General features: G+C 39.0%; 1 protein-coding gene, 1 non-coding gene and 1 pseudogene across 2 annotated transcripts; 2 read left to right on the top strand and 1 right to left on the bottom strand.

Moving 5' to 3' along the window:
- The first annotated feature begins 26178 nt into the window (after positions 1 to 26178).
- On the top strand, positions 26179 to 39215 carry LOC141648187 (heat shock 70 kDa protein, mitochondrial-like; annotated as a pseudogene).
- A 1292-nt stretch (positions 39216 to 40507) lies between these two features.
- Positions 40508 to 45640, bottom strand: LOC141648188 (uncharacterized). The gene is made up of 2 exons (XM_074456682.1): positions 45391 to 45640; positions 40508 to 43463 (listed from the first exon to the last, which is right to left on the bottom strand). Exon 2 carries the CDS (start codon positions 43428 to 43430, stop codon positions 40734 to 40736), a length of 2697 nt encoding a protein of 898 aa, XP_074312783.1. The 5' UTR covers positions 43431 to 43463; positions 45391 to 45640; the 3' UTR covers positions 40508 to 40733.
- A 21681-nt stretch (positions 45641 to 67321) lies between these two features.
- Positions 67322 to 67428, top strand: LOC141650234 (small nucleolar RNA R71). Its single transcript, XR_012546279.1, has one exon. It is a non-coding gene; the product is annotated as a small nucleolar RNA R71 (small nucleolar RNA).
- Positions 67429 to 72089: the final 4661 nt, after the last annotated feature.

Here is a 72089-nt window from a genome sequence, read left to right as displayed (position 1 = left end):
AAGCCAGGAGAGGATTTCACTATGTATTTTGCGTAATCTAAGAACAATGATGTAATTGCTAATTAATTGTAGTATTTGTCTAAGGTAGAGTAGATGAGAGTGGTATGAGATGTCTCTTGAATGAGCTCCTTCCCTTCTTATTTATAGTCGTCGTTGGAGAGAAACCACTTCTTCCTTAAGATGTGGTGTTTGTTGCTAGTCTTTAGGTCTTCCCCTAAAATGTATCTAACTTCCCCTTACTTCTAGCTGCCGCCATCTTCCGTTTGTTTGTTAGGGTTTTAAGATGTAGACTTAGTCTTCCACCAAAGTAGGAACAACTTGAAGACTTAGTCTTTTTGACATGTGCTCAATTGTTTAGCATCCAATGCTTGTTAAGTATCTTCTCTATAATGTATGTTGGTTGTCCCATGTATCCCTGCATACCTCTCCTGGCCTGGACCAATGCCTGTCAGGCTAAACTGCTTTGTACGCAAGCCTGGCAATGCCTGCTGTACCCTGACAATGCCTGATGTACTGTGCTGACTTATAATAAGGCCTGACCTGAGTTGTACCCTGATCAGTATTTTCAGTATGATGCCCTGTCCGCCTGATATAGTTTTCTGGCCTGACTCCTTGCCAGGACTGCTACGTTGAACTTGCATGAACGGTACTGCTGAGGCTGAATTCTAGCCTGACGGCAGTGTAAAATATCAGGCTCAACAACTAGCAAATCCCTTCTCCAATCTGAATGACCTATTTGCCTGTTTTTGTTTTTGGTTAATCTATTCATAAAGTGTACAAATAAATGTCGTAACATTTTCTCAAGGAAAAAGAAAGTATTTATGAAATGCAATTGTCTTTTATAAGACAACTAGTTTTATGACCCGTGAAATTCACGGGTTGTTCTGTTTCTAGTGTAATACTTTAGTAATTTAATATCAGAAATTAAAATGTCATACATTAGATATACTAAGATACCCTTATCAAAACTAAAGTAACTCAATGCAAGCTAAAATGAATTAATAATATAAGTGTTCATATAATGAAATTAAACAAAACTATATTATCAAACAAAGATCCCCAAAGATAGAGCACCCTCACAAATTAGATATCAAAATTTCATCAACAATTCTGAAAATAACATAAAACACACAATTAGAAATGTTATGACAAAACTAACATTTCATACCCCCGTAAAATTGAAGCTAATAGAATAATAAATTGCGGAACTAAAATTTTTAAAGCAGCAACAACTTGAACAACAATTGGATCATTATTACTGAATACTTTACCTATTAAACAATATTATACAAAAAATGCTATGTCATCCCCTCAAATTTTCCATCTTTTAGCCATATATATATTCAGTATGTCTCATGAGAGACTGTCTCCCACTAATTTAGTAGGAGACATAATAGAGAAAAAAGAAATTTAGTGGGTCCCTCACCCCGTCATATGAGAGGTCTCTCAATAACGATATTGAGAGACCGTCTCTCCGGAGTTTTGTGATATTTCAATATATATATATATATATATATATATATATATATATATATATATATATATATATATATATATATATATATAGAGCGAGGATCCGGTAAGTCCACCTATATTTTTGAGTCCCATGAGTCCACTTATATATCACACACGTTACACAAGAATATCACGAATTTGACAATCCGTCTCTTCGCTTCATTTGAACAATTGAATACTTGAATCCAATTACTAAGAAATGCGTATGTGTAACAAATTACATTCCGAAATATGAAACATGTCAACATTAATCGGGAAAAATTGGAATGCAGGCCAATCCCAGAAAATTAGGAGCATTAATTATCTCAAAAATCGATATTTTATAACCATAAAAGAAGCGAGCTGATTCTTATCTGTCACTGGCGGATTGTATTGGTGATTATTGCACATTATTGGCGTTTATTAGCGTTTATGACCGGTATTTACAGTGTAATAGCACACAGTTTCTTATGGATAGCCATAGTTATCATTATCATGTGTTCATCCATTCCATCATGGGTAAGTATGGGAGGAAAGTGGCTAAGATGATTTATAGAGCAAAGCATTTTGCACGGCAGATGCAGAAAGAGGTAAGAAAATGCTTCAAGTATCGTTTTAACTTCTTGATCATAACTTTTTACCGTCCTACTTTGTAGTCTGTACCTTTTATAAGGTTAGTATGGTACTCCCTTCTATTCCGAATAAGTGTTCCATTTGACCAATGACACGAAAATTAAGGAATATAGTTAAAATATTGAAAATTATTGTATAGGAGTAAGAATATAGAGGACGCTCCATATGACACTTCGGTCGAACATGAACTGCTCTACGGTCTCATTGTCAAAGCCAAGTACGAATATGATAATCCTCGTCTTTTTATCCCTCTCTATTCTCTAATGGGTTGAGCTATGTAACAGAGGAGACACAAATAATGGCGGATTACAATGGTGTACAAGATGACTAACAATAAAGATGGTGAAAGGCACAGTGAAAGGCGGAGTTAGGTTCGGTGGTGTGATATTGTATGGTATAACTCGTGATATTGTTTAGTACAACCAGTGATATTATTTATCGAATAGTGTGATATTGTTTTGTATAACTTGTGATACTCTTTTACTGGACTCACATACTCAGATACAATATCACACGTTATACTAAACAATATCACAGTTTAGATTTTTTTTTTTAAAAATTTTTTTTTTTTTTTAAAAAAAAAATTTTTTTTTTTTTTTTTTTTTTTTTTTGTAAAAGAAACGTGATATTTTTGTGTAGAGCGTGTGATACATAAGTGGACTCACGGGACTCAAAAAGATAGGGTGGACTCATGTGATCCTAATTCTATATATATATATATATATATAGAGGAAGGATCAACTAAGGCCAAATATATATTTGAGTCCATAAGTTCTATTATGAGCCATTGGATGGAGGGAGATGGAGGGATGAGATGAACCCACCCAAAGTCATTATAGAAGCTAATTAACACACTTTATTAATCCACCCTAATTAACCACTAATTTACTATATATTTGTTTTCTACCCACCCATTTCTCTTTCATCTCACACATTTCATTCTTCTCTTCTCTCAAAACCTCAAAAAAAAACCCAAAAAATCCAAATAAATAAAAAAAACCCAAAAAATCCAAATAAATAAAAAACCCAAAAAATCCAAATAAATCAAAAAACCCAAATAAATCACCCACTCCTCTCATCTTCATTCACCACCACCACCCACCACCACCCCACCCGACACCAACTAACCACCCACCACCCCCGCCGCCGCCACCCCACCGCCGCCGTCACACCGCCGCTGACTCGGATTTTTTTTTTTTTTTTTTTTCGTTTTGTGTTAATTTGTATGTTTTGAGTTGTTTTTTCCATTCATTATTTTTTTTGTCTTTTATTTTATTTTAGTTGTCTTTTATTTTGTTAGTTCTCATTTTTTATTCATTTTCTTAAATCTCTTCTTGTTATACGTTTTTTTTAAGATTTCGTGTTTTAAATCTCGTTTTTTTTTTTGTGAGATAATTTTTTTCATCTAAGACAAAAATGGACTAAAGTTATACAAAAATGAACCAAAGTTATACAAAAATAGACCAAAGTTATACAAAAAAAGACTAAAGTTATAAAAAAATTGGACTAAAGTTATACAAAAAATTGGACTAAAGTTATACAAAAATGAACCAAAGTTATACAAAAATGAACCAAAGTTATACAAAAATGAACCAAAGTTATACAAAAATGGACTAAAGTTATACAAATATGGATTAAAGTTATACAAATATGGGCTAAAGTTATACAAATAAGGACTAAAGTTATACAAAAATGGACCAAAGTTATACAAAAATGATCCAAAGTTATACAAAAATGGACTAAAGTTATACAAACATGAACCAAAGTTATACAAAAATAGACCAAAGTTATACAAAAAAAGACTAAAGTTATACAAAAATTGGACTAAAGTTATACAAAAAATTGGACTAAAGTTATACAAAAATGAACCAAAGTTATACAAAAATGAACCAAAGTTATACAAAAATGGACTAAAGTTATACAAATATGGATTAAAGTTATACAAATATGGACTAACTTTAGTCCATTTTTGTATAACTTAGGTTCATTTTTGTACAACTTTGGTTCATTTTTGTATAACTTTAGTCCAATTTTTTGTATAACTTTAGTCCATTTTTTGTATAACTTTGGTTCATTTTTGTATAACTTTGGTCTATTTTTGTATAACTTTGGTTCATTTTTGTATAACTTTGGTTCATTTTTGTATAACTTTAGTCCAATTTTTTGTATAACTTTAGTCCATTTTTTGTATAACTTTGGTTCATTTTTGTATAACTTTGGTCTATTTTTGTATAACTTTGGTTCATTTTTGTATAACTTTGGTTCATTTTTGTATAACTTTAGTCCAATTTTTTGTATAACTTTCGTCCATTTTTGTATAACTTTGGTTCATTTTTTGTATAACTTTGGTTCATTTTTGTATAACTTTAGTCTTTATTTGTATAACTTTAGCCCATTTTTGTATGACTTTAGTCCATATTTGTATAACTTTAGTCCATTTTTGTATAACTTTAGTCCATATTTGTATAACTTTAGTCCATATTTGTATAACTTTAGTCCATTTTTGTATAACTTTTGTACATATTTGTATAACTTTAGTCAATTTTTGTATAACTCTAGTCCTTATTTGTATAACTTTAGTCCTTCATATGTATAACTTTAGTCCAAAAGCGTGTAACTTTAGTCCAAAATCCAACTTTAATCCAACAAACTTATAACTTTTGTCCAAATGTATAACTTTAGTCCAAAATTGTATAACTTTAGTCCAAAATTGTATAACTTTAGTCCAAAAATTGTATAAATTTAGTCCAAAAATAAAAAACCAACAAAACTGAAAAAATAAAAACCAAATCTCGCCAATACTAGATCTAAAATAAAAAAACCGCCAATCTAACAAAAAAAACCCGTCTAAGAAAAAAACCAAATAACAATGAAATACAATACAATAACAATAATTGAAATAAAAAACGTCATATCTAAACATTTAAATATTGAAGTTGTACACAATGACCACTGAAGTTGTACACAATGACCACTGAAGTTGCATATATAAGTTTAAATTTTAAATCTGAAAAATAAAAACAAATGAGAAGAAGAAACAAACTAAACAATACTACAAAAAAAACTTGACAAATAACAAATAACCAAATACCAAATTCCAAATACCAATAATAAAAACCAAATAACAATAATAACAATAATAACAATAATAACAATAACAAAACAAAAAACCAAATAACAATCACAAAAAACATAAAATATAAAACCAAAGGAAAAAACAAAAAACAATCTAACAAAAAACATAAAACCAAAGGAAAATTTAAAAAAAAAAAAAAATAGACGCAAAAAAAGAACAAAAAAAATGAGAAAGGAAGAGCAGGAGGTGCGGGGGTTAGAAAAAGGAGAAAGGAGAAAGGAACAGCCAATTGATTTGTTTCTAAAAAAAGACGCAAAAACAACTCTACTGTGGTTTTCTAACAATCCGGCCAAAACCAAAAACAACACACAAAAAATTCGAAAAAATCGACCAACAACCAATACTCAGATCTGGAAAAAACGATAACAAATTGAGAGAAATAAGAGGTGCGGGAGGTGCGGGGGTGACGGGATTGGTTGTGACGGTTGTTGCAGAACCGAGAGGGGGTGGGTGACGGGATTGGTTGGTGGTGTTGGCGGGTCTGGTGGTGTTGGCCGGTTGTGGGTCGGGTGTGGTGTGTGGTGGGGTGGTGGTGGGTCGGGTGTGGTGTTTGGAGGAGGGGTGGTTTTGGGTTTTTTTTGTTGTTGTTGTTTTAGTTTGGTGCGGTGTGGTGGAGTGTGGTGGAGTCGGGATTGGTTGGTGGTGTTGGCGGGTCTGGTGGTGTGTGGCGGGTTGTGGGGGTTGGCTGTGGTGTGTGGTGGGGTGGTGGTGGGTCGGGTGTGGTGTTTGGAGGAGGGGTTTTTTTGGGTTTTTTTTTTGTTGTTGTTTTTGTTTGGTTTTTGTTTTTATTTTTTGGGTTTTTTTTTTGTTGGGAGAGAATGAATCAGGAGAGAGGGGGTGAATGATTGAAGAAGTGAATGAATGAAATGGATGATGAGTGGGTGAGTGAGTTGGGAGAATTAGAAGGAGGATGGAGTTATACAAAATTAGGAAGGAGTTGTACAGGGATTAGGAAGGGAGATTAGGGAGGGAGATTTATGGTCATCCATTGAGATGTAATCTCATCCCTCCATCCCTTCCATCCAAAGGCCCTTATAAGGACTTAGGGACTCATACGATATGAGGGCCTTATAAGAACCCTTCTATATATATATATATATATATATATATATATATATATATATATATATATATATATATATATATATATATATATATAGATATATCAAAATATATATAATAAATGCTCAAAAAATTATTAATCATCCACGATTTCACGTTGATGTAACCAATCTTTAGTTAGTATGTAAAATAAGTTGTTTAAGCAATTTTAGTATTTCACTTCTCCTTATAATTTCTTTTTTCAATAAATCATACCTATTAAAAAAAGTAACAGAATAATAGTGGAATTTGTTTTATGCGATATTATCGTTATTAACTTAGTTTCACCTTAACTAATGAAAAAAAGAGGGAATGATAATCAAATCGTAGAGATGTAAGTATATTTACCTTGGAAGAGCTTAACACAATAAATAATCTTGATAGCACCTAAATGAGAACAAAACAAACACATACACGAAATTGAAAATGTGATGAACACTTCATAACCCAATGAAACTTCCATAAAAAAAAAGTTAATAATATCGGTGACACATACCATTCTACTAACGATAGAATAAGAATTTTTTTGCTTACAAATTTTGCCTGCCAAAAAAATATATAAACAATTGAGGATGCGTTTTATGGCTATTAAATATTATTTTTTTATTATTATCAAATTTAATATAAGTATAAATAAAGATCAAGTTCATGACTTTTGAGCATCCATTTTTCATTATTATGAAGTTTACTATAAACATAAATATGGAAAAATGAGAAATGGCATGTAAAAGGTTTTCATTATTATTATTATTATTATTATTATTATTATTATTATTATTATTATCATCATTATTATTATTATTATTATTATTATTATTATTATTATTATTATTATTATTATTATTATTATTATTATTATTATTATTGATGGGGCATATTACTCACCGACCGCGACCAAGTCAACATATTGAGCAAGGTCAAAGATATCTCTGACAAAGTCAACGACTTAGACAGATCTAGCCGATGCACCCATCGGCTGTCACCTGAGTCTCGGCTTTGTAAACGGCGGTAGGGCACATATCCGCGTACTCATATCCAAGACCCCTCGGCCGGCCTGCCATGGGTCCATCGGCCGAGGGCAGAACGGTCTTTCCACCTGCTAGCCACTTGGCCACTTGGCCACTACGTGACAAAAGGTGAAAGTCTATAAATACTCCTCAACCTTCATTGAGGAAAGGATCCACAATTTAACCTAAGAATCACTATTCATCTGGTAATATCTTCCTTATCTCTCTACAATATATTTAGCCAAGTAATAACAACTTATCCCTCTAAGTTTACTGACTTGGGCGTCGGAGTGAGTACGCTCGGCCAAAGCCGAGCCCTCAGTTTGTTCATAGTTTCAGGAGACCGCAAGGAGGATTCAAGCAAAGACGTCATTCTACAAGCCACGGGTGGTAACAATACTTGCTCTGGAATTACACCCGGAACAATTGGCGTCGTCTGTGGGGAAGATACTAGAAGCTAGTCACAATCATTCCCAAACAAAAAAAAATAATAAACACAAAAAACCCACCCAAAAAACCAAGAAGATGTCAAAGCAACAAGAGGTATTCGTAAATGACGAAACCGAGCTACACCAAGATGATACCTTCCAAAATTCTGGAGTTGCGCAGCCCTCCACCGGCGGAGTAATCCAACCGGAATTCGGGATGCCAAACATGCCGGATACACCGCTGCCCGACCGACTGTCACCATCATGGGACATGTGGTTGATACAAAGAAAATCGAAGATGCTCCTGGACCTAATTGGGAGTACGCCGGCTCACACTGTCACGCCGACAAGAGCGGCGGAAACCGTCCAGGAGACCAGGGCCCAAAATGTGACTCCAAGAAACTTGAACGGAGCATTAGGAGAAGCTGACCCTGCCAAGACACCGGAGGAGCCCAAAGTGGTTGTGGTAGACCTAAGTCCTTCTCGCACTCGTGAGAGGACCGCGTCGCCGCGGCACAAACGAGGCACACCCCGGAGGAGCGAAAGAAGCCCAACTCACCAGAGTTGGAGAAGAAGCCCGACTCACCAGAGTCGGAGGAGAAGTCCTTCTCTCTACGAGGAGAGAAGCCGGACTAGGAATGCGAGGAGCCGATCGCCGCGTGTCGTTCGACATGTGGTCAGACAGCCCCTCAGTGCCTATGTCCTTGAAACCGCCGTGCCAACCAAGCTGAAGTTGCCGGCACTCACATACAAAGGGGATAGCGACCCCACCGACCACGCCGAAACCTTCGAGTCGTACATGTCGGTGTGGGAGAAGCCCGACGAGGTCTGGTGCCGAGTCTTCCCAACGACCTTGCATGGGATGGCTCAAAGTTGGTACAAGGGGCTGCCCGATGGCTCGGTATACTGTTACGCCGATCTAAGGGACGCCTTCTTGGCCCAGTACTCTTGCAATAAGAGGAAAGCCGTAGAGACGTCGGATCTCATGACTATTAGACAGGAGGGCGGCGAGTCTCTGCGAAGCTATGTGAAGAGGTTCGACGCCAAGGTTCAACAGATTCGGGAGATTAATCCCGAATTGGCAGCCTTCGAACTGATGAAAGGCCTCCCAAGGGGAGCCTTAAAAAACGAGCTCATCAAGTGCGGCGGCCTGACCTTGGATGCCGCCAGAAAGTTGGCTGATCAAGCCATTAAGGTGGAGGACTATCACAAAACCTGGGTAGGCCCTAGCGAGGCCGAACCCTCAGAAAAGGAGAGCCGCCGGGAGGACAACCCGGATGAAGGACGCCGTGACAATAACGGGTCACGGTCCGATGAAAGACGTCGTGATAACAATAGGTCACGGCCTGACAAGTCCGCCAGGAAACAGAACTCGGCTGGTGCCGGGGGGAGTTCGGGAACGTACTACCAGCAGCGGTACAAATATCGCACCCCCCTGGTCGTATCGGCTGCCGAAGTTTTCGCCCTGAGCAAAAACGAGGGCCAGAAATGGGAAAGGCCCCCAAGCCTAAGGGGGACGGTGACACGAGCCATTACTGTGAGTACCACGGCCACACCGGTCACCTTACTGACAACTGCCGGCATCTGAGGAATGCCATTGAAGAGCTGATCCGGAAGGGGAGCCTCGGCAAGTACGTTGCCAAAGGCCAAAAAACTGACGCCGACGGTTCGGACAAGAAATCCGTCTTTGAACGGATAGGAGTGATCCATGTTGTCATCGGGGCAACGAACGGCGGGTCCGCTCATGGGCACAAACGGCACCGAACGACTGTGATCGGGCCATCAACTTTGTGCCCAACACAGCGGTCCCCGCTTCCAACATCCCCGACATGACTATTGGGAAGAAGGACTACGCGGGAATCATCGCCCCTCACAGCGACCCACTTGTAGTCCATTTGGACGTATCCAACCACCTGGTTAAGAGGTGCCTGATTGACACAGGCGCCTACACGAACATCATGTTCAGGGAATGCTTTCTCAACCTCGGTCTGAAGGTTGAAGACTTAAGTGATGGAAATGTAGATCTATATACATACTAACATACTCATATATGTTAAATTAATTTGTCATAAAATTAAACATGGATTTTATGCATGCAAACAATATAATAAAAAGAGAAGAAATCATCCTTACATTGTGATTTCGGTTCTAATGGGCACAAAAGAAATCTCCTTTTCTTTTGTTCTTGAGCTTTCCATTAATGGATGAACAAGGATTCAAGTGTAGAATCCCTCCCAAAAGCATATACCCAAGGAATCTCTTAATAACCAATATTATTTAGATCTAGTAATAATATTAGTTTTACTATAAAATTGACACAATATAAATTGTATTTTCACTCTTGAAATTTCGGTCAAGAGGGAGTATTTTTGTGGTTTATTTCTCTAGAAATCTCATAACATGTAGAGAATATCAACTTTCTTACTCTAGAAAATTATGTAGTGGAAAAATGAATTAATTGGTAATGAAAAAGAAGGGCTCTTCTCTCTCTTGTGGGGTGGCCAAAATATTGCTTGGGTAGGTTGCCCAACACATTTCATTTGTGCTCTTCACAAGAGACTAGGCATGCAAGCCTACTATCTAGTGTTATGATTGTGTTTTCATTTAAAAATAAACAACACAATATAAACTATGTGCACACCCCTTTATTTTCGGTTTTGGACATAAAATGGAGAATCCATTTTATTTTGTCATTTGTCAAATTTGTCACATGTAACATGTTACATGACATGTTACAATGCAATGTATTTTTATCATATTAAAAATCAACATATTCATAAAATATGTCATTTACAAAATCGACTAGTAATTCGTAATTACTCGGACCAAAAATGTTTCCAAATTATAAACTACAACATTCTGTATTTATAATAATTTATTCATTCCGTTTCAATTGTTTCTGTAAACAATAATTTCATCCAAGTAATAAAATAATTCGATTACTTAGACCGTGTCTTATTTAATCATATTTACAATAAGATACGTAAATTATACTCACAAAATCATCCGTCAATTTTAAGCAATTTAATTAACTCGTATCGGTATACGATTAATTAAATAATCAATTAAGAGTATTTCCCTATAGGTATGACCTAAGGGGATCAACTGATCACCACCGTCGCACGACAGTAATGTCAAACTCTAGTCAGCCAATCATTACCGATATGTGTGGACCAGTTGACTGTAAAATATTACATCCCACATGTATTCTTAAAATGAGATTTAATAATGATATGTAAATCATGTGATCGCACTATTGTTGAGGACACATTTCCCAACAATCTCCCACTTGTCCTCGACAAGTGTGCGTCACCAATTCTCTTGTCCTATTACTATCTCCCACTCAATGCAAGGTGTCTTTCGGTCGTACTTGCAAGTGATCATATCGAGAGTGGTTTCCTCGATCCGGAGAATAACTGTTTGACGGATTTATCCACTCGGATACTTTCCGAGCGTGGCCACGCATTTCCAATTCATTACTCCTCGAGTGGCCCCGAGATATTGTTTTAACCCGACAAGGGGGTGAACAATTCATATCGCACTTATTCCCTTCGACTAGCCACAACCATCATAACCCAAAATATGCCTATTTGACCCCATTTACGAAGGTCGTAGTAACACAAATCAAAGTTAATCTGAAACTGTGCCACCTTAGGCGAACAGTCTTTAGTCAAAAGAATCGACTCATTAGAATACTATAGTAGCTCTCGCCACGACCATGCTATATAAATTTGCCAGAACTCTATAAGCGGTCACTGCCCGACAAAGTGTTCCTAACAGTCTGCCTATGTGATCGACTAGTCATCTCACATGACTCTATGGCACTTGAACTTGCCATCAATCGCATCACACTCTAGTCACTTCGAGACGTCACCTCATACAAGTGACTATGGGCGAATACAATGTTAATCCGTGTTCACTTTAACGGGGTTCAATTGTCACTACAACCCGTTTGGATGTAACAAAGTATAAAGGAGTTTTTAAAGAAAAACTCGAACGACAAATGTGATTATCACATATGAATAGTCAATGCCTGATTACTATTTCATATTCTATAATCTTATTTGATCTTGCATGTAGTTATTAATTTCAATTCAATTGAAATGACATGACTCATCATGTTTAGCCTTTGAGAAGGCTTTGGTTAATAGGTTTTATCAATTTCTTGTACCTTACTCAACCTTACTACACACTCGTTTTCCTCTGTAATGTATACATTTGCATCACAAACTTTAAAGTACGTGTCGAGATCCAATCAAGACATAGGCCCTCTTAGCCTAAGAATAGCTCCCACTGTTTTCACAGTGTGCGGGACTCATCCTCTTGCACATCTCATGATTGCAAGTGTACTCAATTTCCGTTATAAATATCTCTCATTGTTCTTTATTGCCTAGAACGATTCTAGAAAATCTACTTCTTAATTATCATAGCCACAATGGTGTCTTAACCATCCTAATGTGTTTTGATTATGGTTTTGTCGGAAACCATGCGCAACCTCAATTGTCAATTGTCACTTGTGTAACACCCTTACACAAAATTGCATCATAAACACTTTGCTTTACTTCCTTAATGCTTCTGCATGCACTTAAGGGTAATCTTTATATACTAGGTAAAGATTACTTAAATTCGATTTTTGAAAACAATTCATCATACTCAAAGTATATGAAGTGTTATACATCATTACTCATTTAATTGATCCGGCAGCGGAAGCAAATGGAATCAATCAAATATGTTCAATTTAATTGAACTAGTCATGAATCTTATCAACATAAGACTTCTTACTGACGCTAATATCATGTGGATTTATCTTCATAAATCTGGATATTCAAGATGCATTATATTACTCCAAAAGTCTTGAATCATTCTTAATGATCAATATGTCATCCACATATCGGACTAATTAAAATTTCCGTAACTCCCACTAAACTCCATGTATAAACACAACTTCTCGACTTATCGAGAAATGTTTTATCACATGATCAAAATGTTGATTCTAACTCATTGATGTCCTACTTAAGACCCTCTCTTAAGTTTCACATTATCTTAGGATTGCAAGAATCTTCAAAACTCAAGACATGTATTGAATACATTCCTTCTAATTGAAGAAGTGAGTTTTAGATTCACTTGCTATGTATTTCATAATAATGAAATACAATCCCTAAGAAGATCCAAATAGACTTAAGCATTTCAATTAGTGCAAAACCCTTTGCAACCAATCTTGCTATGAAATATCTCTTTATTAGTGCAAAACCCTTTGTCACTAATCAAGCCTTTTATTTCGGATTCTCATGGCTCTAAGCCTTGTATTGAGTTGTGACTTAAAAACTCTTATTGAAAGTCATTTGTTCATTACTTACCAGAAGTAATCAACTTGAATCAAACAATTTCTTTTGTAAGTTATAAGCTCTTTACTTTCTTAAAAGTATCATGAATTCATCATTTTCAACAAGTGACGAATTTAACCTCCTAGGTTTTAAAGAAACAACATCTTACACAAAACGTCTCATGTAGCCAAGAAAGACCAGTTTCTTGCGACATAACATTCTTTGTGGCTCTTGAATAATTTCTCCCACTCTGTCTTCTAGAAATAAACTTGTATTTTAGAAAGACACTTCACGAGCTTAAAAACCCGTCGTACTAAATGATAATTGAAAGGGAAAAATGAGCATTTGTTTCTTTGTGAAAACTTACAAATATGGCACATTACCATTTCATATCTCATATGATTTAGTGGAAAATAAATTAGACAAAAATGATAAATTCCCCAAAAGGATCAAGTAACTCAAAGTTACTTGATTGAAGTCCAAACCATATCGAATAGCGTTTGAATTCATATCCAACCACACATTATTCAATAATGCGTGTTAAGAGAGATTAATTTGTGATACTATATCACATTTCCTTTGGCTTATGTCAAAGTCTTCACTTTGATAATCCCATCACGACTAAATCATGATTCCTTGAACTCTTTGAAATTCTTCAAAGATTTCTCTTTTACCTTATTAAGTGAACATATTAGCGTCAACTTAAATCGTTAGTAAAAAAAATGATCAACCTATTTTGGATCGATGATATACAACCTCGATTTCCTTTTCAACCAAAAGACACGAGACATCTTGCTTTGAATACAAGATACGCATATACCATTAACAATCTAATGGTTTCAAGAGTACTCGATAACTCTTTGCGTTCATCTTTCCAAAATATAAGGTTTAATCTTGGGTTACCAATTTGAATCTTACATCATCTTCATGATATATCATTCTAGTTTTGGTTTAGAATATAATCACCTTGATAATGGGCTAGCCATACATCAAATCGTGGTGTATAGGGTCACAAAAAGTGAAAACCTCTTTTGTATCTTAACAAGTTTATATTCTTATTTAGAGTTTATGCACTTAATAGTCACAATTAAGTACTACTTTAAATCCAAAAACTAGATTGAGTACACAATTACTCTATCTCTCGATATTGTTGTTGCTAGTCGTCATATTCTAATCACTCTATGTATCTAGTACAATGATGAAAAATCTCCACTGGTTTCTAATATTGACGAAGTGGTACTAGCAAAATTTATGTTTAATTAAATAAACATTTCAAAGAAGAAGGTCCCATTAGATGTCCCACAACTAACTTGTTGATTCTTCAATAATTTGGGGTAGTTTCCTTTCTCGTGTCCAACATTTAAGATAATGGAAACTATATCGGTCGGGATTGATAGGTTTAGCATCGTCATTCTCAACAACTTTGCCTTTAACATTACCTTGTATCAATTCCATTATAATCTTTACTTTTTGAACCTCGTCCTCATCTTAACGGTTTAAGAGAATGCTCCCACTCATTTCAACGAGTCTTTGCTTTGAGAAGCAAAAATTGAATTCATGAAGATTACTCTTCATTTGTTCGTTTTAGTCTTAAAACTTTCATTGAAGTGGTTGCGTTATTTTGGTCAATTACGAATTAAATCTAATTACCAAAACAATTTATCGCTTCAAGGTACTTAATTCATTTAAGTATATGAAAAACAATCCATTGTAAGTAGATGTGTTAGTCTAGAATCAAAAACCTGTTTGATAATGAATAACATTAATCTATACTCCTTTCAAGAGATCCTTAGCAATGGTTCATTTGAGGTTTTAGAAGCAAATTCATATTTTGTCTTTAGTTACGATGTTTTAATGGAGATTTGAATCGAAATGATATCGTATATGAATTGTGGTAAAGAAATAGAACAATATGATAACGGAATAATGGAAAACTTGACATTTATCGTTTTATTAATACTTGTAAATAACAAGTAAAGCATTTACATAGTGACCTCTACCCAACAATGATAAATGATTCCAAGACCCAAATTCATATTAACTTGGGCACGGTGTGGCCGATGAAACCCTTATCAATATAACTCGGTGGATTAACGCTTTAATCGATTCTACTTTTAGAACTCTTGGTCGATAATATTACATTAACATATATCTTTAGCCCAAATCACATTCAACAAGGGGACGGTGTGGCCGATAAAACCCTTATCGAAAAACTTTTGTTGAGTTCAATCCAAATTTCGAATAAATGTGTCCATGATCCAAACCCACATTAACTTGGGCACGGTGTGGCCGATGAAACCCTTATCAACATGAATTCGGTGGATAGACATTTATCACCCACTTCCCCTACGTAACAAGGTTTGTACCCCGGTGTGGCCGAGTGCACTCCCTCACGAAATAGGTTTTCATGGTTTCTACTATTTGGTAAGGCTATGTCTCAATTAATTGTTTTAGCGAGAGGTCATGTCAATTTATCATCTATCACGTTTTAAGTGAACTAAAGCGGTGAACTACGATAATTTTAATTGACACGGTCGAAAAACTCGATAAAAGAAGATGCATGTTTTAGTTATGGCGATTTAGCGATGCATGTGACATATAAGTAAAATGCAAGCATAAAGATAAATAAATCCTAGTATGGCCTTTCCTAAAATAGAAAAACTCTTTAACTATTACATATTCGGAAACCAACTCCATTGGTCCCTTGAACTTCGGTTGTGGCACGCATCTCGAGGTAACACCGTCTTTATGTATCGCCATTCTTGAAGAAATCCGTCTTTGGGAACTCCGGAATGAATAAAATTACATAATAAATTACATAATTTCCTATTATACATTTGTAACTAAAATAAAATAAATCTATTAAATTACAAAACGGTGATACGAGATCACAATAAAATTACAACCGAATCGATATTCCCATAAATGTCGGGAAATACCAATAAAATCTAAGGCCATACTAAGTAAAATTACATAATTCAAAATTACATAAATTAAAATTATGACAATCATAAAGAAAAATGCAGCATTATAATATGTATGAACATGCTTCATTTTATGCTAAATCGCCTTTAATTAGCCAATATCGTATATTACTCGGTTTTTACGGATTTGCGTGATTTCAACATTTTATAATCACAAAAATTACATAAATTCATATTTATGCACTAGTTAATTACCCTAACCACTTAGGACTCAAAATATAGTCTTCACTAATAAATTGACCATAATTAACTCAAATTTCTAAAATTGTTCATTAATAGTCCAAAATTACAAAAAATAAGCTATTTAAACTTCAAATAAATCACAAAACTTCAAATAAATTCAAAATTTGAAATTTAAACTCATGAACATTCTGGAAAAATACCATGACACTCATAATGTTCAAAATCTTAGGTTAAAAATTTCGAAATTTTCCGGAAAAACAATGTTGCGGTTTATCGATTTTAACTAAAATAATCATAAAACATGAGGAAAAATTATATTCATTAACTTTTCAATTTTAGATCTGAAAATGATAATAAAAAGCAACATTAGACGTTTTTCTTAAGTCATAGATTATGTTTTATTAATTTTTCACTAATAATGTCACTATTTATGCTATTTTTCTTCAAAAATCCATAAATCATGCAAAAAGACTTCTTTATAGCCAATTATTTCACACACATCTTGTAAAATTGCATGTGACAACATATTAAAAAACTATGACCATATTCGAAATTTAACTCATATTAACTTATTTTTCACCTAAATCCGAATTTAATAATGAAAAATCCATTTTTCGAGCATAAAAACTCATAAAATTATGAAAATTTCCAGATCATTTAAAAATAATATATGTGAAAACATATCCAAAAACCACTGGAAAATTCGAAGTATAGCAAATTTTAGACCGAAAATGACATTTTTACTCATAAAATCATATTTAAATGTCATTATAGTATAATATGAACAATAAAAATCCGTAAAATTAACCAAAATATCCTAAAACATTTTAGGACCAGAAATATTAACATGCATGGATGAATTTCGTGATATATCATAATAACACAAAATATACAAGTTTTATATGTTATTCTTTATAACTCGGAAAAACTTTTAACCGATTTGCATGCAAAAACCGTGGCTCATGATACCGATTGATGGAAATGTAGATCTATATACATACTAACATACTCATATATGTTAAATTAATTTGTCATAAAATTAAACATGGATTTTATGCATGCAAACAATATAATAAAAAGAGAAGAAATCATCCTTACATTGTGATTTCGGTTCTAATGGGCACAAAAGAAATCTCCTTTTCTTTTGTTCTTGAGCTTTCCATTAATGGATGAACAAGGATTCAAGTGTAGAATCCCTCCCAAAAGCATATACCCAAGGAATCTCTTAATAACCAATATTATTTAGATCTAGTAATAATATTAGTTTTACTATAAAATTGACACAATATAAATTGTATTTTCACTCTTGAAATTTCGGTCAAGAGGGAGTATTTTTGTGGTTTATTTCTCTAGAAATCTCATAACATGTAGAGAATATCAACTTTCTTACTCTAGAAAATTATGTAGTGGAAAAATGAATTAATTGGTAATGAAAAAGAAGGGCACTTCTCTCTCTTGTGGGGTGGCCGAAATATTGCTTGGGTAGGTTGCCCAACACATTTCATTTGTGCTCTTCACAAGAGACTAGGCATGCAAGCCTACTATCTAGTGTTATGATTGTGTTTTCATTTAAAAATAAACAACACAATATAAACTATGTGCACACCCCTTTATTTTCGGTTTTGGACATAAAATGGAGAATCCATTTTATTTTGTCATTTGTCAAATTTGTCACATGTAACATGTTACATGACATGTTACAATGCAATGTATTTTTATCATATTAAAAATCAACATATTCATAAAATATGTCATTTACAAAATCGACTAGTAATTCGTAATTACTCGGACCAAAAATGTTTCCAAATTATAAACTACAACATTCTGTATTTATAATAATTTATTCATTCCGTTTCAATTGTTTCTGTAAACAATAATTTCATCCAAGTAATAAAATAATTCGATTACTTAGACCGTGTCTTATTTAATCATATTTACAATAAGATACGTAAATTATACTCACAAAATCATCCATCAATTTTAAGCAATTTAATTAACTCGTATCGGTATACGATTAATTAAATAATCAATTAAGAGTATTTCCCTATAGGTATGACCTAAGGGGATCAATCGATCACCACCGTCCGCACGACGAATGTCAAACTCTAGTCAGCCAATCATTACCGATATGTGTGGACCAGTTGACTGTAAAATATTACATCCCACATGTATTCTTAAAATGAGATTTAATAATGATATTTAAATCATGTGATCGCACTATTGTTGAGGACACATTTCCCAACATTAAGCCCCTGCACCAGCCCACTGTACAGCTTTTCTGGGGCCGGCCTGGTACCCCTGGGGTCAATCAGGTTGTCGGTGATGTTCGGCAAGGGGTATGCGGCCAAGAATGTCCTAGCCGAATTCGTGGTCATTGACGGCTCGTCCGCCTACAACGTCCTCATAGGCCGAGTCACTCTGAGCGAGGCCGATGCAGTAATGTCCATCCGGGCCCTGACACTAATGTATGTCTCGGACCGGGGGGAAGCGCATAAGCTCGTCTCCAAGGACGAGAATGACGGAGTGGTCAATGTCCAGATATCTGCCAGAGGATGCAACATGCAATCCCTCAAAGTGGCAAAGAAATCAGAGAAGGGAAAAAGCCCATCCTTACAACAGGAGGGCAACTTCATGGACGCGACCGACGGCTGACTAGGGACACTGACAACCTCGGGAAAAACTCTGTATAGCGGCGGAGGTGTCCAAGACAGCTGTGGACACCCCGACGCATGTTTAAATCTAATGTAGAATAATCCAAGTTTTTCATCAGTATTCATTTTTCCATAGTCATCATCAAGAAATAGACGCCAGCTCACACTGTCACATCGACAAGAGCGGCAGTCGTCAAGAAGAAGCAGGCGCCGTCGCAGTCACCCCAAGTAGTAGACGCTACGGCAGTCACCCCAAGAGGTAGACGCCGCAGCAGTCACTCCAAGTGGTAGACGCCACGTTAGCCGCTATCAAGAAATAGACGCGCCCACTCACACTTTGTCACATCGACAAGAGCGGCGATCGTCAAGAAGAAGCAGGCGCCGTCGCAGTCACCCCAAGTAGTAGACGCTACGGCAGTCACCCCAAGAGGTAGACGCCGCAGCAGTCACTCCAAGTGGTAGACGCCACGTTAGCCGCTATCAAGAAATAGACGCCAGCTCACACTGTCACATCGACAAGAGCGGCAGTCGTCAAGAAGAAGCAGGCGCCATCGCAGTCACCCCAAGTAGTAGACGCTACGGCAGTCACCCCAAGAGGTAGACGCCGCAGCAGTCACTCCAAGTGGTAGACGCCACGTTAGTCGCTATCAAGAAACAGACGCCGGCTCACACTGTCACACCGACAAGAGCGGCAGTCTCTATCAGTAAACAGACGCCAGCTCACACTGTCACATCGACAAGAGCGGCAGTCGTCAAGAAGAAGCAGGCGTCGTCGCAGTCACCCCAAGTAGTAGACGCTACGGCAGTCACCCCAAGAGGTAGACGCCGCAGCAGTCACTCCAAGTGGTAGACGCCACGTTAGTCGCTATCAAGAAACAGATGCTGGCTCACACTGTCACACCGACAAGAGCGGCAGCCTATATCAAGAAGCAGACGTCGCGACAGTTACGGCCAGCGCAGTTTGATACTCGCAAAAGCGATCAAAACGCCTTAAAAGCGTTTAAACACAGTTGGGATGCGCACTCTAGACTGCCTCGGCCAGGCCGAGGCGGAAGCAAAAAAAACAACTCAGACGAAAACAAAAAAAACCTCGGCCAAGCCAGAGGCAAAGTGAAGACGCTAAGTACAGTTGATACGCCCAACTATTAGCGCAAGGAAACTCAAAGTGAGATAAAGACCTCGGCCAAGCCGAAGGCAAAAGAAACGAACTCTTATTAAAAATGATAATAAGTTACAAGTGAGGAGAATACAGACGACGACCGTCCCCATAGGGATAAGCCCAAACACAACCTACCAAGAGTTTTACAAACAAAATACAGGGAAAGGAAAGCAAAAAGTTACAAATATGTCATTTGAAGCGCCAAAAGATGGCAGGGAGGAAGGGCTTAATAATTGGCTCCCGAACAGCTGAAGCTATCCGAGACGCCGGGTGAGCCTGGTGACAACCGCCCGTCTCCCTATGCTCGTTCTTTGCTTGCCATCGCGGCGATAGCAGATCTCCTTCGATGGGCAACCCGGCGTTCTTGCGCGCCTCGGCTTGGCGGCCCTCGGCCTTAGCCTCGGCGACCTCGGTGCCCTCATTCTCTCGGCTTCTGCTTGCCGCCTTAGCCTTCCCGGCAGGGCGCCTTCTCCGCAGCCGCCTCTTTCTCCATCTTCACCCTCACCGCCTCCTTGGCCTTCTCCTCCACAGCTTTCTCCTTAGCTTCGAGCTTATCGTCAAACAGCTCGTCAAATTTGCCCCAAGGAAAGGAACCATCAAGAGGAAAGAGCTCCCCAATCACTTCCCTGGCAGCTTCTTCGGCCAGATCCCGGTATTCGACACACATGTTAGGGAGCATGACGGTTTGGAGCATCTCAATGTCCTCCTCCTTTTGACTGATGATGGCCTCTTTGCTCCGGATCACCTTCCCCTGGACCTGAAATTGGTCCCTGAATTCGTTCCTCTGCTTTGGAGATAAAGGTCGGCGTACCTGCGAACAAGGTTACACTTCTCCGGCGACTTAGCGGCTTCGGTCCGCATGCCTCGGCCTTGGCTCTCTCGGAGGACCTCCTTTTCAGCGTCCTCCCGAGTTTTCTCTCGGCCAAAGCGCCTTCTCAAGCATCTCCCCTAAGCCTCTGCTCATCGAGGAGATCCGGCTTGCCGACACGGCCACCTTCTTAGTGGCATTAAGCTCAAGAAGATTGAGCCACGGCTTTCTCTGCTCTATGATACGAGCACCGGTCGGCTCGTTCCACCTCGCCGACTCCTTGATCGCCGTGCCTTCCTCTATAAGGCGGGAGACGGAAGCCTTCAGGATGAAGAGCCAATGGTGACCCTTTGATCACCGGCCTGCACTTGTTTGGGAAGCCTTAAGGGATGAAGAGACAATAGTGACGTTTTGATCACCAGCCTGCACGGGGCTCTTCTCCACTCGCTGCTCATTAAGAGCAACGGCCGACAACGAGTGATTTGCACGAAATTCAATTAAAGCATCCATGTCAACATACATGGACATACCGGAGAGCCTGTCATCGGAAACGTCTAATAAACCGTTTAAATCTAGGCCACGGGATAGATATGTACCGTGCTTGGCCTTCTTGGCCGGAGGACGCATTTCCTTGCGACGGCGGCGGCTTGGCGATGGCGGAGCGAGCTCCTTCCTCTTGCGAACAAGGGGAGATCCCTCCGCATCGGAGTCACCATTGGTAATGTCAACAATTTCCACCGTCTCCTTCTTGACTGAAGGGATGGGAGGTGGAACCGGTGTCGACGCCGTCGCCGCCGAAGACTTTGTTTTCCGCGTCCGGCGCGCCATGCTACCAACAACCTTCGCCTGGGCCGCCTCCATATTCAAGCCCTTCAGCTGTTGCTCCATGAGATCACTCGGCGACGTTCTGCGGTCATGGGCTAAAGCCTTAGGGTGCAAATCAGCAACGGTCTTATCCTTGTTCAGCCCCATTCTCCGAAGGATATCCTCGGACAGGTCCGGTCCAAAGTGGTCTGCAAAGGAAACAAGGCAAGAGTTAAGTAGAAGAAATAAATAGAAGATTCAACAGAAGCGTCGAGAGCAGAGATGGGCCTCACACCGACCCCACTCACCCTGCGCTAGGGCCGGTATGAGGCCGACATGGCAGAGCGGCTCATCCTGAAGAATGATCTGCGTTGGGGGAATCCATCTTTTCGGCACCCCCTTGTCCGCCTCAAAAAGCCTCATCGACAGCTTCTCATCCGCCTTAAGAGGGACCTTGCTGGCGTCCATCTTAAGCTTTTTCCGAGAAACCCATCTGTCATGCTCCGCCTTAGTCTCGCACCGCAAATTAACTTGGTGTTGAAAAGACCGGGGCAGCGGATAGTCATTTGGCACCTCAACATACACCCACCGATCTTTCCAGCCTTTGCAGGAAGAAAGTTTATCAACGGAGACGTAACCCGGCTCCATTTGCACACTATACCATCCGACGCGACCAGAGAACGACGGCTTGAGGTGGTGAAGCCGACGGAATAAATTTACCGTTGGAGCCTCTCCCTTGAAGAGACAGAGCCAGACAAAGCCGACTATGGTCCTAATGGCCAACGGGTGCAGTTGGGCCACGGCGACGTTCATGGCCATAATGATAGCCATAACATACTCATTCAGCGGAAACCGGAGCCCGTACACCAAGTGCGCATGTATACGCCCGGTGCGGCCGGTGGGGGCAACAAACGGCCTGACCCTCCTCAGGGACAACAATTTTGTATCCCCTGCCAAAGTGGAAATGGCCCTCGAAAAATGTCTCGCCGGAACAACTGGCGAACTTATGGGTCCAAGCACGGTCAAGACGGACCTTACAGGCGTCACCGTGATCCATGACGTACTGCCTCCCCTCATTAGGATGAGCCCTTCCAGCATCATCACCGAAGTCATCATCATCATCATCCTCCCATTCCTCCAAAATTTGAGGATCAACTTCAGGAGAAGGAGACCTAGGGCCCCCAGACTTTATCGGGATGACGTCTAGTATCCCCTCCTCATCAAGACGCGACGGGGAACCCCCCGGCGCAGAAGTGCTAGTCCCGGCGTCAGCAGAAGACATGTTCACAACAATTACTTAACAAAATAAGAAGTGAGAAAATTTGTTTGTTTACCTCGAAGAAAAACACTCGCCGGAGTAACAACTCTGAAAATTAGAAGACAAAGAAGCCCTTGAAAGTTTGGAGATGAAAATTTGGGAGAAAAATTTGAGAAAATGAAATTGGTGGCCAAATTCACGGAACAACTGCCCTATTTATAGGGAAAAGCCCATGAAGAAGGGCCAATCAGGGCACAGCCCATGAAGCGCCCGGCCAATCGGCGAAAAGGACACGTGTCGGACATGCAACCACGGAATGTCAATCGTTGCAACATTGAACGTCAATCAATGCAATAAATGACCAAGCGTCTTCAACACGCCCCTTCACATCTCTTTGCCTGTCCATCTTCCTCAACAAATTCCTAAGTATCTTGCTCTCCGCCGCCACATGGTCAACCAAGCTAGGAAGCACCTACACGGGGCAATCAAAAACAACCGGCACTCTCAACCCTGGTCTCGGCCAGCGTCGCCTTCTTTTCCACATCGGATGCCCTTTACACATCCATGTGGAGGGGGGATATGGTACGGCCGAGGTAGAAGAAGCCGATACAGAAAAAAGTTTCAGAAATTACTTGCGCAGAATATACGCTCAACATACATCGGAGCCCATACCACGGCATAGACTACGCTGGGGGCAAATTGATGGGGCATATTCTGCACCGCTGACCAAGTCAACATATTGAGCAAGGTCAAAGATATCTACTGACAAAGTCAACGACTTAGATGTTCTAGCCGATGCAACCCATCGGCTGTCACTGAGTCTCGGCTGGGCAATCGGCCAGGGGCACATATCCGCGTACTCATATCCAAGACCCCTCGGCCGGCCTGCCATGGGTCCATCGGCCGAGGGCAGAACGGTCTTTCCACCTGCTAGCCACTTGGCCACTACGTGACAAAAGGTGAAAGTCTATAAATACTCCTCAACCTTCATTGAGGAAAGGATCCACAATTTAACCTAAGAATCACTATTCATCTGGTAATATCTTCCTTATCTCTCTACAATATATTTAGCCAAGTAATAACAACTTATCCCTCTAAGTTTACTGACTTGGGCGTCGGAGTGAGTACGCTCGGCCAAAGCCGAGCCCTCAGTTTGTTCATAGTTTCAGGAGACCGCAAGGAGGATTCAAGCAAAGACGTCATTCTACAAGCCACGGGTGGTAACAATACTTGCTCTGGAATTACACCCGGAACAATTATTATTATTATTATTATTATTATTATTATTATTATTATTATTAATTTTTTTTCTTACAAACTCTACTTTGCATGAAAGTCGTTTAAAAAGTTATCTTGTATATGTAATTAAAATATGACATATTGATGATAATAAATATTTTGGTTTTCCTTTTAATTATATTTATAAATTTGTAGATATTAGTAGCTTTAATCCAAATTATTAGATTTTTTATTTACTACATATCAGACCTTTTAGCTACTATATTTATGTTTAAGGAGGAGTTAATGAACAAATTGATCGAATGATTTAAATGATGAGGGTAAATTCTTAATTTATTTTTATAGTTTAAATCATGATCTTATAGTTTCCACACAAAAATAAATATTAATAAACCTTATAACGAGTTTTAATAAATTTATTAAAGTAGCCTTAATATTAACAATATAAATTAATAGAATTTAATTATGATAATCCTACATGGCAAAAAAATTAAATGTATTAAGTTGCCTTTTAACTATATAGTATAGATTATATAGATTTATAGACGTGACATTCATAATGCACATGTGGCTTTTTCTTCGCCTATGTGGCTTTGTCTACGTGGCCTTTTAAGGTTACCTTTTTAATATAATTTTATAGATGGCAAAAATATTTTGTATTTAGATACAAATATCAAAACATCATGATCCATATTAGTGAAATGTAACAATAGAATTAACTAATTTTACAATATAATTGGATACGGACTACGGTGAATCTCATTTAGGACGGTAATATTGATTTTAAAATGAAAACGGATTTAATATGCTACTATCCTAAATATATAAGACACATTTTTTCGGTAGTCCTTAAACATTCTACTTACCGTCACATTTTCATATTTGATTTGTTTATCGTTTAAGACGGATAATCGGATATGGGCAATCTAGAGCTCTATAAGGTTCATGAGTTCATCGGGCATGGCTGTAGAGGGCCACATTTCAAGTATTTAACCAACTCAGTTCGTAGTACTTGGCAAATTTCTATTATTATTAAGATGTAAAATTAAATTTTCAATTGTTTGATGAAGTGATAATTAAGCACTGCTTTCGTGAAGCCAATAAAGTTGCCGACTTTATGACTTCTATTGGACATTCATGTCCAACTTTTTTGAGATAATTTGAAAGCCGGTAACTTTAACCTACCTCTATTATTCAAAAACATGAGATAGGTTGATCAATAGAATTTGGGATATGCTAAATCCCGCACACACTTTTGCTTAATCCAACACATTTTTCGGTCTTATTCCGACATTACCCCTTTCATTTTTCACACACAACTAGGAAGACAAATAAAAAAAATAAAGAAAACCCCCCAAAAAAACTCAGATCTAACTGCCCACCAGCCGCCCCACCGCCACCACCACCCTCCATCGCCCGCGCCCGGCACCAACCACCCCATCCCCTCGCCCCTCCCAGCGTCGACCACGACCTACACCAGCCGAACTTGCATTTCTCTTCGCAACCACCGCAATACTCCTCTTAAACAGCCACCGCAACCGCCATAAGTACCTACTCAATGCGCCCTCCATATAGCGTCGACCCTTCTCCGACCACCCTACCCCGAATAATTCGACGACCACCAACAAACATTCTTTCAAAAACCCAAATTCCAAACCCTAATTGTAAAAGTCCATTTTTAAGGAAAAAAAACCTTCATTCAATCGATTAAACAAAGTGTGTTAATAAAATTATTGATAAGACACAAAATTGGTTGTAATATGTGCTAAATTACAATCCATAATTATTGAATTGGTTAGGTTTTGAGAGAGGGGGGAAAGGGGAGAGAATTTTCTTTTTTTTGGGTTGTGTTCAAGATGAAGGATAGAATTGGAAATTTGAGTTAAATTGTGCGGAATTAAGTAAAACTAAGTGCGGGATTTAGCAAATACGTAGAATTTTATTATTTATCAACAACAACAACAAAAAAAAAAAAAAATTACTCTTAAACCCTAAACCCTAGCTACCTGTTCTTCCCTAATTATTCATCACTCACATTTTTCTCCAATTTTCGCTCTCGCAATGTCTCTTAGTTAACTGCTGTGGACAAGGCCCTCGGGAACTGCGTCCGCGGGATCCACACTAGGCATAATCGACTCGAGGTTCTTTCGAATCGAATTAAGACAAATTAGAGTCGCCACCAAGTTTTTTGGGAACTTGGAACCGTTCAAGTCAACTTTACACCTTTCATCGAAAAGCATAAAGCCAATCGACTACGAGTGATTAAAGATAAAGACTTGTACCCTATATCACTCGATTTGAATGACTCTCGTAATCCAATGGTATTTAGACGGATCCACAAACCATAGATCTTGAGTAAGGGGTGAGGGTACGTGTTGGGAAGCCCATAAGGACACCCAACCCCGCCCGTCAATAACGGCCTCTACTAAGTCAAGTGTCGAATTTCAAACAAGGTCATAGCTACTACGATGTATGATATGCAAGCGTTGTTTTAACCCTAACATGTGACAACAATTTCTATGTCGTTTTAGATGCAACTAAACTAACTTTGTCAAAGTTGTAATTTAGCATGTGGGTTGATTGATCTAACAACATACAAACAAAGCAAACAAGGCTTAAGGGGGAATGGGGGAGCCGTGGGATCTACCTATTACAAACCAGGCATTTCATGCCGACACAACAATAAATTAAAGATACAACTCGATCTAAATACAACGCTATACACACGACGCAAAACACGGCCATTCGGCCTAGAAAACCGTGCACAAAGGGGTGACTCACGGCCTACATGACACACGGCCTTGGGTCACTCCTCGTAATGCGTGCTTTCACTTAATCTCATCGAATTAGGCATAAGGCTATGCACCAAAGCATGCATTAGCATAAACCAGGCCATGTTGCTTTAAACAACATGCGGTTTACTACGCTCCTACAAGCATTGGGGAACAACCGTCTAACCAAACAAGACTAAGGTTTTTTGAAGAGGTTTTGACTCAATAAAAGTAAAACAAGCTCGAAAATTACAACTCGATAAACAAATTACAAATTACAAGCAACGAAACAACGAAGAACAAAAGGTACAAAAAACAAAGCAACAAAGACAAAGAGAACGGCCAATCTCACGGCCCAAACCACGACCCCCCCTCACGGCCAAGACAAGGCCATCCTAGTTCCTAGGTTAGGTTCATTGGTTAGATCGAATGATTACGAAAACGGATTAGAAAACGAGTAAAAAAACAAGTTATAAAACAAATTGATCGATTGAGAAGAAACGCGCGAGTGTGTTATTCTACACGGCCTAAAGGGTATGGGTTAGGGTCAATGGGCACGGGTTTTGGTAGTGTTTGGAGCGGGTTTTGGGCTCGGGTTTGAGCTGCAAAATAGGGGGGCTGCTTTGTGTTTTGCGCGGGCTGTTGGGAGTGATTTGGGATGGGATTTGGGCCGTGGTTAAGGGGGTTCGAACTGGGTTGGATGGGTAGAGGCTTAGGTTGGTTAGTGTACTCGAGATTCGTGCCAATTCGTAAAGGAAACGGGCTCAAAAAACCGAGCTAAAATCGGGCTTCAAAAACGTGTGTTCAAAACGAGTTTTTCGATTTTTAAATCGATTTTTCAAATCGATTAACACATTGAAATAAATGACTTTTCAAATCAAATATACTCATGAAAATGATTTTTCAAATCAAATACTTATTTTATTTTCAATAAAATAAACTTGAGAAAATAAATTCTAAAAAGCTTTAATTTAAATATCATTTAAATTAATAAAATGAATTCACTTAAAAAAAACATTAATTTAAATATCATTTAAATTAATAAAATATTTCATCGACGACGCCCATTCTACATCGTAAAACGAGCTCCAAATAATGACAATGACAACTAAATAAATACATGTGTCCTATCATCATCGGGTGTTTGTCGGGTTCTCTATAAATTCCAATATCGACGGATACGGGTATCTCTGAGCCCCACTTTGACGAGGCTTGGACAAGGCGAAAGTCAAAGTATACCCCAGGTCCCTTTCGACCTGAGGATTCTTCGGGTCGTTTATAGTCCATTAGACTTGCGTATATAAGCTCGCCAGCCATAAAAAGAGATCATACCTGAAACTTCGTTGGGGACTGACTCTTGCTTCTGTTGTGTCACATTATCGTCGTTGGTTGTCGACCCATAAATTGCATATATGATGGATTGAGCCTTATCCTTAGGCGCCTACGTATCCGTTTCTGACGGAATCAAACCCGCGTCGTAGTTCGGCCGCTGCTGACACATGCCCAAAGTTTATCATCTGCTGGCGTTTGTCCAAAATTCATCATCTGATGACATTTGCCCAAAATTTATCATCTGCTGGCACTTGTCCGAAATTCATCATCTGTTAACACTTGCCCAAAGCTTATCATCTGCTGGCAGGTGCCCAAATGGGACGGGACTTTCCAAAGAGGTTGCCGCCGCTTTCATCATTTGCTTTCAGCTACGGAATTCTTCCATTTTATACTCTTGTATTGAATTGAATTCTGAGTGGATGTCATCCATTTCATCTTGATAATGGTCTCTCAAGCCAACGGCCCAGAGCCCCGATTTGTGATGGCTCTAAAGTCGAAGACTTTAGAGCCCCCAGTTGAAGCATATCCTGCTATATTTGAAACATAGAAAATGTACGAGCAATAATCATCACATAAGCACATTTGGATCATCGATCTTAAAATTGGATCATTTAAAAGATTGGGTCATCGACCCGAAAATTGATTTTGAAAATTTTGAATAATTGGGCCATCGACCCGAAAATTGAATTTGAAAATTTTGAATAATTGGGCCATCGACCCGAAGTTTCTACTACTTGGACCATCTATCCACAATTCGCAAAAAGTTTTTGGAATTTTGAAATTTTGAAATTTTTTGAAATCGAACCTTGATGGGTGAGCATGAAATACGACTCAGACACTCTGTATGACCCGTAAACAACGTGGACCTAGCCCGCTACCGCAAAACAAAAAAGGAAAATAAAACCGTAAGTGTGCACGGGTTTTAATTCAATTATTGACTCGTTGGGGGGGAGAAATGTAAATTGGCCATTCTGGCGCCAAAAGATGGCAAATAGGAATCACAAGGTCGTCGACTTGGGAAGGAGATATCGTATGGCATGGGCGTGCTCCCGAGGGCACATGGGAATCAAGATCACTTGGCATTGACAGGGTGGATTAAACTCACGGAGCAACAACGTTGGCCTTTTCCAGACACTAAACAAAAACACTTAGACATCACACATCACTCTTGTTGGGAACATTCTGTCACTCTTCTCCTCGCCTCCTTTTTTTCAGCGAGTTTTCATTATTTCTTGCCACCGCCTTCTTTCTTTTCAGCGGGCTTTTACTATTTTCTTCCACGCCTTCTTTCTTTTCAGCGGGTTTTTCATATTTTCTGTTCCCAACACAAACCCACATCTATATGACTCAGCATCTTTGCCTAAACCGTTAGATAAAGCTCATTCCGAGACTTGACATTACTCATCTGAACCTATATCCTTATCCTAGCCTACATCGAGTGCTAAGACTGACTCAAACAAAGGTGGCTTCATTTGGACTTGGTTAAGACCCGTAAGAAACCGACAAGATGACAACTTGGTTGATGAGTGGATTGAATCCCTTATTCGGAAGGACTGCCTACGTATTCGCGTGGAGCGAAATCAAATCCGACGTAGTTCGATCATGGTGCATAAACTTGGCATATTGATTGTGTGTACACACTCGAAGGTTTCACCTAGGATATCATGTCGTACCCCATTCTAGCCTGTAAGGTACCGTTAAAATCCCGTGTCTAGGGTTGGTACAAAAGGCTTGGATCCTTTGGGATGTGGAGCTTGGTAATAAAAAGTTGGAATGGTTGACCATCATTCTGAAGGTTTGTTTTGTGGTGCTAAGGCCAAGGGCTATAGCTGCTGATGTGGTTGGAATGGGTGTCTCGGGTTTGATGAACCACGAGTGCAAATGGGTTGGAAAATGATGTGGGTTCAAATTTCCATGTCTGGACCCTAAAGGCTTGGGTGTACTAACACAAGCTGACTGATTCTCAGAATCCCTAACTATTCCCTCATAAATACCTCGGGACGAACTTAGGGGTATGAATAACTGATGATGGTACTACCTGACCATTTTGGCTTCGCCTTTGAACTTTGATCAATATTTCGACATTTCTTTTTCTTTTCTTCTTCTTCTTCTTCTTCTTCTTCTTCTTTTTTCTTTTTTTTTTCTTTCGTTTTTTCTTTTTTTTCTTTTTCTTTGTCGTTTTTTTCTTTTCTTTCTTTTTCTTTCTGAAAATGATCTTCCACCCATACTGCTTGTTACCATTGAATTCACACTGAAAACTGGGCTTCGCCAAATAAAATGGGTTAGAACTAACAATTCCTTGTTAAAATGGGTTGGTCTCCTCTCTCTTCGAGATGGGATGTTTTTGAGGGGAAAAGGCTTGCCTTCCGTCATCGATAGGGGAAACAAGAAGCTAGTACGGGTTCGTCATAGAATCATCTAAAAGCTTGTCACAAACATTGGTTCGGATGGAGGTTTTCTACCACCAGACATGGAATAGGTAAAGGAATCAAACACGGGATCCTATTGCACCTTACGTTTTGAAACGGGACATATTTCTACCCCAGGGATGCCTTTGAGTGTGTTGTGCATTTTATCATGTTTCGGAATGATTTAGGATTGGAAACAAGACATATTTGGAAACGAACTGCAACTTTTATTGGAATGACACATGCTTAACAGACTCGAAGGAACGATTCCTAGGACACACCCTAGGTCATCGCGGAATAAACGACTCAACTTCAAGAAAAGAAAGTCCTAGACTCGACTCGACTAAAATAAGAAAACAGATCCCGACTCATAATTTCAAATCTGGTCATGAGCTTTCTCTTGTTCAGCTGTCAGCATAGATACTTGGCTCTTGTCCTTGATCCCTTTGATGGTCTGCCTCCATCCCGAGGTAGTCCTCTGAGGATCTACGCCAGTGATGAAGGTTGGTGAACCGAATTGTCCTTTATTAACTTCGTTAATGAGAGGAGTACATTCTAGAGCAAGACTCCCGACTTGAATTTCATTCTTCGGGTTTGGAAATAATTCAAAGCAATCCACAAATATTTTCTCGATAAACACCCCTTTCAAGTGACATGGGTGGATAAGATGGGAATAATCGACATTGTCTTCGACAGAAACGAAGTTGGCGTGATCGCCAAATGGATTCGTGATGTTATTGGGTTTAACAGTTGGGATCGGGAGTGTTCCATTCTCAATCATGTCTTGGATTTCGTGCTTCAGTCGATAGCACCTTTCAGTATCATGGCCTTTCCCTTGATGAAAGGCACAGTAGGCATTTGGTTTATACCATTTACCTTGTTGATCAGCGGGAGGGTCCGGAGTTGGACCAATAGGCTTCAGCTTTCCTTGGGCTATGAGCCTTTGGAGAGCGTATGTATAAGTGCATCCGATATCGGTGAATACCCTCGGAGCTTGGCGCGGAGGCCTTTTGACCATCCATCTAAGAGATTGACAGTTTCAACAAAGTGGGCGGCTGGGCGCTTTGCTTTAGATGACGAAGCCCCTTGGTATCCCTTTGGCTTCTCGGCTTGAAAGATTCGGACATCGTCCTCTACCTTTATCCCGATCCTTATCAATTCTTTGAAAGAACCAAAATTCTGGTATTTCAGAGCATTACGGTAAACAGGTCGTAAATTCTTCACGAACTTATCTACCATTTCAACTTCATCAGGCTTCTTAGCTAGTTTTACGCTTTCAGCGCGCCATCTTGCGAGGAATTCAGTAAAGCCCTCTTTCTCCTTTTGTGTCATAACCTCCAAAGTTCTTATGTTGGTTTGAATCTCAACATTGTCAGCATAGTGCTTACAGAACTCCACCGTAATATCTTCGAAAGTGGGGAAGTTTTTGAGGTCCAGATTATAGAACCACGCCTTTGGGTGTTCGCCCAGAGATTGGGCGAAAATTTCAGAGAGCATATCAGCAGGTACTCCCTTCAGTGCTAAGTACCCTTTATAGGCCTTAACATGGTGGATCGGATCTTGATGCCCTTGAACTTTGGGATGTCAGTGAGTACCATGTTCGTGGGCAACTTATCCTGAACTGGGGCATAGGCCCTAGCATTCTCATAGTGGATGTTCTTCCCCTGGGAGAGTTTCAGACGGTCTTCGATGAACTTGAACCGTTTCTCCAGATCAGTCAGAGGTGGGGTAAATGGAGGGGAATCTTCACCCAGCTTAGATTCGATTGCATCCATTCGGGTCATCATGAGGTTTACAGCCTCAGTGAGCTTGTTAACAGCATCTTCCATTGCTTGACGTCGGGTTTTTGGCGGCCTTTCTACAAGAAAACCCCGTACTGAGTCAATATTTAAAGTAAGAGCCCCTGCACACTTAAGGACATGACCCCAACTTGACTCAAACAAAGACTCGACTTGAGATTGACTAACCAGAGGTTCGACTCACTGTTTGATTTAGACATCGGTTCATTTTAGACTGGACAAAACGACATGACTCACTTGTCATAACTCGATTCTAAACTGGACTTGGTGTGACTAAACCCGTGATTGGGCTAACATAGCCCATGGGTTCGAGTGAAAACGTCCTAAAGGGCCTAGCTTGGACGTTTTTTGTGGACTATCCTAGACCAAAAGGTCGACCAACATGACTCAAAGCCCAAGAGGTGAGCTTGGGTGACCCAACAAGGTCGTGTTCTAGACTCTTAGAACGAAACACACCCGGCCTAACACGGCCATGACCCGGACACGACTCGACGCATTTCATGCTTGGTTGTGGTTCGAGAAACATTTTGGATTGATTTTGAAAAATGAAGGATTGATTTGAAAATGAGATTTGAAATGGGCGACATCTGCATATAAAAGCTCATTTTGGGCCGAAATTTCTAGTCCTATTTGGGCAGCGTTCCGCGTTTTTAAAACCATGCTATTTTGAAAATAAGTTGTTCAAAAGTTCGGTTTTGAAAAGGACATGGGAATTTTCGAAAATAAAGACTCGGGAAAACACATTGCACATTGTCATTCTCATGTTATAAGGATGTATGCTCCTAGACATCTCTAAGTCTCGGCAAGTCTTCTATAAGAAGGTCTATGCCCTCCATCCTTTTGCGGTCTTATAGAGCAAGGTGTCTTAAGGTAAAGTACCTAGAAGATCGTCCCCACCATCAAGAACCACGCGAGGCGAAGTGGAAGCGAGCAATGTGCAGCTTCCTGGCATAGTGGGACGTCGCCCCCCACGCATCACGAAGAAACGCTGGGACGGCCCGGGTAAGTCCTTAAGGGTTCATGCATGAATCGTAGCACTATGAGTAATGTTTTACTTTCCAACACTTTCTTTTCAAGTTTCACCTCGGAGGAAAAGACCCTAGAAACACAAAGGTGTAACTAGTCCTCTTTTCCCCAAATGGAGTCGCCAAATCGTGGACAAGGCCCTCGGGAACTGCGTCCGCGGGATCCACACTAGGCATAATCGACTCGAGGTTCTTTCGAATCGAATTAAGACAAATTAGAGTCGCCACCAAGTTTTTTGGGAACTTGGAACCGTTCAAGTCAACTTTACACCTTTCATCGAAAAGCATAAAGCCAATCGACTACGAGTGATTAAAGATAAAGACTTGTACCCTATATCACTCGATTTGAATGACTCTCGTAATCCAATGGTATTTAGACGGATCCACAAACCATAGATCTTGAGTAAGGGGTGAGGGTACATGTTGGGAAGCCCATAAGGACACCCAACCCCGCCCGTCAATAACGGCCTCTACTAAGTCAAGTGTCGAATTTCAAACAAGGTCATAGCTACTACGATGTATGATATGCAAGCGTTGTTTTAACCCTAACATGTGACAACAATTTCTATGTCGTTTTAGATGCAACTAAACTAACTTTGTCAAAGTTGTAATTTAGCATGTGGGTTGATTGATCTAACAACATACAAACAAAGCAAACAAGGCTTAAGGGGAATGGGGGAGCCGTGGGATCTACCTATTACAAACCAGGCATTTCATGCCGACACAACAATAAATTAAAGATACAACTCGATCTAAATACAACGCTATACACACGACGCAAAACACGGCCATTCGGCCTAGAAAACCGTGCACAAAGGGGTGACTCACGGCCTACATGACACACGGCCTTGGGTCACTCCTCGTAATGCGTGCTTTCACTTAATCTCATCGAATTAGGCATAAGGCTATGCACCAAAGCATGCATTAGCATAAACCAGGCCATGTTGCTTTAAACAACATGCGGTTTACTACGCTCCTACAAGCATTGGGGAACAACCGTCTAACCAAACAAGACTAAGGTTTTTGAAGAGGTTTTGACTCAATAAAAGTAAAACAAGCTCGAAAATTACAACTCGATAAACAAATTACAAATTACAAGCAACGAAACAACGAAGAACAAAAGGTACAAAAAACAAAGCAACAAAGACAAAGAGAACGGCCAATCTCACGGCCAAACCACGACCCCCTCACGGCCAAGACAAGGCCATCCTAGTTCCTAGGTTAGGTTCATTGGTTAGATCGAATGATTACGAAAACGGATTAGAAAACGAGTAAAAAAACAAGTTATAAAACAAATTGATCGATTGAGAAGAAACGCGCGAGTGTGTTATTCTACACGGCCTAAAGGGTATGGGTTAGGGTTAATGGGCACGGGTTTTGGTAGTGTTTGGAGCGGGTTTTGAGCTCGGGTTTGAGCCGCAAAAAGCAGGGGGCTGCTTTGTGTTTTGCGCGGGTTTGTTGGGAGTGATTTGGGATGGGATTTGGGCCGTGGTTAAGGGGGTTCGAATCGGGTTGGATGGGTAGAGGCTTAGGTTGGTTAGTGTACTCGAGATTCGTGCCAATTCGTAAAGGAAACGGGCTCAAAAAACCGAGCTAAAATCGGGCTTCAAAAACGTGTGTTCAAAACGAGTTTTTCGATTTTTAAATCGATTTTTCAAATCGATTAACACATTGAAATAAATGACTTTTCAAATCAAATATACTCATGAAAATGATTTTTCAAATCAAATACTTATTTTATTTTCAATAAAATAAACTTGAGAAAATAAATTCTAAAAAGCTTTAATTTAAATATCATTTAAATTAATAAAATGAATTCACATAAAAAAAACATTAATTTAAATATCATTTAAATTAATAAAATATTTCATCGACGACGCCCATTCTACATCGTAAAACGAGCTCCAAATAATGACAATGACAACTAAATAAATACATTTGTCCTATCATCATCGGGTGTTTGTCGGGTTCTCTATAAATTCCAATATCGACGGATACGGGTATCTACAACTGCCATCAGATTTTCTACGCACCGCAACAATGGCGGCGTCTACTATCCTTCGCAATTTCCGCCTTTGCGAACTTCGCTCCATCGCCCCTTTCAAATCTGTACTACTTTCTTTTTTTTCTTATTTATCTGATCATCATGTGATTTTTTCCAAATTTAACTTGTTTAAGTTTATCGCATCATTGTAAAGTTCTACTTCCTCTGTTCCGGTCATTTGTTGTCATTTTTCATATTGTGGTGTCTCAGTGAATTGTTATTCTTTCTATTTTAAGAATGGATTTCATGAGCAATTTGATCATTCATACTCAATTTGTTCCACTTGTCATTTTGTAATTGGCCCATTTCTCTTTCTTTGGTGTTTGTGCCAAAAACAAAGGACAATAATTGACCGGGATGGGGGGAGTAATTTTTTATGATTTGAGTTTGGTTAATTTTGGAGGTGTGTTAGCTTGTTGTTGATTTTTGCTTATGAATTTATATTGATGTTAATTTTGTCACGTATCGAGTAATTGAGTCGTTGTAAGGTTAAAGGCCCGCTTTGGATGGAGGTGATTATTACCGGAGTAATAGAGTCTAAAATAAGAAGAAATAGGAGGCGATTGATGGTTAGCGGTAGTTGTGGAGGGTTGAAAGAGGAAGCGAGGGAGGAATGATTACTCTCATATAAGCGAGGAAACGAATAATGATTACGCTCTCGTCCTCCTCGTTTCTATCTGCCACTGTCATAAAGTTCCGATTTTTTCTAGTTCATTTAGCTCTATTACCGTAGTAGCTATTGCGTCCATCACTCCATCCCAAGCAAACCCTAAGTATTTATCATTCAGTTGCTAGTCTAATGATTTTTTCAGAATCCCGGTGACAAATGAAGAACAAGCTCCCCTTCTAAGTTGATGAACGATTTGCCATTGCAAAATTGAGCCACTATGTTGTTAAAAACAAAAAAATGGAAGCTTTTGATACGAAGTTTCCTTGAGTGGATGTTATAGTTTCGAGCTGAAATTCATTGCTATTATTAATTTGTTAATTCCTCTGAATTACAAGGATGATGTTCTCGTACATTTTTTTTTTTGTAACATGGTTGTACAGCGATAATTCATAAGGTGTTGCTGTATATTTTTATTACTCGCAGGTAATTGGAAATGGAAGTTCATCTTCTGTCAACCCATTTATAGGCCAAAGGTTAGCAAATTTGGCGAGACCATTCAGGTGTTTATCTACTTTACATAAATTTATTACTCTTAATTTCTTCTTACAATCTATAAATATTTTATATTTAATATTTACTATAGTGTTCAATCTCTCAACAGTTCGAGGCCTGCTGGGAATGATGTCATTGGTATCGATTTGGGTACCACCAATTCTTGTGTTTCAGTCATGGAAGGGAAGGTACGATATTACCTTGCTTCCCGTTCTGCTATTGTAGTCTTGTAATGTGTAATCCTGATGTTCACTTTTGAGTATTCTATGCAGTCTCCAAAAGTTATTGAAAATGCCGAGGGTGCTCGAACCACACCATCTGTTGTGACCTTCAATCCAAAGGGTGAGCTACTCGTTGGTACCCCAGCTAAACGGCAAGCTGTGACTAGCCCTAGAAATACCATTTTTGGAGCCAAGCGCCTAGTTGGAAGAAAATATGATGATCCAGATATCCTAAAGGAGGTGAAAATGGTTCCCTATAAGATTATGAGGGGACCTTATGGTGATGCTTGGGTTGAGATTAGAGGCCAAGAGTACTCTCCTAGCCAGATAGGAGGCTTTGTTTTGACAAAAATGAAGGAAACAGCTGAGGCTTACCTTGGCAAGACTGTTACAAAGGCTGTCGTCACTGTCCCAGCTTATTTCAATGATACCCAAAGACAAGCAACAAAAGATGCCGGGCGTATTGCCGGACTTGATGTTCAGAGGATTATTAACGAGCCAACTGCTGCTGCCCTTTCTTATGGTTTGAGCAACAAGGAAGGTCTAATCGCAGTTTTCGATCTTGGCGGTGGAACATTTGATGTCTCTATCCTTGAAATATCAAATGGAGTATTTGAGGTACTTTTCTCTTCCAAATGTGAATGTTCCACATTCCTTACCCCAAAATATTTGGCTCACCATTCTATATTTAGTAGAATAAAAAAGCGAATTGTCCATATTTTGCAACGCTCTTCTATTCAACTGGTGGTAGCCATCATTTTTAAGCGAGGGGTGATCATGGCATTTGATCACCGGGTCTTAATTTTAATCTTTAGTCACATGTGGACAGTTTAAGTGGGATAGAGGGAGTGTTATTTTACTAATGCGTTGGTTATCTCTTAATTCCACCCACATTTACTCAGGTTAAAGCTACAAATGGCGACACATTCCTTGGAGGGAAGGACTTCGACAATACTTTATTAGAATTTTTGGTTGCGGAGTTCAAGAGAACTGACGGAGTTGACCTAAGAAATGACCGTCTGGCCCTGCAAAGAATTCGTGAAGCAGCAGAAAAGGCTAAGATAAAACTTTCTTCCACCTCTCAGACAGACATCAGCCTCCCATATATCAGCGCAAATTATTTTGGAGCAAAGCATTTGAACATCACACTCACTAGGTCGAAGTTTGAGTCCCTTGTTGACGGATTAATTGAGAGGACACGCGCTCCTTGCAAGAAGTGTTTGAAGGATGCAGGTGTCTCCATTAAGGAAATTGATGAGGTCCTTCTTGTTGGTGGTATGTCCAGGGTTCCCAAAGTGGAAGAGGTTGTCCAAGAGCTCTTCGGCAAGACTCCAAGCAAAGGAGTGAACCCTGATGAGGCAGTTGCTATGGGTGCTGCTATCCAAGGTGATATTTTGCGTGGGGATGTCAAGGAGTTACTGCTTTTGGATGTCACTCCTCTTTCATTGGGTCTTGAGACTTTGGGTGGTGTGTTCACTAGACTTATCAACAAGATGCTTGGGGAGTTCGAACTTCAAGGCATTCCACCAGCACCACGTGGCCTCCCTCAAATTGAGGTCACTTTTGACATCGATGCAAATGGCATTGTCACCGTCTCTGCCAAGGACAAGTCCACAGGAAAAGAACAGCAAATTACCATAAAGTCCTCTGGTGGTCTATCAGAACAAGAAATTGAACAGATGGTTAGGGAAGCCGAGTTGCATGCCCAAAAGGATCAAGAGAGGAAAGCCCTAATTGATGCCAGGAACACAGCCGACACAACCATTTACAGTGTAGAGAAAGAGTTTGGGAGAATACAAGGAGAAGATCCCGAGTGAAGTCGCCAAGGAAATTGAGGATGCTGTTTCCGACTTGAGAAGTGCCATGGAAAAGGACGATGTTGAGGAAGTTAAGGCGAAGACTGATGCTGCAAACAAGGCAGTCTCGAAGATTGGACAGCACATGTCGGGTGGTGGGGCTGATGGTGGTGCTTCCTCTTCTGGTGGGGACCAGACACTAGAAGCCGAGTATGAGGAGGCTAATATAAGAAGTAGATTCTAACTGGAGTTTAGTTTATTGGTTTATTTAGTATATAAATTGTTCAAATGTTGGTTGGCCTGAGAAGTCCTTAATCTCGTATCTGGTGTATTAAGACTGGCTCTGGAAGAACATGAAAGTAGATGGCGCTCTCTAGTCTCTACTGCTGGAGTAATTGATTCGGATTAATTAGTAGATGGAAACGAACTAGTCCATCGAGTTTCTGTACATGAATTAGGAAACTTGTAGACAACATACCTAAACTCTCTCTCCAAGAAAACTTACTTCACTTATTAATTTTTTTTTTTTTTTTTTTTTTTTTTTTTTTTTTTTTTTTTTTACAATTAGCAAGAGTGAGTTTACATATTAATGGCTCTTTGGGCTAGCTTATGAGCCATTTTATTGTATTTTCTAGGAGCAAAACAAAATGAAATACAATGGAACATAGAACATAAATTAAGGATATCTGTCACCAGAACTCTAGTCTTCAAGCCAATCTTCGAATTGTCCATGATTTGAACGAGCACATGTAGGCACTCAGAGAAGAACCTGATATGGTTATGGTAGTAGATATTTCTTTCTAACGCCCATTTGAGGGCTTCCAAAATAGCTGCAGCTTCCACTTGATCCGCCGAGAGAGAAGAGCCCACCTTTGGTATAGAAATAGTAGTCATTATTCCCAAATTTGACGTACCATTCGAGTTCGGTACTTTTATCATCCTTCCAAGCAGTCCACATGAATGGTAGTTTAGGTACAATTATAGTTGATACCAATAAGCTTACACTTGTATTCTTTTCTAAGATTTAAAAGGTCGCAATCCAGATCGTCGTCCGAGACTATGCTAGTCAAAGACTTTGATAGATTGTTGTTGACTGTGACGACTTTAGATAGAGAGTCTTCATAAATGTCAATAACACCTTTCAACGAAAAGGAATGCTCCCCCAAAACAACTTTATTCCTAGCACGCCAAATATTCCATATCGTACAAAGGAACTAGATTACCTCATTAAAATCTCTCATTTTTAGCATAAGAGAAAGTCAATTGGTAATCCAGTCTTGTAGGCTTAGATCATATCTTTGTCTAGAACTAGTTTGTAATGTCAAAGCGCAGAAACAATTGTATTGTATAGATGACGTAGTTTTCGAGTCAGGTCCTTCTCGTTTTCCTCTCCATTTCCTCTCTTCATTGCCTAATTTATTATGCAATGAGAGACCATCTCCCACTAATTTAGTGAGAGACATAATAAGAAGAAAAAAAAAATTAGTGGGTCTCTCACCCCATTATGTGAGAGGTCTCTCAATCTCCGAAATTTTTGTGTTTATTATGAACATTATGATTCGGTTATGGATCCTTCATTTCCACCAACGGAATGGAAAGGATCCCAATTGGTAGTCTTCAGAGAATTGATACAGTAACAAAATTTATAATTGATACCAACAAAAAAATTGACCGCCAGCATTTTACTGGTAAGTTCCTAATGACAGTTGACTGACTACCAACATCTGAACACCAGATAAATGCCAGCTTCCAGTAAAATTAGTTATAAACTGCATCTGTTTAACTGCCCCAACAATGTCAAATAATAAATAGAGATACAGTTGAAGCAATCCAGTCCAAAATAAGACTCCTATCTAGCATGGTCGGTCAATGGAGATCTTTCCTGTTAACTAAAACCCAAAAAGCAAAATAAACAGATATGGCACGAGTCGCAGAGTCGACAACATATCTTAATTCCGGTGCATGACTAGGAAGAGGATGAGCTTGACATGGTACTTACTTTCTTCAGAAGTCCCTGTATCTCATTCTCTAATTTTCCTTTCATCTCCGGGGAAAGATTGTCCCCCGATTGCTTCAGCATGCTTGTCATCATCTCAAGGCTCTTTTTCATCTGATCAAGGGATGGTGCTTCACCTGGAAGAGTACCAGGGGAAAGAGTGTTATACAATGGGAACATTGGAGCAGGTGGGGTGGTATTCGACAGGCGCTTCACAACAGGTGGGGTGGTATTCAACGGGCGCTTCGGAAATGGTGGGGTGGGGCCCCCATTTTGAACACATGCCACCAATGAAACGGGTTTTGAGTTGGGCATGCTAGTACTCGGAATATGATTATTAACATTGGGCAAATCATCGGCATAAGTTCCATCTTTCCTCCTCCTTCGTCTCTTCTTTTTCTCAGGATTTCCATCAGGCTTTGTATTGGCGAGAACCGTCCCTTTCTTCCTTCCCCGCTTTTTCGGCCCAGGCATACCAGTAAGAACAAATGGGCCTTCTGATTGAGAACCAGCCGCTAACCCATTGCTGTTCATAGAATTACCATTCAAATCAGGCATAGAAACTGCTTCCTTGTTCTCAAAAGACAAAAATATTGTCTTTTGTGAATCCCGAGAGAAGTCTACAGTCGTTGAATTTCTGTGTTTATCCTTCTGCGAGAAATCCAACGAATTTGGAGTAGTTGGTTTAGGCACCCCCATAACTGGAACCCCCACCGGTGCGTTATTTACTGTGAATGGTGGAGTAGGAGCAACATTGACATTATTATCGAAGGAATTTGGAGTAATTGGTTTCGGCACCCCCATAACTGGGACCCCCAAAGGTGCGTTATTTACTGTGAATGGTGGAGTAGGAGCAACATTGACATTATTATCGAAGGAATTTGGAGTAGTTGGTTTCGGCACCCCTATAACTGGGACCCCCATCGGTGCGTAATTTACTCTGAATGGCAGAGTAGGAGCAACATTGACATTATTATTGAAGGAATTTGGAGTAGTTGGCTTAGGCACCCCCATAACTGGGACCGGGACCGGGACCGGGACGTAATTTACTGTGAATGGCGGAGTAGGAGCAACATTGACATTATTAGGAGCGGCATTGACATTACCATCATTGAGAGAAGAAGGAAGTGAATTTGTAGTAGAGCTATTGGCTGGTTTCTCCTTTTTCTTTCTCTTCTTTGGTTCAGGTTTGATTTCCTTAGGGCTGGCATTCGCTTTACGCTTCCCACCCACCAACTCCTTTGCATTCCGAACACCTGTATCTTTCTTGTCCGTCTCAGAATTAGATTTGTCCCCAAAAACAGAAGAACGAAAAATAGTGAAGAATATCTCAGTTGGATCAAAATGCTTTTTCTCACAAGGATAGAGACAATCTAAAGCGGCAAAATGCAGTTCTGAAAGTAATTCACCAGAAGATGCACTTATCTCCTGCAAATTACCAGAAGAGACGACAGGTTTTATCGACAATTTTCTCTTCTTTCTTTTGCTTCCACTCTTTGAAGCAGGAGGGGATGAACCAGGCAAGTCACTACCCTCCTTGTCTCCAGGAGCAGCAGAATTTTCTTGATCAGAACCTTTGAGACCTTTGTTCAGGTTCACATAGGGAGGGGATAAATATTTACTCCGTTTCCGTTCTCTTAACTCTGCAAGCCTTTTAGATTCCCTCTGCCTCTCTTTATTTTCAGAGGCAGAAAGGGTACCATCGACAGCAAGTGAGCACTTGGAAAGCACGGGAGGAGTATTCAGTCCTGCCACAGCTTCATCCATTGATTTGTCGGTTATTATTTCGGCATCATTATCATGATCCTGTGGACGAGAGATTGTTTCAGAAGCATCATCATCCTCACCTTTGGCAGGACACAAATTTCTAAAAGCATCAGACTCAGTTTCGACCCTGGAGATATTTATTTCCGTAGTAGCGTCACCATCCTCAACTTTCTCAGGAGAGAGCACATTAGAAACATCAGTCACCTCGGTCACATTCCTAGGCACATTTTCATTAATATTGTCATTGCCATTTTCACCTTTCATAGGAGAGAGCATTTCAGAAGCATCACTACCCTCACCATTGGCAGGACACAACTTTCTAAAAGCATCAGACTCAGTTTCGACCCTGGAGATATTTATTCCCATAGTAGTGTCACCATCCTCAACTTTCTCAGGAGAGAGCACTTTAGAAGCATCAGTCACCTCGGTCACATTCCTAGGCACATTTTCATTAATATTGTCATCGCCATTTTCACCTTTCATAGGAGAGAGCATTTCAGAAGCATCACTACCCCTAGTGTCTTCTTTTATGTCATCTTTTCTATGTTCAGGATTATCATTTAAATTCTCACTAGATGGTATAACGTGGCTTGATTCGGAAACATCAGCTTGTTGGCTCATCTTCACAGCCAAAATACCGTTAGATGCATCCCTGGCAGCATTGTTTCTTTCAGAATCATTTATCATCTTTTCTACAGAAGCTAAATTAGAGGCGTCAGTTCCTACATTCTCCTTCATAGTCATGGCTGTTCCTAGGTTAATTATTTCAGAATCGACATTAAGCTTATCTTTGGATATTTTATCACTGCCTAGTTCAGATACATCAGCCTGCTGATTACCCTCCACAACCATACTTGTTCGCAAGCCAGAGATGTCGGCGCTTTGATCCCACTGCATCATATTTGATTTCGACCTTCTTTCCTGATGCCAACACTGAAGCCAAAAGACAAAGATTCATTATCCAAGAAGCAATTCATCTGATGATATGCTACAAATCCAGTCATTCAATCAATTCGGGCATGTTTGTAGTAAATAAACCACGTATCAATGGTCCATTCCATCCAACACAAACTTCAATCTCAATTCATATAAACAACAGTGCCTCAATGGCTCCCGCAAATTGCAGGGTAAGGGGGATCGAATGTACGCAGTCTTACCATTGTGTTAGCAAAGCAAAGAGACTGTTTCTGAATTACCCAAGATGAAAATGCAATCTCAATTCATATATTAAAAAATAAAGTGAGCCTTGAGTGTCAGACAGTCTCACACGTGCAACACATCCAAATACTTGTGTATTCCTGTTTTAATTCTATGGTTAGTGGGTTGGTCTCAAATGTGCTACCATCTCATATAAGGCGGGTGCAAAAAAAATCGCATGGCAAAATGCATCGTCATGTTGTGCGATGAGTATATAGGTTGGGTAAGATATGAGCTTAAAAAATAAAGAAATGAAACCTTTTTAAATTACCACGAAACTTGCACATTTTGTAGTTACTTTATCATGGCGGCACAACCTGTTATAGACCAGTTCTGAATGATCGCCTAGCGGAGCCATAAATGTTAAAGAGTGTGGGGGCGTTTTAATTTCATTATCCTTTGCTCCCTTTTACGACGGGTCTTAAATTTGGCAATGCAAAACATCACTTGCCTAAAAACCTGTGAAGTCTCAAGAGCCAAAACCCCATAGCTTATAGTGTACTTCTGCCCCTGGATTCCCATCGACATACAAACTACCTCGAGATTTATATTTTCTGTGATTCTCCAAAGTAAAAGCGCTTTTGTTTCATCGTTATGGGACTAAGAAGATCATCTGAAAACGGAAACCAATGTGATATACAACTCAAAAACCTTAAAATCAGTATTTCTCTAGTCCCTTTCTTCTCCAATCTGAGAGCCTGATACTCTGAGGCCTCCTACTTCCTTGTTATTCTTACACGTTGTTCAAGAGAATCTATACTCGAACAATTTTTCAATACAAGCACGCACACTGGGAACACAAAATGATTCAAAACGGGACACAACAATATTTCAAATTGAAGATCATATGCTGCACAAAGGCCATAATTTTGGTCATCGAAGTGACATTGTAGCGATTTTGTAATCAACAGAACCATCTACAGCTATACTAAACAAAAATTCCAAATTCGCAGTTTTATCATTGGAAAATTAATAGATACATGACAGAGAACTGTAAAGATGCTCCATTGGCTCATTGGCAGTGAACTGTTAATTTCCCTTGTGTTGCAATTACAATGTACATCTCCACTCAGGATCCTATCCATTACCTAATCAATGGCCGGGATTTAGTCCTAGGCAAATCTACTACCTTTCTATTAACCTCTTTTCATTACCGAATCATAACTAGTTGATTCGGTAATGGACTCTTTATTTCCTTCAAAGAAATGGAGAGAATCCCAATTCGTAATTGATCACTACTAATGCAGTTCCCCATACTTTACTACTAATGCAATTCCCCATACCTATGTTCTGGCACTCCTATTTACAGTAATTGATCACATTTTTTTCACACAAATAGGGAAAAAGGCAAAAGATACAAAATATGCCAAATCTTAGAACAAACCCAATTACAAAATCAGGCAAATTGCATCTTCATAAACCCAATTAATATCTCTACAAATTAATCAGCAAAAACCCAAAAACCCAATTTAATACCCACAAAAAAAACATGCACATTAATCAATCAACATGAAATAAACCAAACATTATAAAGAACATAACTTTATACAAACAAACTATCAAAGATTTAATCTTTTGATCAAATACAGAACAAATAAATAGATCTGCCAAAAAATAAAAAAGGAAAATTGAGAGAAAAAAATTAAGAGGACAATTTGATTACCAGAAGGAAGGTGATGAATTTAGGGTATTGAGATGAGATGGAGGAATGACATAAACTTGTAATTCTAACGCATTAGAAATTTAAAAACCCTGAGAATTTGGGCTTGTGATGAAAAGTATGGTGGGGAGAATAATTTACTCTTTAGCTTATTAATCGGGGACATCTGGGCTATGTTGATAGATGCTCAGGGCTAAAACAAGCAATTTGGATCGTCTCCATTTTTTCACATCTTCGTTTCTTTCCATATTTTGAATTTGTAATTTTATTTAAGACGTATTCTCTCTCCTTCTTAAAGTTCTTTCACATGTTTACGACGACTTTCACAAACATCTTCACTCAATATATGAGAGAGAATATATTCATGTGAGATCTTGTTTGATTCGTGTTCAAGCAAGATATGGAAGAAGAAATGTGGTAACTGGATTGAATAGATAAAGTATGAGTATATTCGCATTAATGATCATAATAAAATTTCCTTCATCTTATCCTCTTTCATCATTTATCTCTCTTAATCATATATTCTTATTAGTTTTTTTACCATTTTCAAATTTCGCCCATAAACCTCCATATGGCCACATCAATGAGATCATCTTCAGTTACACCAATAATTTATCTCTGAAAAAATAACTTCAAATTTTATCAATATTAATCTCTATTTGTATAAAAAAAATAAAGTAAAAACTTTTTTAACTAATATATTAATATTAAATAACAAATAAATATAAAAAAAATTCTATTGTTGAGAAAGATAATATATTATTCCTTGAGAAAGATGGGCGTTAGGCTTATCAGCTTTTTGTGAATGACGAAATGGAGGTACCTTCAGCGTCTTCCAGGGCGGATGAGAGATAATTTGGAATAAGATATGGAACGTCCATGTAATTCCTCACATCTAAGTGTTTATGTGGCGACTTTGTAACGAAGTCTTGACAACGAAGGGTAGCATCACTAGACGAAACCCTAATATGGAGAGTCCGAGAGTTGGTGCCCAGTGTGTTTGGGGGATGGGGAAACTCATCTTCACTTGGTTCGAGGTTTAGGTGGTTGGTTGGAACTTGGAACGGCTGGCGTGGGGTTGGGGTGGGGGGATGCCTCGAGCCGAAATGAGGGAATGAGTGAGGATTGGAAAATCCGACATGTGGTTAATTAAAAATTAATGTTGATGCGTGTGTGAAGGAATGTGTTGGAGTTGGGTTAAAGGGTTGTGTGCAAGGACGATAGGGGTTCGATACAGTGGGGAGTTACGGTTCAGAGAAGGGAAGTATTAGAGTCACGAGAGGCGGAAGCGGAACCAAAAACGATGCTAATGGGTTTGAAGAAAGCCGCAAGAATAGGCAATAAGGAGATTATAATGGAGAGCCATTGCCAAATTCTCATCAATGCGTTGAAGCAACGTTTGGATGATAAAAGCGATTTTCCTCTCACTTTAGATAACACTACTTCTTGTTGTAGCTCGTTTGATTTTGTTAAATGTTCTTTGGTGGCTCATAAGCTTGATCGAATGGCGCCTTGACAATTAGGTAAACGAGAATGGTTGAATCAACTCCCTATGATTCTATGAACGTTGTTAGTGTTGATTCTTGGGATTTATTAGGAAATATCTAACCCCTACGGAGGGTTTTCGAAAAATAATAATAACCCGAGTGAGATCGTTGTTGTAATACCCCCATCTACCAAGGAGCTTTAACAAGACTTTCCCTAACAGATACGGGCATTACCATTTCAGTTGCCCGAGGATTAGTATATCACAACGTCAATAAAAGAACTATTACAGTTTATTACAAGCTTTAACTCAAAAGAAAGATACAACTAATGAACAACCAACTACGGTGATACTATCCATGCCAAGACTCGGTGAAAGACTCGTCCCTCCAATGCACCCAGATAAGCTCCATAAACAACACATGCTAAAACCGACTGCTCACCATAATGGATCACCGCAGACACATAACAAGAGAGAAACACAAACAAACCACACAAGGTCAGTAACTGAAGAACAACATACAAAACATGGTACAACACAAGCATAAACCTCCAACTCCAATAATCCACCAATCACCTGACTAACCCGAAGGTATAGTCCTGCCAGATTACTAGTCGCAACCAATAATCCAAATTATGCCTCTCTTTCTCATATTAATCCATACTACATTTTAACTCAGAAAAATCTGTACTATCGCATCGTTTATCTCACAATACACCGGGTAAACGTCTACCTGTTGAGCAAGTCACAAGTAAATAAAAAAAAACTAAAATCAAACGCATAAATTCATCTCCCTTCTTCCTCTACCTTCATTAATAATTAACCATCAATCCACCATCTTAATTGCAATCAATCTTTTAATCAACTTCCAACCACACTTTCCCCTCATTACCCACCATCATCTCCACCACCCCTGCTATTAAACTTGAAACCAGAAACACAAATATTCAGCAATATTGATTATCGACAATAAAGAACCCAGAAATTTTTCAAAGTCACTGTGGGTTCAAGTTAATCACTTTGTTCCTGTCTAATGATCAATAATGTATGTTGTCACTTTCGTTATATTATGTAATATTGACATTTTGCTAATTGGCAAGTTGCATGCACCATCTCTATCTTCAACAAATGGTTTGCGTTCAGTCATAATCACTTTGCTTGCATCATTTATTATGAGCTAAGAATTCCTTCTGCGTTTAATACTTGACTAGTCCAGAAATTCAAACCAAGTTATGCCCAAAACTCCAAAAAAACTCCAATTTTAATTTGATTAACATAATCTTTTAAAAAGAACTAGTGTAGCTGTAACACCCGCGCTTTTCATCATATTTTTAAATAAATTTTAAGTGATTTTTATTTAAATAATTATAATTTAAAACTTATTTTTAAATAAAATACCGTCGTAGTCGTATAGCGATGGTAATAATGTAGATAACGATAATAACATTCTCCGTCTTGAGTTATAGTAGGCTTGAGACGTAAATTCTAGTAGGAATCGACTCATTTAGAGTTGTCGGGTCTAATATGCCTTGTAGGCCTTTTTCCTTCTCTTTTCTATTCACAAACCCTCACATGAACCCCACATGTGACACCCCGCGATAAAGCGGAAAATATAACTAATAAATTAAAGCGGAAATTTATGAGATTTTAAAAAGTTTTAAATTACTAGTTAAATATTAACACGCGGGTGCCAAAAAGGAAAAGAAACAAATACTACAATAGACAAATTTAGGTTATTACAACCCAAGTCTAGAAAACGGGGAAAAGATATCCCACGAATAAACATATAAGGGGTTTCTAAACTAGCAACTAAGGCCCAAGAGTTTAGTTCTCGCTAGCCCACACGTCTTCCCCACGTAAGCGTCTTCACCACCTGTCATTCATGTAAACATGAACGCCACAGTCAGTGGGGAGTAACTCAAGGTTCTCCTAGCCACAATATGTCGAAACGAACATAACAAAGAACATAAACAAACAATCATATTAGGTAAGACATGAGTGAATTGAATCATAACTAAACATGGGATCATACGTGTTTAAACCAACAAGGATAAAAGAAATGATGGAATAAACAAGTAAGGCATAAGCAACAATAGATAAATGGATAAAAAGGACAAGGAAACAGACACGACCACTTAGCCACGAGCACGTATTTCAAGGAGATATGACCAAAGTAACCATCCAAATAATGCAAGACATTTATTACTTTTAGACTATAATTTCCCCGGGTAGGACTACGATAATGATACGGTCCTAGTTTAAATCTGTAGATTCTCGGGTGTACATCCCGATTCGACGTGCGCCAGCACAACACGCACCCAAGACTCGACTACTCATGTAGACCGAGTACCCCAATCGCCAGAACAGCACGAAAGTGGCGGAAAGACTAAGATAAGACTCACTTGCCAGCACAGCACAAGTGGCCCAAAAGCCATACTTGCCAGAACAGCACAAGTAGGCCAAAATCGTACTTGCCAGAACAGCACAAGTAGGTCAAACCCGTGCTTTCCAGAACAACACAAGCAGGGGAAAAATGTATGTCAAGCACGTACGATGGTAATATGGCATTTCTACAAGAATACGACTCTTACAAGTAATTATTTATAATAACCTTTTCATGCTTGTAACATATAAATAAACATTTCATTTCATAATTATACATGCCGGTTAAATAGAATAAACAAGTACAACAACAAGTACATGAGACGAGATTATTAATGTGACACTCATACTTATGGCTTGCATCTCACCATAAGTACGGATGGGAACATCAGTCCCGACGATTATACCGCAACTAGAGGGCCTATGGCTCACGCCTAGTGTCCGATAGGACCAAGACTCTCACAACCGAACAATACAAGACATTATCAGGGTATGACTCTTACCAGTACTTATAGTAAATATCTCGTACTTGTATTATATTAATAATTATTCCACTTCATAAATTAACATGCCGGTTAAGTAGAATATAATAAGCAATAATGAATAATTTACGTTATATGCAATCACGGGATATAGTATGACCAAGCTCATGAGACTCACTCATGAACCCAACATGTGAACCATCATAAGCCCAAACAAAGAAATAAAGTAAGCCCAACCAAATGAAGGAAATGGTGAACCCAAACCACAAAACCGAGACCACAATCCCTCACCCCAAAATTTTATAAGACAATCAGCCCAAATTTTCATAAACTTGTGAGCCCATTCATTAATACTTACTCAAACACGAGTATACATAGACACACCTTACATCAATTAAGTTTTATCAACCACAACTCCATTGACAAGGTAAGTTTCCTTATGAAAATAATGCTGTCCCACAAGGGACCTTGATTTCACATTGGTAACAGCCAACTATAAAAATGAAAAGTATGAACTACACTTCTGTCTCATACGATTCTTGTCTCATACCAAAGATGAACTACCAAAGATATCTCATACTATTCATCATACCATTCATAACAGCCGACTATTGCAGACAAGGACGACATGAGTTTGAAGGCACAGATGAGAAACAGGTCCGAGGGACCGAATTATCCGTCCTAAAACAGAGGTAAAATGCCAATTTTCGCAACATAAAACCAGTTCCTAGCAGACTGTTACAGACCCAACTCATGACTGACCTTGAAGGTGGTATTAGGACGCAATTTCGCATGACTAAAATGGGAATAACACGATTAGTTTTGGCCATAGCCAGACCAAAAAAACAAGCAACAAGGGCAAAGCATATATACAGACCAGCTACAGAACACACCTTTTAATCGACCCAACATGAAACCAGGCCATAAAAGCGAACAAACGACCATGTAAAACTAACCACAACCCTGCAAATTTAATAACATACAAGGGGAAGGCAAAAGGCTCAAACTTTACCATAAACCAAAGTGAAAATTGAGTAAGAAGGGTGAGATATCGACATTTGTCGAGTAACCTATCACCGTTACCTGTTTATGAGCTCTTAAACGTCCAAGGAACCATCCAAGGGTGATTCTAAACCCAAAATGGAAGAGATTAGCTCCAAAAACCGCATCCTTGAAAGACGGCCGAAATGAAACCGGATGAAAGCTTGGCTCTTTTTTATATAGGAAGGAGGAGAATGAGGAGGGGAAGCTAATGGTATAAAAATGGTGAAGTTTGGTTGAGAAATGGGGTTGGGATCTTGGTTTGAATGGTCGGAAATGGCGACTGTGTTTCGTTGTTGTTGTTGTTGTTGTTGTTTGTTGCTACAGGTTGAACGAAAAAGAAGAAGGGAAAAAGGAGGGGGGTGGGTCATACGGTATGAGAGTGTGTGAGGGTGAGTGTATATAATAACAATAATACATAATAACAATAATGATAATAATATAATAATAATAATAATAATAATATATAAATATTAATAGGAGATATTTTAAAAGTGGAGTATAGGTAGGTGAATGTGTTGTTGGTTTTTTATTGGTCTAGATTAAAGTCGGTACAGAGTGAAATGTGACGGTCTATAGCTAGACGGAATAAGGTCTCGAGTTTATTTTAACTTGAGACGGAAATTAATATTATTACTGTCACTATTATTATCCGACCAAAATACGTATACATATATTATTATATAAATCATGTCTTTAAGATATAATTTAACCGTACGTATTTTTATAAAAATGAGCTTTTATATAATACGTTTATAAAAATCGCGTTTGAGATAAAATTAATCAAATTGAATAATCCAAAATTATAAAATAAAGTAATCAAACGATTTAATAAAGTTTAAATGTCAAAATAGGAAATTCGCGGGTGTTACAATCACCCCATCTTTTAAAAAGTTTCGTCCTCGAAACTTGAAGGTAGAAAAGAAAGGTTATAAAAATAAAACTGAACTTTTAAAATCGATAACCAAAACATTAAAGGTTAATTACTTGTAAGAATTAAAATTCTTTCAGAAGTTTCAACTAAAATTTCCCGACAGAGCCAAGTCGAAAGGCAAATCATTTGTATAAATCGAAACCAAAACACTTTTAAAAACATTAACGAAGAGTTTTCAAAAGTATAAGTCTCATTCATGGAACGAAATTGCTCTTGTCGTGCACACAAGAACGCTTACTTTCCAAGTCAAAGACAAATTTAAAACAGAAATCATTCGCCGACAAGCGTAGAACAAGTTATCAAACGTCTCCAATAACGAGTTCTAACATCCGATCAGCGTTAAAATCAAGAGAGAAAGGTAATTCACTCAAATTTTCTTTTGCAAAAGCCAAAATAGAAATGAAGGTTTCACTTTTAAAACTCGAAAGAGAGTCAAATTTCTGGAAATGTAATATTAAACTTTGACAAAAGGTCATAAATAGATCAAAGTTAATAGAAATTGGATAAACTTTAAAGAAATCTCGGGTTTAGCAGTTAAAATTATGATAAAGGAGTTTATATTCAAAGGATAATTAGGAAACTAAATCAAATTTTCATTTTCAAATCTTTAAAATAGGTAGGGTTTTGCAAAAGTAACATAAACTTTTAACACCGAATCAAAACTGGTAGCTTGAAAGCTTAGAAATTGAATAAAAGAGAAATAACTTAGATATCATAGATACAAGTATACTAAGAGGATTCAAACTTAACTAATCAAAAAGAGCTATGATGAATTTCATAGGGCAAGAATTGAAGTCAAATCAATAAGAAGGTCAAAGGTAGTGTTTTTACAGGTAGCTGGCATCCAACTTAAGGGAGGAGCATGATGAAGCGAGGAAAAGAGGTATGAACGGTAAAGCTTATAATCCAGGAAGAAGAGAAATTAGACAACAAGAAAATGCCAGGTACTCAAATCCCAAACCACCACATCATCCTAAACGGTTCCGAAAACTTCCTAACAACAAAACTCATAACCACAACACTCCCAAGGATTTCCTCAAATCACTTATGTTACTTCACCCTAAGCAATTCCATGAAACAAGGCAACCCACTATAAGTGTGATCTCATCACTCCAAATCCTCAAACATCCACAAACAACTTCCAGAAGATCAAGGTCAAGGTTTCCAACAAAGCCATATTCATATCCAAGGCAACTACAAAAGCCAATCACAAACTCGACTTACTTAGTCAATTCTATATCCTCAAATCCACTATTCAATTTCATCCATTTTAAGTCAAGTGCTAAGTACTAGTATCCCAAACATAAGCAACAAAGCCAAGTTCTATGACCTTAGTAAGCAATGCAACTCACACTTGACACACAAAATCCACCAATCAAATATACTCCCTTTATCAAGGATCTAGGTATATGAACCATCAAGTATGTCTCATCACACTACTTAAGTCTTTCCAACATCAAATCCTCTCAAAACCAGGTTTAAGGGTCAAACACAACAATCTCCTCAAAAGTCAAATTTTCCAACCAAGGTCAACATTCCTCAACAAAAAGAGTACCATCAAAAGGCATTAAGGAAGGATAAGCAAGGAACAAAGGACAAGTTAGGGGTATAAGAGTAACTTTCAAAGTAGAACAGAAGATAATTTAGAAGGAGGATAAGCACCAAGAGATAAAGAATAAGGCAAGATACACAAAGAATGAGAAACATCTTCGAGGAAGTAGAAGCATTCTTCAAAGTTGAACAAATCTTCAATACTCAACAATAGGAACCAAATCTTGATCATCACATTGGTAAGCTCATGGTATATCAATCCAAGAGCACAACAATCAACAAACATGTTAGAACCTAACAAAGAGCAAACACAATACTGACTACCACATTAGATCCTTAAGTCTACCCATCTCTCGTTCATTATTCGATGTCAAGTTCAAATTAAATTTGGGGTACACGTGTGTGCGTCGGGAGCAACATAGGCTCTGATACCAACTATGACACCCCGCGATAAAGCGGAAAATATAACTAATAAATTAAAGCGGAAATTTATGAGATTTTAAAAAGTTTTAAATTACTAGTTAAATATTAACACGCGGGTGCCAAAAAGGAAAAGAAACAAATACTACAATAGACAAATTTAGGTTATTACAACCCAAGTCTAGAAAACGGGGAAAAGATATCCCACGAATAAACATATAAGGGGTTTCTAAACTAGCAACTAAGGCCCAAGAGTTTAGTTCTCGCTAGCCCACACGTCTTCCCCACGTAAGCGTCTTCACCACCTGTCATTCATGTAAACATGAACGCCACAGTCAGTGGGGAGTAACTCAAGGTTCTCCTAGCCACAATATGTCGAAACGAACATAACAAAGAACATAAACAAACAATCATATTAGGTAAGACATGAGTGAATTGAATCATAACTAAACATGGGATCATACGTGTTTAAACCAACAAGGATAAAAGAAATGATGGAATAAACAAGTAAGGCATAAGCAACAATAGATAAATGGATAAAAAGGACAAGGAAACAGACACGACCACTTAGCCACGAGCACGTATTTCAAGGAGATATGACCAAAGTAACCATCCAAATAATGCAAGACATTTATTACTCTTAGACTATAATTTCCCCGAGTAGGACTACCATAATGATACGGTCCTAGTCTAAATCTGCAGATTCTCGGGTGTACATCCCGATTCGACGTGCGCCATCACAACACGCACCCAAGACTCGACTACTCATGTAGACCGAGTACCCCAATCGCCAGAACAGCACGAAAGTGGCGGAAAGACTAAGATAAGACTCACTTGCCAGCACAGCACAAGTGGCCCAAAAGCCATACTTGCCAGAACAGCACAAGTAGGCCAAAATCGTACTTGCCAGAACAGCACAAGTAGGTCAAACCCATGCTTGCCAGAACAGCACAAGCAGGGCAAAAATGTATGTCAAGCACGTACGATGGTAATATGGCATTTCTACAAGAATACGACTCTTACAAGTAATTATTTATAATAACCTTTTCATGCTTGTAACATATAAATAAACATTTGATTTCATAATTATACATGCCGGTTAAATAGAATAAACAAGTACAACAACATGTACATAAGACGGGACTATTAATGTCACACTCATACTTATGGCTTGCATCTCACCATAAGTATGGATGGGAACATCAGTCCCGACGATTATACCGCAACTAGAGGGCCTATGGCTCACGCCTAGTGTCCGATAGGACCAAGACTCTCACAACCGAACAATACAAGACATTATTAGGGTATGACTCTTACCAGTACTTATAGTAAATATCTCGTACTTGTATTATATTAATAATTATTCCACTTCAGAAATTAACATGCCGGTTAAGTAGAATATAATAAGCAATAATGAATAATTTACGTTATATGCAATCACGGGATAAAGTATGACCAAGCTCATGAGACTCACTCATGAACCCAACATGTGAACCATCATAAGCCCAAACAAAGAAATAAAGTAAGCCCAACCAAATGAAGGAAATGGTGAACCCAAACCACAAAACCGAGACCACAATCCCTCACCCCAAAATTTTATAAGACAATCAGCCCAAATTTTCATAAACTTGTGAGCCCATTCATTAATACTTACTCAAACACGAGTATACATAGACACACCTTACAGCAATTAAGTTTTATCAACCACAACTCCATTGACAAGGTAAGTTTCCTTATGAAAATAATGCTGTCCCACAAGGGACCTTGATTTCACATTGGTAACAGCCAACTATAAAAATGAAAAGTATGAACTACACTACATCTCATACGATTCTTGTCTCATACCAAAGATGAACTACCAAAGATATCTCATACTATTCATCATACCATTCATAACAGCCGACTATTGCAGACAAGGACGACAAGAGTTTGAAGGCACATATGAGAAACGGGTCCGAGGGACCGAATTATCCGTCCTAAAACAGAGGTAAAATGCCAATTTTCGCAACATAAGACCAGTTCCTAGCAGACTGTTACATACCCAACTCATGACTGACCTTAAAGGTGGTATTAGGACGCAATTTCGCACGACTAAAATGGGAATAACACGATTAGTTTTTGCCATAGCCAGACCAGAAAAACAAGCAACAAGGGCAAAACATATATATAGACCAGCTACAGAACACACCTTTTAATCGACCCAACATGAAACCAGGCCATAAAAGCGAACAAACGACTATGTAAAACTAACCACAACCCTGCAAATTTAATAACATACAAGGGGAAGGTAAAAGGCTCAAACTTTACCATAAACCAAAGTGAAAATTGAGTAAGAAGGGTGAGATATCGACATTTGTCGAGTAACTTATCACCGTTACCTGTTTATGAGCTCTTAAACGTCCAAGGAACCATCCAAGGGTGATTCTAAACCCAAAATGGAAGAGATTAGCTCCAAAAACCGCATCCTTGAAAGACGGCTGAAATGAAACCGGATGAAAGCTTGGCTCTTTTTTATATAGGAAGGAGGAGAATGAGGAGGGGAAGCTAATGGTATAAAAATGGTGAAGTTTGGTTGAGAAATGGGGTTGGGATCTTGGTTTGAATGGTCGGAAATGCCGACTGTGTTTCGTTGTTGTTGTTGTTGTTGTTGTTGTTGTTGTTGTTGTTGTTGTTGTTGTTGTTGTTGTTGTTTGTTGCTACAGGTTGAACGAAAAAGAAGAAGGGAAAAAGGAGGGGGGTGGGTCATACGATATGAGAGTGTGTGAGGGTGAGTGTATATAATAACAATAATACATAATAACAATAATGATAATAATATATAATAATAATAATAATAATATATAAATATTAATAGGAGATATTTTAAAAGTGGAGTATAGGTAGGTGAATGTGTTGTTGGTTTTTTATTGGTCCAGATTAAAGTCGGTACAGAGTGAAATGTGACGGTCTATAGCTAGACGGAATAAGGTCTCGAGTTTATTTTAACTTGAGACGGAAATTAATATTATTACTGTCACTATTATTATCCGACCAAAATACGTATACATATATTATTATATAAATCATGTCTTTAAGATATAATTTAATCGTACGTATTTTTATAAAAATGAGCTTTTATATAATACGTTTATAAAAATCGCGTTTGAGATAAAATTAATCAAATTGAATAATCCAAAATTATAAAATAAAGTAATCAAACGGTTTAATAAAGTTTAAATGTCAAAATAGGAAATTCGCGGGTGTTACACCACAACTTCATCTCCTTCACTCATAATTTCTGAAATTTAGCAACAAACACACCACCATTGTTACTTCATCTCCACTCAACCCTAAAATTCTCATATCTCACTCAATTCTTCGCCAATTTCGTCCATTCTCACGCCATTCTCCTCTCCATCTCGTTCTCCTTCTTTCTAAGTAAGAAATATGCCGACTTAACTCTTTCATTTTTGTGTTTAGGGGAAGGTTTAGACGACCCGGAAGAGGATAACTACATTGTTGACGACTCATTAGAAGATTGAAGTGCAAAAAGGTGAGTGATGGGTTACTCGACATTTATGTTAAAATTTGTGTGAATTACGTAGTATTAGGCTCATATGATTGTTGAAATTGGTATCTTTCATGGCTTGTGGTAATTTGGTGTTGAGTAAAGTGCTTGTATGAAAATTCTCACATGTTAAATGAGTAATTTCATGTTTTGTGATATTATGGTGAAGTATAAGGTTGTGTTAATGAAATTCTCAAATAATTACATGAATAAATCTTGCTTTAATGTTCATAATCGACACTACATGTTAATTACATCTTAAATGTGGTAATTCTTCCAAGTATTCTTCATATTGGGAAAGTATAGGATGATTATAGTCAAGATTGATGAGTCTTGAAAGTTTTGGATGGATGTATGTTGGAAATCTTGTGTACAGTGTGTCCCTGCCGGTGGGTCGGCAGCCGGCCACCCAACCGGCAGCGACACTTTGTGTTTTTGTGTTGGAAAAATCTTGAAAATAGCTTAAGTGTGTCTCTGCCGGTGGGCTGGCAGCCGACCTCCCAACCGGCAGAGAGCCCCGTATGCCTTCTTGCAAATTTGGTAGAGTAAGATGAGTCCCCTGCAGGTGGGCTGGTAGTCGTTCTCCCAACCGGCAGCGAGCCCTTAAATTTCTTGGGTAATTTCATAATAGGGAGAATCCCCTGCCGGTGATCCGACAACCGGTGACCCAACCGGCAGGGAAGACACTGAGTGCTTTGACTGTTTATTTGACCTTGGCTTGAGTCCCCAGCCGGTGGGCCGGCAGCCGATGCCTACGCCGGCTGGGAGCACCTGATATTTGATTTACTCTTGTACTTATATATGCTTCACATGAATTGTTTACGTTATGTATGTGCAATCATTTTTACTCTTATTTGTGACCAAAGTGTGACGTTTTACATTGTGTGACGACTTGACATTCCTTATTTACCCCTTTCGGGACTTTGGTTACGGTATGTGTGCCATGTTTCCGGATTGAGTTATCCTTCCGCCTTTCTTCGGACCTTTGGTTACCGCTATGTGTGTCATGTTTCCAATTTGAGGTTACTCGACCTTTGGTTACGGCTATGTGTGCCATATTTCGAGTCTGGGATGCGATTGGTATATCGTTTGTCGAATCAGGTGACGTCTATCCCGAGAGTCTGGATCCAGGTTTAGACTTGCACCGTATTATTATCGTCGTCCTACCAAGAGGTTGGAGTCTAGGTTGTTGTGTTGTGAGTCCATGCTAAGTATATGTCTTACACTTGTTGAGTCGAGTCAATATGAAATTGGTCGACTTAGTTATTCTACCCCCTTGAATGCATATTTAATATTGTTGGAGTATGTGTCCTCAACAGTAGTGCGATCACATGTTTAAATCTCAAATTAAGAATACGTAAGAGATGATTCATTTATATAGTCAACTGATCAACATTAATCAGTAATGATTGGCTAACTAGAGTTTAACATTACTGTCGTTTGATGGTGGTGATCAGTTGATCCCTTAAGGTCACATCTATAGGACAATTCCCTTAATAGATAAGTTGATTAATTGTATATCGATACAAGTTAATCGATTCCTTAAAATTGAACAATTCTTTTATGAGTGAGAATATTTATATCTTATTATAATTTGATTAAATAAGATTTATTTTAGTAATTAAAAGATTTTATTACTAAAATTAATTATTATTTATGAAACAATCGAGATAATAATGAATGGTTAATTATAATTACAAAATATTGTGAATTATAATTTAATGACCCATTTTATTAATGTGATCAAGATTTAATAAACAATTTGTTATATATAATTTAATTAATGTGCATAATGATATTTATTTGATAAATATGCATTAAATTAATTAATAACATGTTACATGTTACATGTGACATATTGTGTGACAAATGACAAATTGACAATAAAATGGAAGTCCTTTTTAGAGTAGGGCACCAGTTTTTGTAGATAAAAATGGGTATATTTTGTTTGTTTATATTGTATGGCAAGCATAATGATCACTCTAAAAACCTAGCCTTACATACCTATTGTTTAGAAAAGAGAAAAAGAAAAGAGGAAGCCATGCATTGGCTCATGGCCACCACCCCACCCGGCCTCCCCTCTTTTAATATGAGAAAATGTTCTCATTTTTCCTAATCTTTGGCTCACATTCATTTTATCATCATATTCTCTCTAAAATTGTTTTAGCTCTCAAAATTGTTTATCTAAGTTCTAATATTATAAATATAAGATTACTAGTGTAGTAATAGAGATATTATTAGAATCCTTTTAAGGTTTTATAATACACTAATCTAGTTAATTATTATATTATTTTTAAGGGATTTGTTTTGGGTGCAACAAGAGGAGGATCTCAATACTTGGGATTTTGGAGGATAATCAATACTTAAGCTCAAGAACAAATAAGGAAGGTGTCCTTATTTGTGCCCCTATTTTCGAACCAAAAACAATGTAAGAACCATTGTTTTCTTATTTTATTTCTTATTTAGTTATGCATGCACTAGATCTTTAGAACTCATATTAAAATGTTAATTAGTTCATAATAAGAAGTGTCTTATAAGAGGTATATGAACCTAACAAATATAATGTATCATGCCTATCTCATTATGAATGTATTATGCCTATCTCATTATGATTATCATTTATATCCCCTTGTTAATTATTATTCAAGTATGATGTATGATCAATATGTTTAATTAAGTTCTTGTTTACTTGTATTTTGACATATTGTGGCTGGGAGAACCCTGAGTTACTCCCCACTAAATGTGGCTTTCATATTTATATGATTGAAAGGTTCGTGATGAAGCTTAAGTGGGGGAGACCGTGTGAGCTAGCGAGTTCTTACCATGGATCTTATTTTATTATCTATTAGACTTTCACCCTTTTTATTTGTGCATATTCGTGGGATATCTTTCCCCAACACGTTACTTGGTTTGTAAAACTTAAATTTACACCTATCGTACCTTCTTTTATTTATGTTAAGTGGATCCCGCTCTTTAGACTTAAAAAGTATTTGAAAACCCGTATTTTCCGCCGTTTTATTTAATAACGTTATGTGGATTTAACTCGGGGGTTCACAATTGGTATCAGAGCATTAGTGCTCCTGACGCACACACACCCCAACTTAAATTTCGAACTTGGCCTTGAATAACAAATGAGAAAGGGATAGCCTTAAGGATTTATAATTGGTAGTCTTCTTGTGTATGCTCTATGTTAGGTTCTAACATGATTGAATTTTGTTGTTTTGAGAAGATGGTGCGACCAAACAATGTGGAGAATACTATCTTGCAAGCCCTTACTCAAATTCTTCAAAATCAACAAAATGTCAATGTTCAAGTCAATCTCGCTCCACAAATGGGAGATCGACAAGGAAGTTTTGCTTGGATTGCATGTCAACTAGCAAGAAACAAGGCTAGGACCTATGGTGGTGAGGTGGACCCTATTGAGCTCTCCGAGTGGTTCCGTGACATGGAAAAGAATTTCTCTCTTTATGATGTTCAAGAACAAGATAAGGTGAAGCTTACTTCTCATTTCTTGGTAAAGGAAGCCGATCGTTGGTGGACTATGTAACACCCCCTCATACCAAGGTGCCTTACCAGAACCACCCTATCATGAAACAACGTTACCATCTCGGTTTCCCGAGGTTAGTACATATCACAAGCGTCTAACCAAACACATTTTTTAAAAGTGCTGTAAAAGTAAATGTTTACAATACTCCAAAATCCGACAAAAGTAAATCCGAATGTTAACAACTACATGAATCATAAACTAAGACTCGTAACTGTGACACTACAACTTGGTGTGACGACTCTCCCATGACCGCCCAAGCTCACCAAATGCAATACCTGTCAAGCCTGCTCACCATCCCCGAATGGATCATAGCAGATTCTATAAAATAACAACAACGGGGTCAGTACTGTTCAATCAAGATAAGACTATATACAATGTAAACAGCTGATCATCATCCCAACTGATACCCGTCGTTGTGAGTACCAAAAATAATATTTATAATACCTATTAAAACTAACAGAAGCTAGTGGTAACAGGGTTGAACCACAGAGAGGCAGATGTAATTATTAGTTGTCTGATTTCAGTCTAAGGTAACGAATGTGGGGGTTGATTGATTTGAGTGATCTATAGCTAAGGCAATAAAAGTAAAATAAACTAAACAGTAGATGAAATCAAGAATTAAAAGGGTACTAAGATGGTCGGTTCACTGTAGTTTCGGCGGCAGCGGCTAGGTAGGTCTAAAACAAATCACATGAGTCGGGAAAATAAGAGGTCCTCTCGGTCCACTCCTAACAAGTAGCATCTTTCGATCTCGCTACAGGTCCCTAATATCACTAGTACTGACTCTCGTCCTGAAAAGTGACTAAAAATCTAAACTTTACCTATCTTTCGATCTTAGCATAGTTTAATCATTTTAATTGGTAGTCTAACAACTTTCCCTATCTTTCGATCTAATGGGTCGGTCATATACTAAGCATTCAACTAGTCGCATGCATTCGATTCGTCAAAAGTAACAATTAAAACAATTAAAACGAAACACAGCTCACGTGGCCAGTCGATCGACTAGGGAACCCAGTCGATCGACCGGCGTGCGATTTAGGTCGTACCAATTTTAATGCCGCATAACCTACAGATTCCCCACATCCTAGCACGATGAATTTAGCTACTCATGGTATTGATAAAAACAACAACAATATTAATGAATAAAACTACTGGATTCATGCTTGAAAAAGTTAAATAACAAGTAACAATAAACGATAATCGGCTTCGGGAAACTAACTAGCAATTCTATACTATTAACGAAATATAAGCAATGAAACTGAATAAGAGCAGGAGAATAACAAACGAAATTTGCAGAGAATAAAGATCTAAGAACCCGAATGCCAAAGTAACTTTTATTGAATGGAAAAGATTATAAACTAAAGAATCCTAAAGAATTTCTGATAATAAAACTAGATTAAAAGCTTGATAAAAACTCCATCCCTGTTCTCCAAAACCTAGCATACGTTATATAGAATACAACGTAGTTCTTATTTCCAAAACCTAACTACTATGGGCTTGCTTATTCTCGATCTTTTAATTCACGTAGATTAGCGGCTTGGTCGATCGACCACTGAGGCCGGTCGATCGACTGGTAAGCTCTGAACAGTGGCTCCTGGAAGTCGTGGTATGGTCGATCGACCATAGGTAGCGGTCGATCGACAGCCTTAGCTGATACTTGACTTCTAAATTCTCGTGGATTTATCTTTCGGACCTCGAAATGCGCACCAAACTCGTTCCTTGAGCAAATACTTCACGTCAAATGCAATGCAAGATACTCGAGGACAGATTTGGCTAAATTTCTACTCATTTCCGCATAAATCTGCAACATTACATAAAAATACGAAAGTAGGCGAAATGGGGCAAATAGTAGCATAAACTACACAAATGAGCTCTGAAATGCGTGTAAAATGGGGTGTAAAACATCATATTTAAGACACGCATCAAACTTCCCCAAACCAAACCCTTGCTTGTCCCCAAGCAAGAACTAGACTCGATCCAAAAACCTAATGGAACGAGTTCAATCTCAGAGCGAAATGCACATGTAAAATCTAAACCAGTTTAATGCAAAAACCAACAATCAATTAGAAATGTGAATCATGCAAACAAGTTATGTAGTCTTCAAAAATTGCTGAACCGTCAACTATAGAGACTTATCAAATTGGACTCTCACGGGTCGCTCAAAACACTCAATAAATACCGGTGAAAAAATGTGAAAGATAGAAAGAATTCATTTTGTTAGTGAAACTCACCTAACTACGACCTATAAGAACATGCCTGCAATATAATATGAAAATAATCTCTACAACCATACATATGCATTCCAACCGAACAAATGACCATGACACATGCTGAGGTAAATATGGATATGTGAGGTAATGGGTAAGAAGAGGCAAAGATAATTATGGGAGTGTGGAGGTACAGGTGATCAAGCTAGTACCTAACAAAGCCATATGACAACATCCAATTCTTGCTCAAAACCTTTGACAATAAACGGTGCTATAGCAGGCACAAATCACAATCTCTGATACAACCAAACAACTCCCCATAAGATATAAATGAAACATGGGAGCAAAAATCGCCATCTAATAAAGACTTGAATCATGCAAACTGATTTCTTTTCTTCTCGTGCATCGGCCGATCAACCCAGCAGAGCAGTCGATCGACTGCAATAAACAGTACAACACTCTTTTTTTCTTTTTTCGAATCATTTTTCTCTTTTTTTTTTCTTTGTTCCTTTCTTTCTTTCCTTTTTCCAACTTCCCAACTTCATCTCAAAATGAGCATATGCCACCAAAAACGTAGTAACAATCCCAAAAACTAAACTACTAGCTTGACCAGGGCAGGCTAAATGTAGAATGTAGTAAACGAGACAAAAAGGCTATTTTTGGCAGTGTGGAGCTTATGGGTAAGACGAGAAAAAGGGGACCTCTACCACATGTGTCAACAAACCACAAACCGAATGCACACATGTATTAAGCAGATCAAATTCATATTTATGCATATTAATGAAACATGTCTCATAAGAGGAGTAACTACTCACATCCTAGATAAACTGGTCATAGATGACACTAGTTATAGGCTCTAAATCTCAGAAAATGATGTAGTTTGCCAAATTTCTAAGTCAAGTCCAAAGTCCAACAGGAATTATAACGAAAACTCGTATACTATGCAATTGATTCTACTAACAACATGTCAATTTAGCAAGTCTTAGGCAAAAACAGATGCAAATGCAATGTCATCATTGAAATACTACCGTTCCAACTCAACCTATATGCTAAAATAAACGTGCATTTTTTTTGAATTTTTTCAAATTTTTCAATTTTTGAATTTTTGAATTTTCTGTATATATGAAGGAAAATAAACAACAATGCAAGACAAAATGTAAACGTGAATGCAAGCAAATGAAATACAACGCAAAACCCTTCCCCAAACCAAATCGCACAATGTTCCCATTGTGCAAAATCATGTAATGAAGAAAAGAAAAACGGGAATTTGCGAGAAAATTAAGTAAACAAGACATGAAGTGAAGACATGGAGACTCACAAGACTTTAAAGCGCGAAAGAAAAGGAAACCTCCCCAAACCAAATAAGTGAGCTAGGAGGTTTCGAGTTGAGCGATGTGCTACTAATAGGTACCTGAAAAGACAAAAATACCACGCATAAAACCGAGAAAGCAATGTGGGAGCGGTAATTACGTGCATAAGAGGAAGAAATTGAAGAAAACAAAATTATGTCGGAAAATAAAGAGGAGGAAAGACTCCCTCAATTCCGCAAAAATGACCAAACACAGCAGGGGAAAGGTCGTGAACAGGTACAACAGCGACAACGGTCGATCGACCATAAGAACGGTCGATCGATCGAATGAACAGAACGAAGCTCCTGGAAGTCGCACCTCAGTCGATCGACCAGGGTAGGCGGTCGATCGACTGGAAATACTGCTGTAATTTTCTGATTTCTTCGAATTAGCTCGAGAACTTGAGCTAAGTTCTCGAGCTAATATGGTCTATAAACCTGCAAACGCACATAATACCGCGCCAAAAATTGCGCAAAACCCAAAGTAACGGTATAAAGTACTAAAATTCCTAAGCAAACTTAAAATGCGAAGTCTCGCGCACACAAAACAATAAAAAGTTCAACGAAAGCAATAAAGTGTATAGTTTTTGAAAAAGTCTTAATCAACTAATAGTTGATCAAGAATGGCCACGGAATGACCCACTTGGTCGGCTTCTGGCTACAAGAGGTAGCCTCAATAGTGCTCATCTTCTCAGCTGCACTCTTCTCAGCTCCAGCATCCGCAGAGCTCAACGGATCAACATGTCGGACATCTTCCCATTCAATGACCTCTTCGGACTCGTCGGAGTCCAGATCAGACTCTGTTGCTTTGACTGGCTCATCTTCGGGCTCCTCATCCGTGCCAAAGCTAAGGCATCCTAGACCGCCTCTTTGAACTATTGGCTCCTTCACAGCTGGAGTAACATGTGGCTCTTCCTTCCCCAAACCAGCTCATGCAATATCTAAAACAGAAGAATTTTCCTCCACTTTGCTCCCAGTCTGGGGCGGAGGTGTCACAACAGGAGTAGGGGTAGAGATAGGCATATCAGGAAGTATAAAATAAGATTTCTTTTCAGAAACCGTACTGCAAGTGACGGGCCACATGGGGTCTTTCTTCCTAACTGTCTGGGCAAAGACAATGGAGTGCTTCCCTACCTTAAAGGTCAAAGTACCCGAACCAACATCAATAACTGCACCAACAGTGTGCAGGAATGGTCTACCCAAAATGATAGGAATGTGGGCATCTTCGGGCATTTCTAGTACAACGAAGTCAACAGGGAAGAAAAACTTTCCTATTTGCACAGGAATGTCCTCTAAGACTCCTATTGGCTGGACCGCAGATCGATCGACCATCATCTTTGTCATGTTCGTGGATCGCAAACCTATTCAACTTTAACTTCCTAGCAAGACTCAAAGGCATCACACTAATACTGGCTCCTAGGTCACATAAGGCTTTCTCAATAGGAAATGTGCCAATATTACATGGGACTGAAAAACTACCTGGGTCTTCTAGCTTAAGGGGTGCAGTATGGGTCAAATAAGAGCATGACTCCTCAGTGAGTGCGACAGTGTGCACAGTTTCAAGTGACTTCTTTTTAGACAGTAATTGCTTCATGAATTTCATATAAGCAGGCACTTGATTGACTAACTCAAGAAAAGGAACTTGCACATTTAAGCTACGGACAACATTTTCAAACTTATTAAATGATACCTATTCCTTCGTCGGCACTAATCTCTCTGGATAAGGGGCTGTAAGAAGTAACTTAGCTCTCTCTTCTAAATCTCTCATGCCGGCATCGGTGGATTTAGGCTGAAAATCCACCACCTTCTCCTTGTTGTAGCTTGACCCTTCTTCAGACCGTCTCAAATGTGAACCATTAATCGACAAAGGGTCGTACTTGAACCGAACGGACCCATCAAGATCGGTCTGTCCTCAATATTTTCGGGCGTGTACCCCGAAACAAGTGATCCCTCAAGTTATTAGGCATTAGAGTACGAAAAGAATCACTTTCAAGACTTTCAAGAATAATGTCGGTCGATCGACCAGGTTGGTCGGTCGATCGACTAACTTCTACAGAAATGATAGCTTCTGTTGTCGCGGACGATCGATCGATCGGTATGTCGATCGATCGACGACATACCTGTGATCGTCTTTTTCTTGTTTTTGTTCGTCATAGCCTTCTCCTTGCTTGGTTCCGCCTCATCCTTTTCGACGCGTCCTCAACCATAATGGGCCCATCAAGGGTAGACCCACTCCTCAAGGTAATTGCATTTAAGGTCTCCTTTTGATCAGTTTGAGTCGGTAAATGTCCCGGAGCTCGAGTTGTATTCTTGCTCGCCAATTGAGCAATTTGGCTCTCTAACATCTTCATCCCGGCCTCTCTAGCTTGGGACTCCTTCACAAACAAGTTCTTGATTCGGCAAACTCGGAATTTTGGGATTGTTGTTGCTTTCTTTGTGGAACATATGGAGGCTTTTGGAACTGTTGTTGCTTATGAGGGGGCACATAATTCTGCTGCTGCTGCTGCTTCTTGGGAGGTTGAGTCGGATTTAAGACATTTTGGCTGCTCCACCTCGGATTCGGATGGACATTCGACTCATAGTAAGTGTTTGTCTACCTATAATGTTGAAAGGCGCACAGGACTCAAAGGGATTAGGACAGTTGTCTGAAACATGTCCCTCAGCTCCACATCTTTTGCAGACGAAAGGACCGTCTGAAACAACATTCACATGGTAGATCCCTCATTCTGAAGTTCCTCTTAACTCGTACTTATCAAATCTCGCCGTAAGAGCTTCTAATGCAGCTACAAAAAGAGATTCAGCAGCTCTCCTTTGATTTCCCCTGGAATTTCCATACTCAGCTTTATGGGTGGCCAAGTCATCAATAATTTTCCACCCCTTAGTCTCTCCCATATTCTCCTGGAATCGGCCACTGACTGCCGCATCCAGGATAGCCCTCTGATCGTCATAGAGCCCATTGTAGAACTGATTGTATAAGCTCCATTTCTCAAACCCATGATGCGGAATGGTTCGCACCAGCTTCTTGAAACGGACCCATGCCTCATAAAAGTTCTCATCAGGACCCTGTTTAAAACTCGTGATCTGAGCTCTAATAGCATTCGTCTTCGAGGCAGAGAAATATTTCTTGTAGAATGCCAAGGCCAAAGAATTCCAGTAGGTGATCCCATTAGCAGCTCGGTCCAGGTCTTTATACCACTCCCTTGCAGCATCGCGGAGTGAGAATATAAACATTGTCTCCTTCACCTGGTCCTGGGTCACACCGGTCGGTGGGGGTATAGAGCAGCAATAATCGATAAATATCTCCATATGCTTGGCTGCATCTTCATTTGCAGCACCCCCGAATTGGTTTCTCTCAACCAAGTTGATATAAGAAGGCTTCGGTTCGAATTTCCTATCAGCTCCCGGTAATTCGAACCCTTATATAGATTTGCAGCTGTCGGCTCAGAGTGACTTGCTATAGTCGCTTCTTCAGCCATCTCTAGAAAATCTGGAGAAGTGACGGTCTCAGCTGATGAAGTAGAAATAGGAGATGAAGGTGGATCCTCCTCGAACAGCTCGTTCTCGTAGTAACTGGACAAAGTACTCAGCTCTTCCTCTGTCGGCAATATCCTAGATGATCGTCTCAACTCGCGCAAAGTCTTCTCAATCTCAGGATTGAACGATACTAATTCACCACCCTATGACCTGCGCATAAGAGGAAACTACAAAAAGAATATGAGAATAGCTTAAGGAACGAATGTCCCTTAAACTAAGAAACAGACTAAAATAAAACAACTAAGAATTAGAACATTTGCCTCCCCGGCAACGGCACCAAAATTTGATACCCGTCGTTGTGAGTACCAAAAATAATATTTATAATACCTATTAAAACTAACAGAAGCTAGTGGTAACAGGGTCGAACCACAGAGAGGCAGATGTAATTATTAGTTGTCTGATTTCAATCTAAGGTAACGAAAGTGGGGGTTGATTGATTTGAGTGATCTATAGCTAAGGCAATAAAAGTAAAATAAACTAAACAGTAGATGAAATCAAGAATTAAAAGGGCACTAAGATGGTCGGTTCACTGTAGTTTCGGCGGCAGCGGCTAGGTAGGTCTAAAACAAATCACGTGAGTCGGGAAAATAAGAGATCCTCTCGGTCCACTCCTAACAAGTAGCATCTTTCAATCTCGCTACGGGTCCCTAATATCACTAGTACTGACTCTCGTCCTGAAAAGTGACTAAAAATATAAACTTTACCTATCTTTCGATCTTAGCATAGTTTAATCATTTTAATTGGTAGTCTAACAACTTTCCCTATCTTTCGATCTAATGGGTCGGTCATATACTAAGAATTCAACTAGTCGCATGCATTCGATTCGTCAAAAGTAACAATTAAAACGAAACACAGCTCACGTGGCCAGTCGATCGACTAGGGACCCCAGTCGATCGACCGGCGTGCGATTTAGGTCGTACCAATTTTAATGCCGCCTAACCTACAGATTCCCTACATCCTAGCACGATGAATTTAGCTACTCATGGTATTGATAAAAACAACAACATTAATGAATAAAACTACTGGATTCATGCTTGAAAAAGTTAAATAACAAGTAATAATAAACGATAATCGGCTTCAGGAAACTAACTAGCAATTCTATACTATTAACGAAATATAAGCAATGAAACTAAATAAGAGCAGGAGAATACCGAACGGAATTTGCAGAGAATAAAGATCTAAGAACCCGAATGCCAAAGTAACTTTTATTGAATGGAAAAGATTATAAACTAAAGAATCCTAAAGAATTTATGATAATAAAACTAGATTAAAAGCTTGATAAAAACTCCATCCTTGTTCTCCAAAACCTAGCATACGTTATATAGAATACAACGTAGTTCTTATTTCCAAAACCTAACTACGATGGGCTTGCTTATTCTCGATCTTTTAATTCACACAGATTAGCGGCTTGGTCGATCGACCACTGAGGCCGGTCGATCGACTGGTAAGCTCTGAACAGTGGCTCCTGGAAGTCGTGGTATGGTCGATCGACCATAGGTAGCGGTCGATCGACTGCCTTAGCTGATACTTGACTTCTAAATTCTCGTGGATTTATCTTTCGGACCTCGAAATGCACACCAAGCTCGTTCCTTGAGCAAATACTTCACGTCAAATGCAATGCAAGATACTCGGGGACGGATTTGGCTAAATTTCTACTCATTTCCGCATAAATCTGCAACATTACATAAAAATACGAAAGTAGACGAAATGGGGCAAATAGTAGCATAAACTACACAAATGAGCTCTGAAATGCGTGTAAAATGGGGTGTAAAACATCATATTTAAGACACGTATCACCAACCAATCTCCAAAATCTCACACAATAACCGACTATACACCGAAGTGTGTAGCCCTGCCAGATTACCCATCGCAACAGGTAATCCTCGCCGCCAGTGGGGGACCGCAGCCAATCCCCACCTAAATCTCGCTCATCAACGAGCGATATCCCTGTCTCTTAATGTGCACATCCCCTCCTGTGACGGGTCCCACGGAGGGCGAATTAGGGTGTGAAGCCACTCCCGCAAGTGACTCCACCACAATCAACACAATCATCACAACATCCACAATCGTCACAACACCACAGCATCACAGCTGTCACAACACCAAAACCGGCACAACACTATAACATCACAATCGTCACCACAACACCATTACTCTGATGATCAGCAGATAACAACAATTATAATACCAACACATCTTAAATTAACAAACAGAGACTGAGTAGGGGAAACCCTACCTTAGCAACAATCAGCAACGATGGAGACAATCACTAGAACGGCTCCTCTACGAAGTCCTCGCCTAAAAATAATCACATAATCACAATTACACTTTGCACAAACCCATTTCCCCAATTCATAAATAAATGCAAACCCTAGAATTAACCATTGACAACATAGGGATAAGACTTACCGGCGGAAGAACGAAAGATTGAATGCGAAAACCACGATGTCCACACACACACAGAGGAGAGATTTGGGAGTGATTAGGGTGTCGTAAGAATGATTAGGGTTTTAAAATGACATTTAGAAACTGCTTTATCGAATAAATAATCCCTAAACACTCCCGCCTCAAACCGCTGAAATATTACTCACCAGACCGGATACTCGGTCGAGTATAGAGTATACTCGGCCGAGTATTCATCATACTCGGCCGAGTATTCCTCGGCAGTAGCCAAACAGACTACACAATCTACACTACTCGGCCGAGTAGGCCATACTCGGTCGAGTACTTAGCCTAAAAAATCCGTAGTATTACAGTCTTCCCCCCTTAAAAAGAACTTCGTCCCCGAAGTTCACACTCTATCCCACGACAAGCACAACAAAACAACTTACCGACACACATACCAACATAAAAGGACTAACACCAAAACAACTACAAGACCCAAATAACCCGACTCAACTAGGACAAAACATACATACGACCATCTCCTACCCCCCAAAAAACAATGGTTACGTACCCTTAACCAACCGTACCTGATAAAAAAGGTTAGGAAAACGCTCTCGCATAGCCTCCTCGGGTTCCCATGTGGCCTCTTCCACATTGTGATTAGACCAAAGTACCTTGAGTAAAACCGTCTCACCATTCCTTGTCTTGCATACTTTGCGATCTAAAATCTCCTTAGGAACCTCAGCATAGAACAAGGACTCATCAAGCTCGATATTCTCCACCTCAAGTATATGTGACGGGTCACTCACATACTTCCGAAGCTGTGAAACATGAAAGACTTTGTGGACCATATCCAAAGCCGGTGGCAAAGCTAATCTGTAGGCTACCTCGCCTATGCGGTCCAAAATCTCATAAGGACCTATAAACTTCTGACTCATCTTGCCTTTCTTTCCAAACCTCATCACACCTCGTATAGGTGACACTTTCAAAAGGACCTTGTCACCTACAGTAAACTCTATGTCTCTGCGGTGCAAATCGGCATAGCTCTTCTGATGATCTTGGGCTGCTCTCATCTTCTGCCGAATCACCTGGACTTGCTCAACCATATCCTTTACCAGCTGTGGTCCTAAAACCACTGCCTCAGAACTGTCATCCCAACAAACTGGACTTCGGCACTTCCGACCATACAAAGCCTCAAAAGGTGCCATCCCGATACTCGTATGATAACTGTTGTTGTATGAAAACTAGATCAGATCAAGCCTGTCCTCCCAGCTGCCCCCAAACTCCATGACACATGCCCTCAACATGTCTTCTAAGGTCTTGATGGTCCTCTCCGTCTGACCATCAGTTGCCGGATGAAAAGTTGTGCTCATCTTCAATGTAGTACCCATCAACTCTTGCAATTCTTACCAAAACTTGGATATGAACCTCGCATCACGATCAGACACAATATCCTTGGGTATACCATGTAACCGAACCACATGTCTTCTATAACCCAAAGCCAGCTGCATCTTAGACCAGGTATCTTTCATAGGAACAAAGTTAGCTGACTTTGTTAACCGATCAATAATCACCCAGATCATGTTATTACCTTGCTGTGATCTAGGTAATCCCACAACAAAGTCCATAGAGATCGACTCCCACTTCCACTCAGGTACTTCCAGAGACTGAATCTTACCCTGTGGTCTCCTCTGCTCACCCTTGACCCTCTGACAAGTCAAACATCTAGCCACGAACTCAGTTACATCCCTCTTCATGTTTGGCCACCAAAACGTCTTCTTAAGGTCTTTGTAAAGCTTATCACCACCTGGGTGAACCGAATAAGGAGTGGAATGCGC

The sequence above is a fragment of the Silene latifolia genome, chromosome 3, assembly GCF_048544455.1.
Source record: "Silene latifolia isolate original U9 population chromosome 3, ASM4854445v1, whole genome shotgun sequence".
Classification (NCBI taxonomy): domain Eukaryota; kingdom Viridiplantae; phylum Streptophyta; class Magnoliopsida; order Caryophyllales; family Caryophyllaceae; genus Silene; species Silene latifolia.
Note: the sequence above shows the minus strand (reverse complement) of the source record. Positions and strands in the feature narration are given on the sequence as shown.

Coding starts and splice junctions, on each gene's coding strand:
- LOC141648188 (XM_074456682.1), bottom strand. CDS start 43,430: ATGATGCAGTGGGATCAAAGCGCCGACATCTCTGGCTTGCGAACAAGT.